We start from the raw sequence: 58614 nt of genomic DNA, 5'->3' as shown, positions 1-58614 counted from the left end.
AGCGGAAGCAGAGCACCTACCTGAGAGCTCTGGCCTGGAGGCACCTAGACATTGTTATGCGTCATTGATGTGAGTTCCTGAGTTGCCTGTGTATTTAGTTATTGTGATTGCTAGAACTACCTGTGTATTTTATTGGTAATTTGTGATTGTGTGATTGTTAGAACCTACCGTTCCTATTGATACAGAGATGATGGGCATGTGTAAAGTAACTTGGTTATTGCTAAATAATATTCAATGTTGTATTGGTGCTCAAGTGCCCTTCCCCCCTGAGTGCTAATTAATGGTTCTATTGTTTAATTGTATTAATAATGATGTATTCTTTGTATTGTTTCATAGAAAATAAACCATAACACAAAATGGAAACCTCCTCTTCAACTGGCATTCTTACCGATGCAACCGTGGTGATGTTAAAACTCCTAACCAGCCCCAAACCTAGCAAACAACCTTCCCTTTTATATAGTTCGGATTCTAAACAGCATTCTCGACTTCCATAGTATCTCAATAGATCCATCTTCCCAAACCTAGACTAAGCATCGGAAGAGTCTCGCTAAGACCTTCTCAGAGGCTTTGAGGTTAAGTACGAACCAACGTCCAAGCTTTATTCAGCGTTATCTGTCTGTCTGTCAATGAGTGAGTGTGGTTGGAGAAATATGCCCATATGGACGTGTCTGCATGGCGCCAACACAAATCGTTCCGGCAATGGTTTCTGACTGTGTAATGTGACGTCTGTATGCAGATCACGGCTCCCTAGACTTGACTGACTTACAGTAACCGAAGGAGAAGAGACAAAGAGCAAATCGCTTGGTTCAGCTTTCACCTTTTCATTGGCCGTAGACATGACGGAAGCAAACTCCATGGTGGATTTGTCTGCTCAGACAGCTGTGACTGATGAGACATTTGGAAGGATTTCATTTTTCTTGTTAGGTGGAGAGGTAGAGTAGAGAGAGAGTCAGAGAGACACTTTAGAGAGGGGGAGAGAGGTATTGAGAAAGAACGAAAGATGGAGAGAATTGAGCATAGTGAGCAAAGAGCACGCTGAAGAAACAATCAGCTGTTTGGGGTGGGGTGTCCATTGGCCTAGTAGGGGTTAGTGAGACCATAGTCTCTCAAGAACAGCCTCAGAGCCGACCGATAGGTGTCGCCCTTTCTTCTTTGACGATGGGTTCCCAGATTGGTGAGACCATAACAAAAGCAACATATCCTGTCTTCCAGGAACAGCTCAACTGTGTCCTTATGTAAGACACTGACCTGTCCATTGTGCCCAGCTGCTAAATAGATAATGTAGTGTATGACATACACACTGTATATGACCTTTGAGGTGAGTACAACCCCAGTTTGTCTTTCCTACTGTATAAAGATTTAATCATGAACATGTTCCATGGCCTGTTGTTGAAGTGTCTTTGTGCGTGACACTGGATCGAAGCCAAAAGATTAGTGAAGAAAAGCAGATACAGGGGGAAGTCAGTGGCTCAGGAGGTAGAGCGGCCTTCTTGGAATCCGAAGGTTTCGGTCCCCGGCTCCTCCTGGCTATGTGTCGCTGTCGATGTGTCCTTGAGCAAGCCACTGAGCAGGTTGGTTGCTCCCTTGTTTTCCTCTGCCATCGATGTGTAAATGTGTGTGCTTTGGAGAAAAGCACTATATAAATGCAGTCAATTTATGCAGTCCATTTACCGTAAAGTAATACTAATCTACTCATAAAGATACAGGAAGGGGTGAAATCTCGCTATTTCTACATGTCATTACTTCGACAACCAGCGTCGGCAGGTTAGCTACTCACCAGCGTCAGCGTTAGAGTTTGGGTTAGGTTTAGGCATAGAGGTTAACATTCACCAGCGTCGGCAGGTTAGCATTTCACCAGTGTCGTCAGGTTAGCATTTCACCAGGTTAACATTCACCACTTCGAAATACTGGGACGTAGAACAAATGTTATGTCGGAATATCGACACACTCCCACAGGAAGGTTGGATAGAGTCGGAGAGGTCAATGTGGTGCATGGGGCAACTGAGTCTCTCTGGTCAGAAGAGGTAGCTACGGTTGCTAAGGGTTTACGCTGTCGGTCCATTTGCTATTACTGTAGCTAACGTGCTCTACTGCTAATGACCATACACACTGCATTAACCCCTCCCTGGTTGAAGAGGGGACCACCTGTTCTGCCCAGAGGCTGCATCAGTGCGTCCCCATCTTCCAGATTACAGCCAGGGGTAAGAGGTATGCTAACAAACAGGCTAATTAGCTTCGCCATGCCGTCTGCCAGCGTCTATCTCCATGCCTAGTTACCGTCATGTCACAACAGAGTCATCAGTCAGGATGTTTGGGTCTTTGGTAGGGTAATGCCTCTGTGATGTAATAAGGGAAGACGGAACAGCAGCTACCGATATTGCGGAAGCCTGGCTATGAGAGACGGTTTTGGTGGCTTGTGATGAAATAAAGGAAAGCAAACAATGGAGTTTTATTTTATTTCTTTATTGGGGAGTGGGTCAGTGGTGGAGGTTTTGTGGTTAGAAAATCCACCCTGTGATTGAACCCTCTGGCGTCACACACTTTGTTTTATGATGCAATTGGGTCCTCCTGGGTGGGTGGGGATTGACGACTTGGATTTAAGACTCGCAGATGTCGTTGCTGTCAGGCAGAAACCTTTTAAGTCCAAAACGGTTACTTTTTCAGGAAATGGAGAAAAGAACCTGTGTTCCAATGGATCCAGTGTTGTTTAGTCAATAGCTCTTGTTAATTCATTGGTTCAAATTTTATAAAACACACAGACACACTTAACCACTTTCAACGCTAACCAATCCAATCGCCCTCCCGGCCGTTCGCCCTAATTTTTTCTGCCAACCTCACGCTCACCACGCTGACCGCTCGGTGGGGTGGTTTTTGTATACTTGTATTTGTTTTACTGAGGACAAGATGAGAAATAAGTTTAGAGTTAGACAGTTTAGAGTTACCAGCCAGGCGAGCCAGCCACTGCAGAATAGCACTTTTACTCCACTGCAATTATTTGAAAACTTTAACCGGTTTTCGATGCAATTGCAAACCGTTTTTTAGAATACGTTTAGGAATACCAGGCAGTGAGGTAGAGACTGTGTACCGTTCCGCTTGATAGATGCTCGAGGCGAACGGCCGTGAGGGCGAACAGACTGGTATTCCTTTCAACCTCCCTATTTTGGACATTATCATCGTAGGTGCCGCAAAACGTTGAGAGCGTGTAGATTGGCTATTTTCACTATTATTGCACGGCACCAGTAGGGCATTATTTTTATTTAAAAAAATTATGAAAAAAATGTCTGACCCAGCTTGTTGTAAAGTGATTGGTCATGGCACTGAATAATAGGATATGGAAACATTTAGTAATACCCATCTGTTTTGCCTACCTAATTTCTGCTACTGTAGGTGTTTAAATGAACCAGCGATTATCATATTAGTCTCATTCTTCTGTACTCCTAGTTCGAGTCCGACATTGTGACGTGTCCCTGGAAACCGCTAGTGACTGCTTTGGTTTCGTGACTTCAGAGAGTGTGTGTGTGAGTGAGACTGCAACGTGGTGTGAAGCATGTGTAGACGGGCCAGGGCGGTGTTTAAAGTGACGCACCTGGTTGTGTAAGAGCAAGATCAGTCAAAGTGGCACACCTGTAGAGCTCAGCTAATTGCCCCAGAGCTTGTGTGTGTATGAGAGAGAGAGAGAGAGAGAGAGACAACGTGTCTGTATCTGCATGATTACAGTTGTTTACGATAGACGCTGCTTGGTTCACATCATTGTGTGAGAGTAAAATTATGTCTTCTGCAGAGGTGGAAAAAGTACTCAAATGTTTTACTTAAGTAAAAGTATCAATACTGCAATGCAGAAATACCGGTACTCTGTTACACAAGTAAAAGGCCTGTGTTCAAATGTTACTTGAGTTAAATCATGAAAGTATTGGCATCAAAATATACTCATACTTAAATATACTAAAGTACCAAAAGTAAAAGTACAAAAATGTTAGAAAATAGCAGATCTACAAGCTCACAACGTGTCGCTGAATATGTACATATTTGTACATATACTTTCAGATGTGTCTGCGTGCCTGTCCATGGGTATATCCCTATCTCTGTGTAAATGTGTCTGCTGTGAATTTCAAAAGTGCGGTCTCCTTGAGAGGGTTTCCAGGGGGTCCCCAGCAACATTGGTTAATATAGCAATAGCATCAAAAATCTACTTTAAACACTTAAACCCTTTAGATAGCTTACAAGCTCGCAACAATGTGTTGCCATACAAAGCATTGTGTAAAATGGTAAATGGTGCATTTATATAGTGCCTTTATCCAAGGCGCTTTACAGAGATTGTGCATTACATTCACCCATTCACACACACATTCACACACACATTCATACTAGCTGGGAGGGAATCCGTCAAAAAACATCAACTTTGGGCACTTGGTGACAAGTTTTTGATTTTTGGTATGGTGTTAGGTATGGTTGCGACCGTCAGGGAGCAGTTTACTATGAAAACCTCCACCGGCCGTCCGTCCGTCGGTCGGTCACACGTCACACGTCACACCTTTGCCCTGCTCATATCTCCGCATCAGTATATAGGGCTTGTTTGTTTATTGTATGACATCACGCCACATCATCAGCTGTGGACTCTGTGATGTCATCGTATCGCATCAGTATATAGGGCTTGTTTGTTTATTGTATGACATCACGCCACATCATCAGCTGTGGACTCTGTGATGTCATCGTATCTCCATATATAAGTCGTCCATGCCCAAGTATGGGCTGGTGAGGTCAGACTTTGTGTGATGCGTAGGTTATCTCCATATATGGAGATTCAACATTCCAGGCAATGCTCTCTTCCCTGGTGAGAATTGCCCCTTTATATAGGGCTTGTTTGTGTATTGTATGACATCACGCCACATCATCAGCTGTGGACTCTGTGATGTCATCGTATCTCCATATATGGCCATCTCCGTATATGGAGATATAAGTCGTCCATGCCCAAGTATGGGCTGGTGAGGTCAGACTTTGTGTGATGCGTAGGTTATCTCCATATATGGAGATTCAACATTCCAGGTGTAACTATGGCTACCCGTATGACGTGAGAGGTGGAGGTTGTGATATTTGTGGAGATAAGCGACCAACGGTCGCTTATCTCCCGATTAGGGAGTCTTACTGGTTATAAGGTTTACAAAAAACATCGCAAACAAGTTGGGCTCGCCCCCTAGTGGTCTGTTTGCGATGAATCAAATATTCGATACATCAGTATATGGTTGAAACCCCAAATAATTGATAAAAGAGATTTTTCAATGGATTCTGTTACTATTGGGTATGATAAACAACATACTAAAAAATCTGGAAAAAATAACTACCGGAAAGGTACCATTTTCAAGATGGTGTCCACGATGGCTGCCGGGAGCTGAAAATGCCTATAAACTGGGTTTTAATATGTAAAAATTCATAATAAATCTGCACTTGGTGAAGAGTTTTTGATTTTTGGTATGGTGTTAGGTATGGGTATAAGGTTTTCAAAAACCATCGCAAACCAGTTGGTCTCGCCCCCTAGTGGTCTGTTTGCAATGAATACAATAGTAGATCTGTCAGTATATGGTTGAAACCCAAAATAATTGATAAAAGAGATTTGTCAATGGATTCTGTTACTATTGAGTATGATAAACAACATACTAAAAGTTTAGGAAAAAAATAACTACCGGAAAGCCATCATTTTCAAGATGGCGTCCACGATGGCTGCCGGGAGCTAAAAATGCCTATTTAATGTGTAAAAATTCATATAAAATATGCACTTGGTAACTAGCTTTTACATTTTGACATGGTGTTAGGTATGGGTATAAGGTTTTCAAAAACTATCGCAAACAAGTTGGGCTCACCCCCTAGTGGTCTACAATATACTGACCTATCTAATATTTGATTCATTGCAAACAGACCACTAGGGGGCGAGCCCAACTTGTTTGCGATGGTTTTTGAAAACCTTATACCCATACCTAACACCATGCCAAAATTCAAAAACTCTTCACCAAGTGCATATTTTATATGAATTTTTACACGTTAAATAGGCATTTTTAGCCCCCGGCAGCCATTGTGGACGCCATCTTGAAAATGATGGCTTTCAGGTAGTTATTCTTTTCATGAACTTTTAGTATGTTGTTTATCATACCCAATAGTAACAGAATCCATTGAAAATCTTTTTTATCAATTATTTGGGGTTTCAACCATATACTGACAGATCTACTATTGTATTCATTGCAAACGGACCACTAGGGGCGAGCCCAACTTGTTTGTGATGGTTTTTGAAAACCTTATACCCATACCTAACATCATACCAAAAATCTAAAACTCTTCACCAAGTGCAGATTTATTATGAATTTTTACACATTAAGACCCAGTTTATAGGCATTTTCAGCTCCCGGCAGCCATCGTGGACGCCATCTTGAAAATGGTGCCTTTCCGGTAGATATTTTTTCCTGAATTTTTAGTATGTTGTTTATCATACCCAATAGTAACAGAATCCATTGAAAAATCTCTTTCATCAATTATTTGGGGTTTGAACCATATACTGATGTATCGAATATTTGATTCATTGCAAACAGACCACTAGGGGGCGAGCCCAATTTGTTTGCGATGGTTTTTGAAAACCTTATACCCATACCTAACACCATACCAAAAATCAAAAACTTGTCACCAAAAGTCTTGAGAAAATGTGAAAGATGGGGGTCCACAGCTAAATATGTAATTAATGTGGGGGTGCTTGGTATGGAAAAGTTTGAGAAGCACTTGACTACTGTATATGCACAACGTGCGTGTGTGTGTGCAGCATGTGGGTTAGCTGGCCCCAGGGGAGGAGAGAGTGAGTCTGAGACATCATTTCAATGTCTCTAAAATGATGGACTCAGTCTGTCTGAAACGCACCACTGCTGAGAGCAGAGGTGTGAGGCTGTCAGAACAAACTGTCTGTCATGCTGTTATGTCTCTCTCAATGTCACTGTCTCTGTCACTGTCTGTCCCTCTGGTCCAGAGACCACAATGTACAATTTGGGATTATTAGGTTGTAATGTTTCAGCAGAAACGAATAGCTTGTACTGTACTTATACACCACTTAAACCCAAACACAACATTATACTAAACATGTAGGAAATAGAGGAAATAGATGATCCACAAGCTTGAAACTATTTTTCAACATGGAAAATAATTGCGATTATCTCAAATAATTGCAATTAGGCGATTATTTCATAATTGTGACAGGCGTCTATTTGTCGCTACACTAGCGTCTCCTACATGCTGAGTTGGCACCTGTCACTGGGGCCGTGGAACAAGACAGAAGGAGTGGGACGGAGAGGTGCTACAGTGTGTCTTCCCGGTGGGGGCTCCTCACTGGCAGGTGAACTAGCATGGTGGTACAATAGCAGTGGCAACACAGAAACGTGTGTGGGAATAATGACATTGATTCAAGTGGGAGGGGTAAAAAAAAGTGTTAAAAGCAATTGGCTAGTTGGCTACTAAAAAGAAGAAATTAACGGAACCCAGTGTGGCTTCTCTTGGAAATCAAACAAACCACGACATGCTTTTGGAAAATGGACTGCAGTGAAGATGCCAAGAAAAGAGTTACAGGTCCTTCAATTAATTTGAACCAATGAGGAATAGAAATTGTGTGTGTGTGTGTGTGTGTGTGTGTGTGTGTGTGTGTGTGTGTGTGTGTGTGTCCGTGTGTGTCCGTGTGTGTCTGTGTGTGTGTGTGTGTGTGTGTGTGTGTGTGTGTGTGTGTGTGTGTGTGTGTGTGTGTGTGTGTGTGTGTTTGCACGTGTTCGCTGAACACACATGTTGAATTGGGCGTTGAGCAGCCGGTGAGTAGGAGGGTGAATGTGGAACGAGAAGGAGAAGGAGAACGACGACGCGTGTTTGAGTGTTCAGAACGATCAGCACGTTGTCCAGAGCATTTAGTTCTCAGGCTGCTGGTGGCCATCTGTCACTTCCACCATGATGACAGGAGCCAAGGATCCCTTAGCTGAGAGAGAGATGAAGCAGGGACCCTCTCTACATATTGTATTGTTTTCATTGATTTCATAAATAGATTCATAGACTTGTTTGACAGCTCTGTCATCAGTCTATGTTGGATTCATGTTAATGTGTATTTTCAGACATTTAACCACTTAAATTGTCGATATTTCGTAAACTTACTTGATGCTGTTTTTACCTCTACACCTAACCTATTTGCTGAAAATAGCTGATCTACAAGCTCTCAACGTCTCGCAGCGCGAGGTGTTGAGAGCTTGTTGATCTGCTATTTTTGTCTAAAGTTATAATCCTTGTAATAGGGATGCGAGGGTTCAAGTCGTTAATTTAAAAGAATTATCCTATCACACAAGGATTTGGTGGCCCCCCGTGTAGTAACTCTAAGGACCCCCTGTTGAAGACCCCTGCGCTACACACTAGTACTGATTTCGTCGACTGAAACTATGGCGAAAAATGTTCGTCGACTACCTTTTTTAACTGACGAAATCTAAATAAAAAGTAAGCTATGATGACTAAAACTATATAGTTTAATAATCATTTCAAAATAATCATATTTGAACTGGAGATGACCCCCAACCTGACAAACACTTGTAGTTACATTTTGTTTGACTTGTTGTTCCCCAGATAAATATTGTGAAAATAGACAATCTACAAGCTCACAACAACACCTTGCATCTTGTAGATGGGCATGCATGCCCATTTTACTTGCTGTATTACGTTTTCAGTGTACCCGTTAAATCTGTTGTCAGAGTACCCATGTGCGCGGTATCCTATGCCACAATTATGATCAGTTGTCTAAATATGGAGACACAGGGATCCCTGATGTCATCAAAAACTGCAGTTTTTGTGTTGATGACCTACTTGGGCACAAATAGGAGAAGAACAGACCTGTAGCCAGACAGACACCAATCTAGGAATCATCGTCAAAAGGGTTAGGGTAAGGGAAAAACACCGCCCTCTCTGTTTTGTTCCTTTTCATCTGCACAGCACAGAAGTCTTGAGAGATTAGACAGACACAGATACAAACTTATCTTGCATTTGGTCTTTAAAAGAATGGAGTTCTATTGTGCACCTTTACACTTGTATTGGTGCAGCGTCTCAACAATAGCTGAAGAATAAAATATGGCTTAAGTGAAGAAACCGTTCCTAATTGTGCTGGGTAGTGGACTGGACCATCCTTAGAACCCCCTCAGGGGCCGCTGGGGATCCCCAGACCCCACTTTGAGAACCAGATATATTGCATATATGGCATTGACAGCATATCTCAAAGCTAAATGTCAGTTCAGAAGTTTTCCAAAATGCCGGTTTCATGTGACGCACAAAGGAGACCCACACACAGCAGGACATGGTGTGATCTCCATCTTTGATGTTGCATCCTTCAAAAAAACGAGGACATTTTGTTCTCGTTATTCATGAGGACTGGCACTTTTTGGGGGAAGGAGCCTGCCTCCTCCCTCCCCTTTCACTCTCCTCTGTCTCCTCCTTTCCTTTCCTCCATGTGTTTTGGCTTTGCCTGGCTGTGCCAGAGAGCCGTGAAGTAGAGCGCTGTCACAGAGGATGTTGGAGCTTGATGTTTCTGACGGGCTGTTCTGTGTCACCTTGTTCTGGTCAGACAGGACGCTTTACAGAGACCATCTACTCTAGTCCACCACACACGCACACACACACACACACACGCACACACTAGGGCAATCACGAATAGTGATTTTTAGTATTCGAATTATTCAACCTCAAAGTATTCGAAACATCGAATATTCGACAGGACTCGCCAAACTGTCAAATATTAAGTAAGCAAGAGGCGAACATTGTGAAAATAGCCGATCTACATGCTCACAACGCCTCGCATGTAGATCTGCTATTTTCACAATATTTATCTGTGGAATCGAGTCACATTAAATGTAATACCTACAATTCCAAGTGCTTGTCAGGGTGGGGGTCCCCAGTTCAAATATGTTTATTTTGGGGGTCACGACCTAAAAAAGTTTGAGAACCCCTGGTATAGAGCATTAACAAATTCATCCACAAGGGGCATTGACGACTCATTTTTATGACTTCCTATCTAGTAGCCAAGCTTCATAAACTATATATTTTTTAAAGAGAAAACAATAAAAAAAAAAAAAAAATAAGCGAATATTCGACTTCGGTGAACAACATCGAATAGTGACTTTGATATTCGAATATTTGGTGAATGCCCTAGCTGCACGCACACACATTTGGGGATGCTTGTACACAACATACAAACAAGACATATGTGGATGTGTGTACACAACACGCAGTACCATACATAACATGAGTGTCGTCTTCACACATTTACCGTATGCATACTACTACACTTTTTGGAATGATTAGCATAATCATGTGTATGTGCAAAGCAATGTTTTTCATCTGTCTCTCTCTGTTTCTCTCTCTCTGCTCACTCAGAGAGCCCCATACTGTATCTCTCTCACAGATGGCATCATGGCAACTATGGCAGTTGGCGGCTCATTTGAGTGTGTGTGGTGGGTGCGTGCATGGATGCGTTGTGTGTGCACGTGTCAGTGTGCATGAGCGGTGGGATAATATATTTAGAAAGAACAGGCTTTTTATATCATAATACTCATACATTGTTGCAAAGGCCTTGTCTAATGTTCTATGGCAGGGGTGGGCAACTTTGATGATGGTGAGGGCCACTATATTTCCACCTTCACTCCAGAGGGCCACATTGCATATTGTTACATCCTACTTTGTCATTCTAGTATCTCATACAAAAGAAGCAAAAATAGCAGATCTACAAGCTCAAAACACATCGCGTTGCGATGCGTTTTGAGCTTTTTTATGAATTTAAATACAAAAGCATTTGACATAAAAAGAAATACATTTTTTTTGACATAAAAAGAAATACATTTTAATACTACTATAGTATACTAGTTAAGCTACTGATGGAATTAAAGCAGGTCATGTTTTGTATTCCAGTATTAACCTGCGGGCCGCATTAAGTGAAGGTGGGGACCGCATGTGCCCCCCCCCCTCCATTCTCTGTGCTTGTGTGTGCGTGTTTGTCCTCAAAACACTATCCTATGCGTCTTTATGGAAGTCCCCCGTACGATCAAAGGAACCAGGCACAGGACTCTTGAATCCTCACGCTGTGCGCGGCTTTGTGCTAATGTAGGTTATCAATGTAGGTCAATGGAACTCCGCTCCCCTTAAAAGCAGGAAATATCGACTGATCATAAAAACCCACGCGGAGAGAAGGTGGTTTTCACCTTCAAGCCTTCAAGTAAAAGAAAATGGATGTATATCTTTCAAAAGCCTTAGTTTTGTTTCAAAACAAATACTTTTACAATGGATTGTCTTAAAGTCCAGGAGGGCGGGACTGTGAGTCACTGTGAGGAGTGACTTCATATTCAACTGAAAATTAAATCAAACTAGACCTTACCCGTACAAAGATATGTGCTCCAAAATATGTGTGGGTTGTGGGGAAAGTTACTGTAACTGGTGCGTGCGTGAGAATATGTGGGAGCATCATAATGTAAGGAGCAGCCCATGGAGGAGTGTATTTATGATTTCCATACCCGTTGGAAGATGACCCGGTGCATGCATGACCCATGCAAGAGAGAGAGAGAGAGAGAGAGAGAGAGAGAATGTGTGTCTCTTCACTGCAACATTCCTAACTGTGAGAGAGGTGTGTGTGGGGCTATGGGATCCCATGGCCTGGAGGAACGGACCGTTGCCCTGACAACAGGCTGAAGTTGAGTTGAACAGAAGTGGTATAAAAACGCGAATAAATAGCTTGAATTTGGTAAAAATGGAAATCGGCTCCGTCAGCGTCTGTATAATGCTAATGGCCAAAATGGCATGTGAAAATTGGGATCAGTTGCTGAAGAGATAAAGGTGGAAATGCATTTGTGACTGACCTACTGACTGACTGACTGACTGACCTCTCTCTCTAATTATTAAGTAGGATAAATGCGTGATACATTAATTACATTATGGCCTAGAGAGGTCTGTCTCGCTCACACTGACTGGTCAGCTAGCCGCTCAGTCATCCAAATCAGTGCCACAGCTGGCACGAAATGTGACCTTGTCATGATGATGCCAAATGTTGACCACTACGCACCAGACCAGGTATGCTGCAGTCAGTGCATAGTGGGTCGGCATGCCTGTGTGTGTGCGTGCGTGCGTGCGTGCATGCGTGCAAGCGTGTGTGTGTGTGTCAGCCACTGACCTCACAGAGTAATGGTTATAATCAGGTTTGTAAATGCTTACTCAGAGAGAGAGGTCATGGACCGGAAAGCAGGTCACATCTGCAGATTCTGCACTGTGTGTCTGGACTGTGGGTACAGTATGCCTTCATCGTCTGTCTGTGTGTCTTTTATAGCTAATAGGATCAGGTAACAAAACTCAAGCGTACCATCATCCATCACATGAGACAGTATTCTTTTTTTAAATTCGGATTATCATTGATCCGGTTACCTTGTAATGTCTCCTCTGAGGCGATCCACTCAGTACATTATACATAACCACACCTCATCCTCTGTCTGTACTCTAGCTAGTGCACAGACGTATTGCAGTCTGCACATAATTATAAGGTAAGGTAGGCCTTTATTGATCCAACTCTAGACACTGTAATTATCAGTCCAGAGGATCAAAAGGAATGCAATAATGCATCAATTCTGTAAAGCCAAATGTATACTTTGCTGTGCGACCATGGCGCTTGCCGGAAATAAAACTGTTTTGATTTTCAGCCAGTGTCACTGTCATAATGACTAAGTAAACGCTTGAATTACAGAGTGTTCTCATTTGTGTGTGTACTTGCATTTCTTACGTCTTTTCGTGTACAGGTACTGTAGGTACACATTGACAGACACGTGTGTGTGTGTGTGTGTGTGTGTGTGCACACTGTGAGTGTGTGAGTGTTTGCATGTGTTTGTGTGTGTTTGTACACGTTAGAGTGCCTCCATAAGTGCCAGAGAGAGTCACAGAGCGGGTCGCTGTTTGCCTTGCCCGTAGCGAACGTCACCATGGCAACCGCACTAGCAGCGCAGTGTGAAGTGCAAGTGGAGGCTGTGACGCTCTGTGTGTGTGTGTGTGTGTGTGTGTGTGTGTGTGTGTGTGTGTGTGTGTGTGTGTGTGTGTGTGTGTGTGTGTGTGTGTTATTAGAGAGAGAGAGAGAGATGGAGAGACCGTGTGAGAGGCTTTTTATATTGACGGAGACAAAGGATTAGAGCGATAGGAAGGAACCGCAGATGAGCAGCGTCCAATGACGTGAATGGAGACGGAGAGAGACACGAAAAAGAAACAACAAGTGTTTGTGGGCGTCAGATGACGGTAAAGGACAAACAGACAGACAGACAGACAGACAGACAGACAGGTATTAGTCGATAGTGGGTCTGTGGCATTCGTTTGATGGGTATAGTGTCTGGAGTGTTAAATCAACCGCTTTCGACCTGGCTGAGGTGCAACACGTTGTGATCTTGCAGATCTGCTATTTTCCGCTGCTCATTGTACGACTAAGTAGAGGGCTTACGGTATGTTGTTATTGTTAACTTTGAGCTGTCAGAGTTGTTACTGTCTAAATTGTTGCCACGTCCAGTCTGTGTGTGTCATGCGAGTTGGTCTGAATATCCACCCCGAGCTGTAAGTTCGAAGAGTGAGCGAGCATGTCAAAACGCAGCAGAGAGTCAGAGAGGGGGGAGGGGGGGGGGGAGGAGAGAGAGAGAGAGAGGGAGAGAGAGAGGTGTGTCATACTGAGCATGCTCGTTGAGCTAACTTCCTGTTCTCCTCTTCCCCGACAGAAACACAGACAGATACGGAGAGAGAGAGAGAACGAGCAGAGGACCTGAAAGAGAGAACCGAGAGCGGAGGAGGGATTTCTGCCAACATCCAAGGAGGATATCACACCAAAGCTGAGGAGTTGAGGAGCATTCTGACCTGTCACCACACAGCTGCTGATTTCTGGGGGTTTACTTGACTGTTTTGTTGTCTTCTCCTTTTTTAACAGGAGATTAAAACAATATTATATATACTATATACAGTCTTTTATTTTTAGTTGACACTAACCAAGAGGATGAAAACCAACTCCAGTTTGGCCACAATCGTAACCTCTTCACCTTTCTGAGCGTAATAAACCACTAAGGTTTTAAGAGACGTCTGCCTGAGCTAAATAGGGGGATTTTGCTGCAATCTCTCTTTCTCTTTCTGTTTTAAATTCTCTGTTATCTTCTCACCGGCTTTTCCTGCACTGCGTGTGCTACTCGTAAAAGGAAGATATTCACAGGGGGAGAGGTTGGACTTTAGTTACTGCCAAGAGCAAGTATCTACTGCATTCCTGATTGGGTTTCGCAAGTGGACAAATCCTCCCTTGTGTGTGTGTGTGTGTGTGTGGTTCTGTGGTTTTTGACTAATAGAGTGTTTGTGTGTACGGAGAGAGACTGTGTTTGTGTGTGACACTGCGTTTGACTTAGTAAGCCTTATCAGAGGGCAAGATGGGATCTGAGAAAGACTCGGAGTCGCCTCACTCCTCTGTGAGCGGCGTGCCCAAGCCCAAATGCCGCGCGGCGGGTAAGCGCCAGGGACGCATCTCCTTCCACAGTCTCTTCCACAGCAAACGGGGTTCCCGCGGTGCCAAGGCAGGGGCTGCCCCGCCTCTATCGCAAAATCATCAGCAACAACAACAGCAACAACAACAGCAACAACAACAGCAACAACAACAACAACAACAACAACAACAACAACAACACGCACAGCAACTCCAACAACTTCTCCCTCATACCTTGAACCCCAACACCAACGCCACCGACAACACCCCACCACCACCAACCGCCGATGCTGCTGCTACTCCGGGCGCCGCAGCCCTCGCCATCCCACAGGAGGCCACCACGCCCCCCGCGGCGGCCTCAGACGAGCCCCTCTCGTCCAGCAGGACTTCCCTGGGCGCAGAGGAAGCCCCCCAGTCCCCCCCAGGGGAGGAGCTCCTGGAGTGCCCGCTGTGCCTGGTGCGGCAGCCCGCCGAGCAGCTCCCCGAGCTGCAGGGCTGCAGCCACCGCTCCTGCCTGTGCTGCCTGCGGCAGTACCTGCGCATCGAGATCACCGAGAGCCGCGTGCAGCTCAGCTGCCCCGAGTGCGCCGAGCGTCTGTCCCCGCGGCAGGTGGCCGACATCCTGGACGACGCCGCGCTGCTGGGGAAGTACGAGGAGTTCCTGCTCCGCCGCTGCCTCGCCTCGGACCCCGACTGCCGCTGGTGCCCGGCCCCCGACTGCGGGTAAGAGACTTGCTGTTGTTGTCCCTTTCCGAATGTAAACGAGCATTACTTATGTCTGAATATGTAGTGAAATGATTTTGTAACACCTTCACTGAAATACGTGGTTTAGGGGTCCATCGATCCCCAGCTATGAGTTTTATGTTTGTTAGGCCTGCAGTGTTTCCTATTCTCTAAGCCAGTGTTTCTCAAACTGTCAAATTACAAGGTCTCCCCTTAACTCTGGCAGTGTACAAATGGACCCGTTAGGGTTCATTTGGTTCCAATTTGACACTGTCAGAGTTACAGACTTGTGTGGGTATAGGTCAATTTAGACCCCCCTAAAGGAAGTAGGAACCCACTGAGTCTCTGGAATCCACTTTGAGGAGCAATGCTCTAAGCAACGCAACAGCTATCTGCATGGGGACGGTGACTAAAACACGCTGCGCTTTCTCAGACATAGACCCTATCAAGTAACCATAGATGTAGTAAGAAATTGTGAATAACCCATATATTTAAACATTATGACTAAACAAATAAGAACACCACACTACAAATCAGTCCAATAATAATGCACGCACATTCAAGTTCCATTTCCACAGATGCTGTATATAAAAGAGTAAAGTTCCAAAGTGTAAATGTTCCCAGTGTGTATTGATTGAAAAGAACCTGTCTCCTGTCCATGGACCTGATAAAGACCACATATCTCAAAATGTTGTTCTTTTCAATAAATACATTCCAGGAGCGTTTATGGTGGTGAGATGTGTTGGTACTTTTCAACAAACCACAAATGACATGACACTATCAGCCAAGGAAGATTTTAAATACAAACTTATGCCTTCAACATCATGTGTTTGATCAGTTACCAGCCAGAGATTACTAGTAGCCTAGTTCATTAGCTTGTTTAATTTATTAATCTATTAATGTTAATAAGAATGCTATTTTATATCTGAGTGGCTAATCTTCCCAGTTCTTACCATATTCCACAAAGATTAGCATGTAAAGGTTGCCACTTACCAGTGTGAAGAACAACAGAGTTGCTCACACACGGGGAGCAAAATTATACCATGATCTCCGCTTTGCTCTTGTCTACAGACTAAATACCAGATCAACCATAGTCCCAGTATAATCGGCATAAGCTCTGTTTCACTCTTTGGCTGAATAAATAATACAGTATCTGGGAAGGGAAATTTTAAGATAATGAAAGAGTATGACAAATAAAACAAACAGTAATAAGAGTAAGAGATCATAGGGGCTTGGTATGTGCAAGGCTTGAGGCCCCTAAGCCCTCGACCTGTGGAACGCCACTGCTCTTAAAAGGTGACGGGCCTTTTAAAGACGAATTGTTTGAATGAGGGCGTATAGTTTGGAATACATTTATATTTAGAGAACCTTAGTAATTGTTGCTCGGCATGCTCGCAGGTGTGTCCTTGAATTGATTTACCTTCTTCTAGGAAAATTGAAATGTGAAATGTAGAAGAAGGAAGCAAATCAATTCAAGTGAGTAACTCTCACTCCACAGTGTGTTCAGCCACAAATATGGCTGGAACTTTGCCATGTTATGCCTGATTACGTGGTTGCGTGCTGGTGTCCCGAAAATAGCGATCTACAAACTCACAACGCAATGCATCGTGACATGCTGTGAGCTTGTAGATTGACTAGTTTTTCTTCTCTCTTTTTTTTGCGCATGCAGTACCGTATAAATGAAGCATTACTCAGTGAGAGTTTGATTCCATGGAACTGCTAGTTAGTTTGTGGTAAGATTGTAACTGGAGATACAGTAGCAGTGGCTTCAACAACAGAAGGCCTTTGACATGGGCTGGTATTTCGTCTTGATTGACTGATGAAAAATTTCAAGGACCCCCAAAATGATATGTATTTGGCCGCGGACCCCCATCTCAAAACATTCTGTTCCAGAGACCCCCAGAAGCAAAGATTTAAGTTAAAAATGTTTGCTTTAGACCCGGACCGCTGACTTAGCGGTCCGTGCACCTACTGTACGATTGTACGTAGCCTGACAGCTTGTCGCGGGTTCGAGTCCTGATGGCCTTTCCTGCGTGTCACTCCCAATCTCTCTCTCCCCAGTTCCTGTCAAGCTACTGTCATATCATTAATAATAATAATAATAATTTGCACACATTTTCAAGATTTAAAAAAAATAGCTGATCTACAAGCCTATAGCGTGCACGAAATGAAGCGCCATGAGCTTGTGCATCTGCTATTTTTGAATAGCCAAAGTATAAAATAATGGTTAAAGTGGTTAAAATCTAAAATGGCACAAATGCTATCCCGGTTTTGAATGGTTAAATTGTGATAGCACATAATATTGGTGTAATTTTCAGTACATTCATTTATGATATCCTCTCAAGTTTTCCGTCCAAATGTGTTACTATTAACATAAACAAATCTGTGTTGATCCCCACACACATTGAGAATGACTCAGCTTTTTAACAGTGCAGTTAAGCAGCGCAGTTCCTTATAGAGGCTTGCTTCAGCACAATGAGCCTTTCATAACAATGTTAACTCAAGCGGCTGTCTCTCATCAATGTTATCGCGCTAATGGCTGTAGACCTTTATCTATCTATCTATATTTCCCCAAACATGCACGCATGAAAGCACTCACACACACATGCACACAAACACATACACACACACACACACACACACACACACACACACACACACACACACACACACACACACACACACACACACACAATTTATTTTTCTTGCTTTGCCCTTCTATCTTTTTTTCTGTTCCTCTGATTGCCTTTTATCTCTCGTCTTTTTCTCTGTCTCTCTAAGTGCCACTTTCCGTTGTTGTTTCTCTCTCTCTTTCTGCCTCTCTTCTTCCCCTCTCACCCAATCCTCTCTCAACTTGTCATTCTCTCATTCTCCTTTTTCTTTATTCTCTCTCTCTCTCTCTCTCTCTCTCTCTCTCTCTCTCTGGTATGCCTTTTTCATACAACAAACGGAGCGATGTGGCGCTGTTAAGTGGGTTAGAACGCCGCAGCTCTCTCCATCATGTGGTTATGCATGGAACAGACAGGGTGCGGGTGATTAGGTCATGGGGGATGTTTCTGGAATCAAATGAGAGGTGTCTGATTAAATAGAGGTAATAAATTGCGTGTGTGTGTGTGTGTGTGTGTGTGTGTGTGTGTGTGTGTGTGTGTGTGTGTGTGTGTGTGTGTGTGCATCATAATGTGGACTTTGTCTTCTGGTTCATGTAAATGAGTAGGACAGCTACTATGCGTCACTGATGGCATAAGACTCAAAACAAACCCGCTAAATATATTCTGTAGGTCATCCATTGAACTGCTTATATGACACTTGTACCATTAATTACATTTTCTTTGTTTTGGGTCGGTCACCTTGCTCAGGTATTCTGTTTAGGGCCAAATAGCATTCTAGTCTGCTTTTGGGTTGCTTCTCTCCAATGTGTCAGGTAGCTTTCTTTCTGCTGTTTTATAATTTGTTTTAGTCCAATGAGTTGTCTACACGCGCGCGTGCGCGCGCGCACGAGCACGCGCGCACACACACACACACACACACACACACACACACACACACACACACACACACACACACACACACACACACACAATATGACACATATACAGGACTTTTTTGTGTTATCCTTTTAGCCTTAATGTCTTACTGTACCTCGTGCTGTTTAGATTTCTGACTAATAAAGTATTCAATCAATGAATCAATCAAAATTCATCATCAAGCACAGAATTGTGTGTTTGTATAAACGCATATCCCAAGAACGAGCAGATACAAACGGGTCCATTCTTCTTAGTTAGATTAGTTCAGTAACTACTCAGGATATTGCTGGATAGATAATACACAATCTGCAACAGTTACACAGAACCCATGTGTTCTGTGTAACTGGCTCTGTAGATATGAACCTCTGACAGGCTCTTTCTCAATGTCAGCAGCCTACTAGGGATGGGACGATATGAAAATGTCATATCACGATTATTGTGACCAATGAAATCTCGATTTATGATATTATCACGATAATTAAAATATCCCCAACATCCATTATCCTGGGGCGGAACATTTGCCGATCTACAAGCTCACAACACGTCGCATTGCGACGCGTTGTGAGCTTGTAGATCGGCAATTCTGTTGGCCTAGAGATTTGGATGAGCATGAAAAAAAGACTGTATCAAGTACGTATATTATAAGTACGTTTTACCAATAGAGGGTTTAAATGGTATCAGATATGCAGCTCGGCAAATAAAAGGTGAATTGATCCCAGTGCATGATGGAGGACAATTTCACGATAAATGAAAATCTCCGCGATACGATTATCGTGAGTGTTTTTTATCGCGATAAACGATAATATCGCTTATCGTCCCATCCCTACAGCCTACACACCTGCCATGAGGTCACAACTCACTGACTGACTGACAGACTGACTGACTGGAGATCAACTAACCTGGGATCAATAGCATTTTGCTGTGCACCTCCAACATGTTTAGAATTGTTTTAAATTGGTATAGTCGTTTCGTTTCATTTGGTATAATAATCGTTTGGTATGTTCATCTTTTATTCTAACTCGTAGCGTGACTAGCGAGAATAAACTGATTGATTCGCATTATTATGGAAATAACGTTACGTCATGTTGTAGTTTATCTTTGTCTGTGTCAAGAGAATAGGTTGTCACTGTACATGAAGGTTTTCCCGTGCATTTAACCCTTCCTCCTAACAGGGGTCATTGCCATGTTGGCTTGTGGCCTTTGCCACGGACATACAAAATGTCAGGACAATAATATGACCAGAAACACATAAAGCGATAGGCCTGAATGATCATACAGTAACAGGTCTGCAACTCTGAGAGTGTACACGGGTCCATTTGGTTCCATTTGTAGACTCTCAGAGTTATGGGGGAGAGACATGCAGTAATTTTGTATTATGATCAAAATAAGAAGATGTTGTGTAAAATAGAAAATCTAAATTTTTTGCCGTGGGCAAGTGCCATTAATATAGCACCCAGGGAGCAGTTAGGGGTCAAGACTGAGTCTTGCTCGAGGAAAATTCGTCTTTGACACATACTATAAGGTGGGCTGCATGAGTGGGCGAATCGGAGACCTTCTGATTGCTAGACAGCCTCTCTGCCCACTCAGGCCTAAGAGCAGGGGAGAAGAGAAGGCAAGAGGATTATAGAAGAGAGAGCAAGATGAAAGGAGAGAGGGCAAAGAGAAGCAAGGAGACGAGAAGGGAAGAGAAGACAAGACAAGCAAGGACAACAGAAGTGAAGATTAGAAAAAAACAACATTGATCCCTGACTGGAAATGTTGAGTTATCGTCACGTAGCCAGGGGTGTCGCACCAAGTTCTGGGCCCAGGGTACAAGGATTCACTTCGGCCCCCCCCCCATGAATGTTCTTCATAGGGGGAGGGGTTCATTATTTTGTGCTTTAACTATTGAAAAATAGCAGATATACTGTACAAGCTTGCAACGCGGCACCGAGCTCTGCTATTTTTGAAAAATCGTGAAAAGTCTTTGAATATTTCAAATCCTTCTAAGGTTTTTTTTAAAACCTATGTTTCTACTGTATGTCAGTGGTGCTCAAACCTTGTCATGTGAAGGACCCCCAAAATGATATGTATTTGGCCACGGACCCCCATCTCAAAATATTTCGTTCCAGTGACCCCCCAGAAGCAAAATTTGAATTACAAATGTTCGCTTAAAAAAATAGATATATTCAAAGATTTGCACACATTTTCACGACTTTTCAAAAATAGCAGGTGCCGCGCTGTGAGCTTGTATTATCTGCTAATTTTCAATAGCTAAAGTATACAATAATTAAGGCCCCTCCACCTGGAGCCCTGGTAACTCAGTCCCACTTTCCCCCCCTTGTGACGCCCCAGTCCCTGACTGGAAATGTTGTGTTGTCGTCACGTAGCAAATGTGTCCACACAAGAACTGACAAGCTTTAACACGGGAACCCTTTCTGAAGAAGAGTGACTCAACACATAGGTGCTGTTGAAACCTATTTTTGTCTGAGGAAAACACATTGCAGCAACCTGTCACTACTCAACACGTGTCAGAAACAGACCTTGCGAACAGCCACTACTACACAACGCGTGGCATCAAAATGTACTTAAAATAGCAGATCTACAAGCTCACAACTACACAACGCGTCTTTATCCAATGCAATTCAATAAATTATGCAATAGCAGTAAACGTTTGTCGATTCTTTTGCCGCGGTAATCGTATTATTATTTTTCTTTTCAGAGGTATTAAAAAGCCTTAAAAGTATTACATTTGTACTTGGGAAAGGTGCAGATACCCAGTGGTTACATAGTAACATGTCACTAAGCACAATGCGTGGCGGTCTGTCAGATCTGTTACACTGTAACATGTATGTTGCTACAATCTGTCTGTGTGCTGGCTCCAACCTGATGAGCCATATGGCCTCAAATCAGTGGTGTAAAGTAACTAAGTACCTTTACTTAAGGGTACACATTATTGTGTATCATTATTTTATGCTTTAACTATTGAAAAATAGCAGATATACAAGCTCACAGCGCGGCACAGAGTGCCGAGCTTGTATATCTTCTATTTTTCACTGGTTAAAGCATTCAATAATTCTAGGCCTAAATGGGTAAAAGTACTGTATTTAGGTAACATTTTGAGTTATTTGTACTTTACTTGAGTATTTCCAATACTTTTACTTCTACTCCATTACATCTCGGATCCAAATATTGTACTTTAATCCAATACAATTATTTGACAACTATAGTTACTAGTTACTTTGCAGATATCACAACATGTTGCATCGTGGCGCGTTGTGAGCTTGTAGATTCTGTTATTTTCAGACATTTTGTACTTTTACTTTTGTTTCTTTAAGTACATTTTGATGCCAATACTTTTGTACTTTTACTCAAGTACATTTTGAATTCCGGACTTTTACTTGTAACAGAGTATTTCTACAAATTTGCAGTATTGACACTTTTACTGAAGTATAAAATGTGAGTACTTTTTCCACCACTGCCTCAAATAACCTCTCACAACTGCTCTCATACAGTACCTTCCCTCCTTCTATCTCTCCCTCCAACACTCAGTTCCACACACACGCACGCACGCACACGCGCGCACACACACACACACACACACACACACACACACACACACACACACACACACACACACACACACACACACACACATACACTTTCTTCTACCTCTACCATCTGGATTTTCTTAACTCGGTCTGTTGCCCCTGCACTGTTCCTCCTTATTGCACCCAATCAAACTTCCGTCTGCGTGATTGACATGGCAGGATATCCAATAAGTGCAAAGAACCGTCCCGCTGCCGGTTTCCCCTTGGCTGTCAGTTGCCATGGTGACTATCGATGCAGCAATAGAGGGAATGTTGCCAGGGGAAACAGGAGTTGGGACTAAAATTAAAGACGTCATTACATGCTCACTCACTGGACGCAGCGTTTGCACGTGTGTCTATTTGTGTGAGTGAGCACTTGTCTGTCCATCTGTCTGGACACGCTGGTGTTTGTGCACGAAGGTCCCTCTTAATTCAACGACAAGCTTGTGCTTGTGACACGTGTCCTTTGAGAGCGTACCCGCACGAGGCCATTTTGACACACGCTTTAACACAACCTTTTCTGGACCCACTAGAACAGGTGTCTTCAACAGGGGGTCCTTAGAGTTACTACAGCGGTCCTCCAAATCTTTGTGTGATAGGAACTTCATTTTTTCTACACTAACCTGAACCCTAGCATCCCTATTCTGTGTGGAATATTAGCCAAAAATAGCCGATCTACAAGCCCACAACCCCTTGGCAAAGAGGTTTGGCGTAGAGGGAAAAGAAGGGCAGCCAGACTATATTGCAGACAGTATTGCTATACCAAGTATTGACGGTTCAAGTGGTTCAATGTCTAAAAATACACATTAATCCAAACAACATACACTGATGATATAGTGCTGTCAAACAAGTCTAAGCTATCTAAGAAATCTAAGAACATTTTTAACATGCAACACAATTTTATAAAATACTTAGTGGGGGTCCCTGCTTCATCTCTCAGCTAAGGTGTCCGTGGCCTGAAAACGTTGAAGACCCCTGCACGAGAAGAATATTGAAAGCATTCGCGGCACACCCATCTGACCACTTCAACAACACGGCAGCTACACCAGCGGTCCAGGGCCCATTTGTTCTTTATTAATATTAACGTTATATTATCCATTCAAACCTAGGTGTTTTGCCAGTTATTTGGGGGGGCCACAGGTTGAGAACCACTGCTCTAGAATAGATTCTGCCGTGTGTGCGTGTGAACGTGCACAGCAGTGAGTCAGTGCAACACACAGGGTGCTGTTGAATAACAACGGCGGTGTCGTCTCCGCCAGGCATTTAGTGGGCCAGCAGGGATATCAGGTGTCTGCATGTGGGTGAACAGTGAACACACCGACATGGCTCCGTTGCGGTCACTTCTTCTCCAGACACAGTATGTCAACACTAGGGATGAGACGATAAGCAATATTATCGTGATAAAAAACACTCACGATAATCGTATAGTGGAGATTTAATTTATCGTGATATCGTCATCCGTCATGCACTGGGATCAATTCACCTTTTATTTGCCGAGCTGCATATCCGGTACCACTTAAACCCTCTATAATTGGTAAAAGGTACTTAATATACATACTTGATACATTTTTTTTTTCACTCTCTACCAAATCTCTTGGCCAAAAAATAGCCGATCTACGAGACACGTTGAGATCTTGTAGATCTGCTATTTTTTGGCAAATGTTCCACCCCAGGATAATGGATGTTGGGGTCTTGGGGATATTTTGATTATCGCGCTAATATCGTAAATCGTGATTTCTTTGGTCACAATAATCGTGATATGAAATTTATACAGTATTACTACAATTTACAATGTTTGTGTCTAAATGTACAGTACACAGTATTACTACAATTTACATTTTAAGCAGGGAAAATACGAGGTAATACATCAAATGTAAATAGAAATATTAGTAATCTAGAATCATAGGTAAACTACAAACCGTCTAAACAGTAGAATATCCATCTCTCTCTACAGTATGTCTTTTCATTCCATTTCCTTTCCCTGCTTCCCCTCACATCTCCTCTTCTCCCCTTCTCTACTGAGTCTTTGTCTTTCTGTCTCCTTATGTTGTTCCTTCTCTCCAAAGTACTGTACATACTGCCATGTCTGTCTTCCTCTCGCTCTCTGTCTCTGCTGTGTTGGAATATCCACCATTAATGGGACACAGCTTGGATGTGGAATGTTCTCCCACCCAGTCAAATTAACCTGTGGGGGTCAAAGAAAGGGAACACTCTGTATTTTACTGTGTAGGTTGCTGGAGCAACCTGTGTTGTGCCTTCTGCTGCTTTGTACTTCAACAGGTCCCCTCGGTTACCAGAATAACAGAATCTGGAGAGAAAAAAAATTAAGACACACACATACACACACACACACACACACACACACACACACACACACACACACACACACACACACACACACACACACACACACACACACACACACACACACACACACACACACACACACACACACACACACACACACAGAGTTCTGGCCTTCCCCTGCGACAATGCTGCATTTCCATGATGCCAAACCACATGATGATTAAAATCATTATCTGCTGTCTTCCTTTTCCCGCTGATACACGTCACACACACACACACACACACACACACACACACACACACACACACACACACACACACACACACACACACACACACACACACACACACACACACACACCCACACACACAGTTTTGGCCTTCCCCTGTGACAGTATTGCTATACCAACCAAACCACCATTTGTCTAAAGCAGAGATGCAGAGATATTTGCTAGCAGTGCCACAGGAAGCCACACCTGGTTTGAGACCTGCTTTTTCTGCTAAGGAATGTTTGAAGCGCAAACAAATGCCCAGCGTTTGTTTATTTACGCTGCACTCTAATTGTTCACTTGGAGCACTTGTAGTGCACCATTGTTCAGTCCTGTGAAGAACACTTGTGTGAAAGCTGTTGCACCATTGAAACAGCATAGCTACTTCTGTTAAGGATAGCAGTGGCTTAGGGGTAGAGTGGCCGCATGGCAACCAGAAGGTTCCCAGTTCGATCCTGGGCTCCCCTAGAGTTACTGTCCTTGAGCAAGACGCTGAACCGCTAATTGCTCCCAATGAGCAGTTTGGTGCCGTGCATGGTTTCCACTGCCATCGGTGTATGGATGTGTGTGTGAATGTAATGCACAATCTCTGTAAAGCGCCTTGAATGAAGCAGCTAAATAAATGCACAATTTTATAGTTACAGGCTGCATCAGTAGAACTTAAATATATTCTCCTTTAGCAAAAGGTCCTATAATATAAAGCAGTGGTTCTCAACCAGTGGTCCTTGAGGGGGTTCAAGGTGGTCCCCCAGCTAAATGATGGAGAGGACCCTTACAGGTCCACTTGGTTTCATTTTACCCTCTCAAGAGTTAAATTATAGTTAAACATCTCCGTTGCTTAATTTACAAGAGGTTTCACACGTTTTATTTTTACAAGAAATTGTGTTATTTTGATCAACATTTGCCTCCAATGGTGCCAAAATCAATACAACATGAAATTCTAAATCCATACTGCTTTCTCAGTATTCTAAATGGTCTCTCTGCCCTCACTTTTAATGTTGTTCATACTTTTTACAGATCAGTTCATCTCCCTCTCTCTCTCTCTCTCTCTCTCTCTCTCTCCCTCTCTCTCTCTCTCTCTCTGTCTGTCACAATCAGTCCCATCTCTCTTTCTCTGTTCACCCAGTAATATAATTTAGCCTTTTGTGTTACATCATTTAGCTTTTTTCTGCATTACATCTCTCTCTCTCTCTCTCTCTCTCAGTATAGTAATTCAGTCATGTCTGTATTGATGCATCTGCATTGATTAATCGTCTCTTTCCTTCCTTCCTTCCTTGTGTGCGTGTGCGTGTGCGTGTGTGTGTGTGTGTGTGTGTGTGTGTGTGTGTGTGTGTGTGTGTGTGTGTGTGTGTGTGTGTGTGTGTGCCCGTGCCACAGGTTTGCAGTGATCGCCTCTGGCTGTGCCAGCTGCCCAAGACTGGTGTGTCGTAGGGAGGGCTGCGGGGCAGAGTTCTGCTACCACTGCAAGCAGGCCTGGCATCCCAACCAGACCTGTGACTCTGCCCGCCAGCAGAGGGCGCAGTCCCTGCACACACACAGCAACCACTCTCCAAGCTACACCCAAGAGCAAGGGCCTGGTGAGTGGACTGTAGCTGCAAGCACACGAGTTCAAGGACATACCTAAACATATACATGCCTATCCATACACAAATAGGCTTCGCAAGTGCGAGGACATATTATGTTTAAACACACACGTGCACATACACGCATGTATGTACGCGAGCAAGCTCAAATGCACACACATGCACGCACACGCACGCACACACACAAACACAACACATACCCAAATAAATACATAAGTACAAGTATATACCCAAATACACCCGCTTAAGGGGAACAGACACCGGCTGACGACGACGCGCGTCAAAACAGCCGCCCCCTTTATTTTCAATGACCCTACCCACACAGAGGGCGTCAGACGCACGGTCACGCCTCGCCTGCCGCTCCGATGCGCCACTGTTCTATTTCCAGGCGTTGCCGTGCGGTGAAAAATGTGCGCAGCCTGTCCGCAGGCGGAGTGTGTTCCCCTTTACATACACATGCCTACACCAAAACACAGTCTCTCACACAAACACACACACACACACGCACGCACGCACACACACACACGCATGTGTGCGCGCGCGCACGCACGCACGCGCGCATGTCTTCCCTTGACATTTCCTCATTTTGGCAAAAAAACACTCCTTGCACCTCTGTCTGTTTGTCTCCATGTCTGCAGTATGTGTGTACTGTATGTGCATGTGTGCATGCATGCACGTGTGTGTACACACATGCGCTTGTGTGAGTCTGCTGTTTTGGACTACACGAGTATCAGGATTGGCATGTGTCATGAGATGTGTAAGAAGCAGTGTGCACAGTGATTCTGTGATAAATACAGTTTGGTGAGCTATGTGGGACATACAGGATTCTCTGTAGGTCTTGTGTGTGTGCTCGCACCAGCGTGCGTGAACAAGTGTGTTTAATCCAGCTTTGATTAAAATGTATTAAATGGAACCCTCTGGGCTGTCCTCAGCCAACCTCCTCTCTCTCTCTCTCTCTCTCTCTCTCTCTCTCTCTCTCTCTCTCTCTCTCTCTCTCTCCCCCCCCCCCCCCTCTCTCTCTCTTAATAATGCATCATCCACACTCTCTGTCCCCCAGCCAAATATCCAGAGGGTCTGATATTAATAGGCTGCTATTGACTTGCAGGGGTAGCTGTTAATCAAAACCAGGCCACTCTTTCTCTCTCTATGTCTGACTGTCACTTTATTTGTCTGTCTGTCTGTCTGTCTGTCTGTCTGTCTGTCTGTCTGTCTGTCTGTCTGTCTGTCTGTCTGTCTGTCTGTCTGTCTATCTTTCTGCCATGTCTGTACGTCTGTCGGTCTGACTGTACAGTATGTGTGCCTGTCCTGGTTGTTTTATCTTTCGATCTCTCTGTATTTCAGAGAGACAGAGCTAGAGAGAGGATTTGAGGAGGGGGAGTGAGAAAGAGAGAGCGGGCGAGCAAGGGAGGAACTCATAGGTTGAGTGGCTTATTGTGGGTATATCAGGCCAACATGGGAGTCTATCCCCTTCTCAATGTGCCAGACCCCTGGTAGATGAGGTGCTGAGATGGAACACCACACCAGACCCCTGTTAGATGAGGTGCTGAGGTGGAACGCCACACCAGACCCCTGGTAGATGAGGTGCTGAGGTGGAACGCCACACCAGACCCCTGGTAGATGAGGTGCTGAGGTGGAACGCCACACCAGACCCCTGGTAGATGAAGTGCTGAGGTGGAACGCCACACCAGACCCCTGGTAGATGAGGTGCTGAGGTGGAACGCCACACCAGACCCCTGGTAGATGAGGTGCTGAGATGGAACACCACACCAGACCCCTGGTAGATGAGGTGCTGAGGTGGAACGCCACACCAGACCCCTGGTAGATGAGGTGCTGAGGTGGAACGCCACACCAGACCCCTGGTAGATGAGGTGCTGAGGTGGAACGCCACACCAGACCCCTGGTAGATGAGGTGCTGAGGTGGAACGCCACACCAGACCCCTGGTAGATGAGGTGCTGAGGTGGAACGCCACACCAGACCCCTGGTAGATGAGGTGCTGAGGTGGAACACCACACCAGACCCCTGGTAGATGAGGTGCTGAGGTGGAACGCCACACCAGCTCCCAGTACTTGCTGCATGACTCCATTAAGACCTGGAACGCATCTGTGCCACTTTAGATTTTAACCACTTTATACATTATTTGATACTTTAGCTACTAGTAAGACGCCTCAGGGCGACATGCGACCTCGCCCCAATACTTGGCCATCTGGCCAGTGATGTATATCGGACCAGTTACCCATACCCCATGTACCCATATATGGAGATGTACTGTATATAGTACATTCTTTTTATGCCCATACTGTACATGGAGATCCCTGTCTGAACCAGCCACACAGATATGGGCATTCCCTTATGAAGTCCTCTTAGATATGGGCTTAATATTGATGACATCGGGGATCTCCATATATGGGCATAAAAGGGTTTCTGTTAGAGTGGTTCCCATGACATCACAACATACAATATCTTTCATGACCATACATGGAGATCCCTATCTGAACCAGCCACACGGATATGGGCCACGTCTTGGCTATCTAGCCAGTGATTTTATATTGATGACATCAGGGATCTTCATATTCTGGGGAATACCCATATACAGTATGGACTTTTACATAAGTGATGTCACCTGTGATATCACCTGTGATGTCACAGTGATGTGTCAGGGGAACCACAGTGTCGGGCGTGACCTTCAGAGATACACGGATACGTGTACAAGATGTGCTGGTTTTCACCTGCGACCTACTGTATGGTCGCAATTAAAAAACTGCAGATATACAAGCTCATAGTGCGGCACCGAGTGCCACACTATGAAACGATGAAGGGAAGATCAGGAGAAAGAGAGAAGAAGTGGAGGAAAAAGGAGAAGGAAAGAAAGAATGCTGGAGCGTGGGAGAGATTGAAGGAGAGAGAGAGTGTGGTTGAGCTGTGTCGTCAGGATAACGAGCACACAAACAATAACAAAAACCCTAAAAATATGCAACAGTCATTGCTCGCTTTCCCGGAATCCACCATTCAAACAGTGTTTTTAATAGATTCCATGCATGTCCTTTGCTTTCCGTCAAATTGCTCTCATTAGCCAGTCCATTACTATAATGAGTAAGACTTCTTTCGGAGAGAAGTCCAATAGAGATATAAAAAAAAAATAGAGGAGCAAGTTCATAAGTTTTGTTTGGTTTGGTTTTGATTCTGACTCAACTATTTGTTTTTAATTGATGACATATAATGAATCTGCTTGATACCGTTTGTGATTTTAAGAAGATAAGATGCAGAAGAGTTTGTCCTCAAGAAAACACAGAAATGTCTTCAACACCGGTGATGTTTGCTGAAGAATATAAAATAATGTAACACCTTGTAATTCAACAGCAATTAGTAACATTTCATTTCCTTTCATCATGCCTTTAAGACACACACACACACACACACACACACACACACACACACACACACACACACACACACGCCTGTGCCTCCAACCATCCATCATTTCGTACAAAATATTATTTTAACACGCCACTAACAGATTGAGGAAAGAGTCTGAATGTTCCCTTCCCAATCACGTACCTTCACTCTAATCATTAATAATGAAGTATCGCCCTCAACGGCTGACCTCTGGCATGTTTTCCGTCCCCAGCTGATGACATCAAGCCGTGCCCGAGGTGCGGCGCTTACATCATCAAGATGAACGACGGCAGCTGTAATCACATGACCTGCGCTGTCTGTGGCTGTGAGTTCTGCTGGCTCTGCATGAAGGAGATCTCTGACCTGCACTACCTCAGGTAGGAGGAGCGCACGCACGCACGCACGCACGCACGCACGCACGCACGCACACACACACACACACACACACACACACACACACACACACACACACACACACACACACACACACACACACACTATATGTATATGTATTCCAAGTCTCCAATACACATGAGATACATACTGTACAATGCTCCCAGACAGTGTCGTTTAATACACAACCTCTCTCTAGTCATAATAGAGCCCATAGACTCCTGTGGTCACTTATATGTGTTACACAGGCCCCGGCCCCGTTGAAGGACTCTGCTCTGTACCTTTTACCCTTTTCAGCCTCTGCGTATGTACAGTACAAGCACATCTACCATATACGTATTGTATAGTACGTGGCGAAAAAAGAGAAAAGCTTCTGGGAACCCAGATTAAGTATAACTACATGTAAATATGTATACTGTGTGTATATGTCACTGATTGTGCCACAGTGGGGTTTTCCTCTTTCTCATCATCATTATTCATGTCAACAAACAGTTGTTGGCTGTCTTTGAGCTATTTACCAGCAACAGCGTCTGTTCACTTTCAGTTCATTCAATACAAAAGTCAACATGAAATTGCAGTGCTGGCTAGCTAATAGTGGTGTAAACCCTCCATTCACTTTCATTTACTTAAAGATTGGGGCAATAACCTTTTTCTTTATGGAAAATAACTCCATCTAATCTTCTACACTTCACATTTCCTTTCCTCTTCTTTCTGTAATTATCCATTATTATATTTCAACGTATCTCTCTCTCTCCCCTTCTCTCCATCAGTCCATCGGGCTGTACCTTCTGGGGGAAGAAGCCGTGGAGCAGGAAGAAGAAGATTCTGTGGCAGCTGGGCACCCTGATAGGAGCTCCGGTCGGCATCACTCTCATTGCTGGCATCGCCGTCCCTGCCATGGTTATCGGCATTCCCGTCTATGTGGGGCGCAAGGTGAGATAATAGCAGTCATAATATCGATGATGATCATTATCATCATCATCATTATTATTATCTTAGTTGACAGTGATGTCAAAGAGTTATGAATAATTACATGAGTTGAGGTGTGCTCAGTAGAGCATGTGATGACATGTTTTGGCATTGTGCACCTGTTTACAAAGTCCCAGGGCAATGTAGACTGTCATTACATCATTATGGTGCAACATATTTATTAGACAGGCTAAATGGAGACAAATCTGTAGGCAGTGAACATATCAAAAAGTAGTGTGGCATGTTATCATCATCACTTGGACAAGCACCATAATGTTACAATGTTATAGCATATAGCCTAAATATAGTCACACTGCAATATGTCAATAGATTCCACATATTATTCTGAACAGATTATTATTCAACGTAGACCTTGATTGATCGACTTTGACCTTTGAGTATTTCGACCCAAAAATATACTGTGGGAAGACTAATAATCATTCCCAGGTTTCGCAGCAACTTCCATGAAAATCCATTTATGATTTCCACCTTGACCTTCATTGAGTCCATGACCTTTTCTAGACAAAAGGTAATGCTCTCTGTGGAGCAGCCTAAAGGCCAATGCATACCACACTAGGAGAGACAGGGGAAATCGTTTCAGGAGGGCTGTCCCCGCTCCGATTTTATTTTGGGCCTTTAAAAGTAATGTCACACTGCTCCCGCCCATTGGCGGCGAGTGGAGACTCCCTGGAGCAGCAGCAGTGCTGTATTAGCTCTGTGGAGCAGTTTGTACTAGGCTACACTACAGCCAGCAGCACTGCTGGGAGAGGAACGGATGCTTAAATGTATTCCTGGATATCGCAACTGCGACTCGCTGTGGGATTTCTTATGGAGGACGTGTATGGAAGTTTTCCCTTTCTAGCGATTAATTGAATGGTCACTAGAGAGGGAAAGAGATTTCAGAACTGTTTGTATATCCTGGAAGTTGGCTTGTGTCACTTCCAAACTACCGCTGCTTTTAAGTGCTAGTGCTGACAGAATGTACCTGAAGCTGGGCTGAATGAATGCAGAAATGATGCGGAATGCCAAACCTTGCTCTGTTCCCGCCCACCCGAACCTCTGAATTAAGTCATATTGTAGTCTAGACTGACCCGCACCTCCCAGCAGCAAGTACGTCAGGACCTGGACCAATCAGTGACTTCTCGATTGGGGCCAGATCACAGCCCATATGGGGATGATCTTGATGTCATTACCAGGACATCATATGGACTTTTTTGTTTGACAGGATTATTGTTATTATTTGTAATGTTAGTTGAAATATAACATATAAGGTTATATTTTGGGACATATCTAACTAGTTATGATATTTATCTGGCCTAGAATATCACCTGATTTCAACCAACATAAAAAAGTCCATATGGCGTCCTGGTAATGATGTCAAGATCATCCCCATATGGGCTGTATCTTGCCCCAATTGATACGTCACTGATTGGTCCAGGTCCTAACCGTGCTTGCTGGGCCATCACATGCCGTCTGTTTGGCTACAGTATGCATAGGGCTTAACAGTCGGACAGACTCACACGGACAAGACCAATTACAATACACTGCCACACGTTAACCACATTAACCTAATAAGAGTCTATACTCAGTCTTAGTTTAGAGTTTATTTGTCATTGTAACAATCAGTACAACGAAATGTATTTGTGCATTTAAGGGTGCACGGCTGCTGCCATGTACGGCGCTGCCACTAGCCCTTTCTTGCTGAAGAGAAAAAGATTTGAGAGAGGGGGGTGCAAGGATGCGACCGCCTTCTTTGAGAGCTAGAGCAACCCCACCCCTTTTTTCACTCTACAGTCTACACCAGGGGTGGGCAACTTCGATGATGGAGTGGGCCACTATATTTCCACATTCACTCCAGAGGGCCACAACACAGTGGCATACACAGTCAAAATGTGCAAAAATAGTCGATCTACAAGCTCAAAACGCGTCGCAGCGTGGCGCGTTTTGAGCTTGTAGATCTGCTATTTTAGCTATTTTAGCTAATTGGAATCCGAAATTATTTTTAGCTATTTTAATTGGATTCCTGAGAAGTATATATTTTTTTTATTTCAAATGCATTTATATGACTGTTCTTATGCTAACTTTATGAACTCCAATTCAAATATATTGGACGCAAAAAAGACTTGTGCTGAGTCATTAAGCTACTATAATATAGACGGATGTAATTAAAGTGAGTCACGTTTGCATGGTTGGAATTGTAACAGCTGAAATCAATAATATATCACTATTGCAATATTAACCTGCGGGCCGCATTAGGTGAAGGTGGGGGCCGCATGTGGCCCCCGGGCCGCCAGTTGCCCATGTATGGTCTACACCAACCAAATCCCTTTGCAAATTGCCGATCTACAAGCTCAGCTCACAATGTTTCCTATTTTGATGAATGTTCACCTATTACATGAATGCTAGGGGTCATGTGGTTAATGTGGGCAGGGTAAAAAAGCTAAATGGGGCAAACATCTCCTACAGCACCTTTGTTTCTTTGCATTTTGTCTGTCTTTCAGCCTCAGCAGCAGTGGCACTTGCACGCGATGTTATTAGCCGTTGTAATTCTACAACGGTTAATAACATGGAAAGCCACAGTGCTTGTTGCCAAATATTTCACGTCTAGTAACATGGAAAGCCACAGCACTTGTTGCCAAATATTTCACTTCCCTTTCATCTGTTCCGACTTGGTTCTTTACAAGGAAGCCTCTTTCACTTCCCTGCAATTTACAGTGTTTCAAAAATGTCACTGAAAGTATGTATTTCTATTGGTTTTGGCGTTATCCCAGCTTCTAGCAGTCATTGAGGTCAGCCATTGTTGAGAAGCATGGTTGTAAATTCCTAGAAATATAGAGGTCAGGACATTCGGTTCCTGTTATGTTCAGCATAGTGAAACTTCCATTACTCACTACAGCAATGCGAACTACACAAGGTGTTAATGGAGTCCTTTTAGTTTATAAATGGTATGGTGACGTAATCTATCCATTTCTGCACAAACTCTACTGCAGGGGGTCTTCAACGTTTAGTTGAAAGATAGTTGAAGCAGGGACCCCTACCTTTTCATCGATTCCATATACAGTAGTTTAATCGTTTGACAGCACAATCAGTCTTTTGGATTCATATAAATTTGTGTTTTCAGATATTTAACCACTTGAACCGTCATTACTTGATAAACTTGACCTTTCACTCTGTACTTAGTGTGCTCTTTTTTCCCCTGCTTTTCAGTGGGAATAGAGTGGTTTGTTGCCATTCACGGATAAAAAATAAATAAGAACAAAAAAGAGCACAGGTCTCCACCAGGCCACACAAATCGGCCTGTTATAGCGCCACCATGAGGCTGATTTAAAAAATGTGGGGCAGAGGTTCTGAATTAGCATCCAGGGAGTGTGTGTGCTCAGTTTGGCAGCGATCGGGCCAACGGCGCCGGAGATTAGCTGGTAACAACCAGGCCACACAAATCTGCCTGTTATAGCGCCACCATGAGGCTGATTTAAGAAATGTGGGGCAGAGGTTCTAGATTGGCATCCAGGGAGTGTGTGCTCAGTTTGGCAGCGATCGGGCCAACGGTGACTGAGATTAGCTGCTCACAAACTGCGAGGACGGACGGACGCACGCACGGACGCACGCACGGACGGACGGACGGACGGACGGACGGACGGAGGGGAAAACATACTCTCCCTCAGCCTTCGGCTGGTGGAGACAATAAAACCATCCATTGCCATTGAAAAGCATTGGCAGGATGTGCCCCACAGGCAGAATCTAAGTTCAGTCTGACCGTAACCTTCCCTGCAAGCCAAATCACGCCATGATGACGTTATGATAACGTCCTCTGGTGACTCCGGTGATGTTCAGATCTAGGCCAGATCACAGCCCATATGGAGATGAGCTTGATGTCATTACCAGGACGCCATATGGACTATAGGAATATTGTTTTAATATTGTTTGTAATGTTAGTTGATATATGAGCATATAAGGTTATATTCTGGGACATATCTGACTAGTTATGATATTTATCTGGCCTCGATTGGACCCTCTCTGATTAATCCAGGATGTCCGTTTTCGTGGGCAGGATTTATGAAATTAGGTGATATTCTAGGCCAGATCTGACTATTCATGGTTTGACTTGATCTGGCCCCAATCGAGACGTCACTGATTGGTCCAGGTCCTGACCGTGCTTGCTGGGTTAGGGGATGTATATTGTCTTGGCTATGTTTTCAGCAATTGACAGAGCAGGAAGGCAGTTTTCAGACAGTTTTCAGGCAGTTTACCATGATTTGCTGAGCTGTTGAATTACCTGCATGGTATTTTTTAATCGGTTCTATTATGTTTTTTCATTTCCTCGTGAAATGTGGGAATCGCTCAGGCAATGGTTAAAACAGCAACTTTAGAGACTGGATGTACACAACCTTTAATGGTACATTGATATACCACCCTCTTGTGGATACTTTATAGAACTGCATGTTTTGACACCAGCTTACCTGTGACGCATTGATACCTTAGATAGGCTATTTTCAGTTACTATTTTATGATTTGAGCATTTGAAGTGGTCAAACTAGCAAATATGTTCAGAAGCATCTTCCATAAAAGCTCAATGGTGTTGTATATTCCATCAAAGCAAAGATTAAAGCCTCAATCTGTGATTTCTTCACCTGGTTGGCAGTATGTAACAGCAGGAACAATATTACTAAAACATCATACATATTGTGTTAAAAACATCATACATATTGTGTTAATTGTTTAGGAAACTGCGCTAATGTGGTGGGGCTTTTCAATCATGAGATTTTATTTTGCTTTAATTCATGAGAACTTGCGATTGATCCCATAGTGATCAGTCTGGCAATGCCAGGCTAGTTCCTTCTAGCCCTGGTGTTACTTTTGTCCAGTTAAGCTGTGTTCACTTCTTGTGTTCATGTGTTCACTTCATGCTTGTCCTTTATTTGCAGATACACGCCCACTATGAGCTGAAGAAGAGCTCTGGTCACAGGAGGAACCTGGCCATCACAGGAGGCGTGGCCTTGTCCATCATCACTGCTCCGGTCATAGCAACTGTCAGCGTCGGTAAGGAACCGCACAGGGTCTACATTTCCGTCAGTCTGTTCTCTCATATTTTTCCCTTTAAATTAATAAAATCTTTGGTGCTCCTGATTTGGCGCTCCCCATCCGGGATCAATGGTGGTAAATGTATTGTAATCAAATTGTTGTCATAAGAATGCGACAAAAAACAAACAATATTATTGATATCAAGTCTCCATGGCGTGAGTAATCAATAGAAAAAAAGTCATTTTGGGGATGAACTACTCCTTTAAATACTGGTACTCTAATCATTTCTCTCTCTGTCTCTCTCTCTCTCTCTCTCTCTGTCTGTCTGTCTCTCTCTCTCTCTCTCTCTCTCTCTCTCTCTCTGTCTCTCTCAGGTATTGGTGTGCCCATCATGTTGGCATATGTCTACGGGGTGGTGCCCATCTCTCTGTGCAGAGGTGGGGGCTGTGGTGTGAGCCGGGGGAAGGGGCGCGGCGTACGTATAGACTTTGACGAGGACGATGGACCAATCACAGGTGAAGAAACCCTTTTTTTACATCTTCACTGTTTGGTGCCTCTGCCTTTAATGTTGTTAGAGTGGTTGCTATAGGCAACACACTATTGTTCTGGGTCAGAGAATTATTTTCCAGCAAAGTGAACCTGCTTTTTGTTAACCTTTGCACAACAGAAAGTCTTTTGGTCATGCTTCACTACATATTAACCTTTTGACAGATAACCCAGTTATCTGGGTTATAAGGCCAGATGTCTTGGACAATATCGGTGTTGTATGGGTGGAAACCTCGTATCTCCAAGTTTCAGATGTGTACGTTCTTTCGCAAAGTAAAGCCCTGCTTCATCATACAAGGCCGTCGCACAAAAGTAGATCGGCTTGTAGATCGGCTGTTTTCACTAGTTTAAATCATTTTTAAAATGTTGAATGCAAAACGAACGGTTTTGGACATACAAGGTTTTCACTCGACAACGACAATATAATGTCCAATCAGAGAACAAATGTATTTTCATAAAGCATGTATTAAAAATAATAATAATAATCTGAGAATGATCTTTCTTTCTCCCATTCAGTGGCGGATGCGTGGCGTGCCCTCAAGTCTCCCAGCCTGGGTGAGAGCAGTCTGGATGGGGCGGCCAGTGGCCTGAGCACCACCTCTCCCAGTGAGGGCCTTTCTGTGGCACCGGGGGGCCTCGGGGACACTCCCCACTTTAACACCCTGGCAGGGGGCGCTCTGGGAGCCCGTACTGGCAAATATAGCAGGTAACAAACAAAAACACGATAGAATAAAATAGCTGTAGGCTGACGACAGAGACGAGTGTCCACATGCTCTCTCTTGCGCCTGAAAGAAACAACTGATTATGACCCATGTGTACTCATCTATCATGTGTTGTTCCCTTCCAGGCTGGAGGTGCAAGGAGGGGAGCTGGCTAAGGAGTCAACCCAGAGGGACTCTGGAAGCCTGGGTGCAGGCAGTGACTGTGCCAGCACCAGAGGCATGGCCGGATCCATCATCTCCTCCTACACACTACCTGACAGGTACGCAGTCATCACTGCTTTGTTTGCTGCTGTTTGTAATTATGTCCCTGTACTCTTCTCTTCTCTGTGTGAGTGTACATAACAGTGTGTCTAACTTTTCTTGATGTAGATCTTCTCTCTCCTTGATTCTCCCTCTACATCATTCAGTTGTAATTGCGACCGTCAGATCGCAGTTACTATCAAAACCTCCACCGGCTGTCAGTCAGTCTGTCTGTCAGTCTGTCCATCTGTCCGTCACACATCACGTCACACTTTTGCCCTACTCATATCTCCGCCACCGTTGCCCCTATCCAAGCCAAACTTTGCACACCTTGGCTGCCAAACCACAACCTCCACCCCTCATTTCTCACGTGGCCCTCTTCTTGCGCCACCATGAGGCAGATACTTGCAAAACACATTTTTGGATACTGCTCCTACAGATTTTGCCCTAAAATTACGCAAAGCGGTACACAGTATCTCTAAAGTCATGTCATCAACATGGATCTGTCCCATTTCCCATATTCCCTCCTGATTGGCTACCATTGCCTTCTAAAGTTTGTGTATGCGACCTGACGGTCGCTTATCTCCCGATTTAGGGAGTCTTACTGGTGTACATATAATAACCGGATTTAATTATAAGCAATTTAAAACTCTCATGCAGTTTGCTGTAGTGTCCTTTCTCCATCACTAGATGGGGTTGTAAGCGTTCCAGACAGACACTCACGCTCCTTTTTTATCATGTCACTAATGACCTGATCATTCAACAGCTCACAGCCTAGTCATAGTTCAGGAGACCGTTCTCATTTCCCAATCCCGAGTCTCGTCTCTACATTGGATGGCGCTGTAGCCATTCTCTTCTCTTCTCTTCTCTTCTCTTCTCTTCTCTTCTCTTCTCTTCTCTTCTCTTCTCTTCTCCTCTCCTCTCCTCTCCTCTCCTCTCCTCTCCTCTCCTCTCCTCTCCTCTCCTCTCCTACCGCGCGTGTGTGTGTGTGTTAAGGAAGTACATAAAGTGTGTCTAACGTTTCTTGATCTAGATCTTCCCTCTCTAACTGGTCTTCTCCTTGATTCTCCCTCCACCTGTACATAAAATAACCGGATTTAATGATAAGCATTTTAAAAACCTTCCCTCTTGTTCCTCCGCAGGGAGTGCACCAACCTGGAGATCCAGGTGGACATCGAGACCAAACCTAGCCACCTCTGCCTGACGAGCGAAGAGGACCTGACCCCGCCTCCGGGCACAGGCGCCATGGCGATTGGCTCGGGAGGGGAGGAGCCTCAGGACTGCAGCTCCAGGCGGGGTGGGGTGGCGCTGTCCGGCTCCGAGCTGGGGCTGTCGCCGGGGGCGTCCCTCCGAGAGGGCCTCCAGCCGGAGAGCATCGTCACCCTGGCTCAGCCGGAGAGCATCCGCAGCGACCTGGAGATGTCGGACACGCAGTCGGACGACATCGCCGAGCTGACGTCGGACGACTGCGACTCGCCTCACCCCAAGAGCTGTCGCCCGCTGTCCTCCTCCCACCAGCCCCTGCCCCAGCCCCCGTCCTGCCGAGCGCTGAACCCCTCCACCGAAGGCCTTCACTGTCCCGCAGACAGCAACGTAATCCTCTATGTCTGAGAGAACACAGGCCCACCCCTCAGCCTCTCAGGATTGCAAAAAAAAAAAAAAAAAAAAAAAGGAAACTCCCCGACAATTCCATGTTTTAGCTTTCATGCGGTTTCATAGATTTAATATTGTTTCACTTTTCCGTTTCTCGTTGGCTGTTTTTTGATTCACTCACCAAAACCTTCTTACACACAGACAGCCTTTATGTACTTCTACCTGTCAGTGTGTCTTATCTGTCCATCTATTGACCTGTTAATGTCCTCACTGAGGTTATTTTCGGGATTCTACCTCTTAGATATTTATAACATGATGTTTTATGTTTACTTCTTGGTGCAAAATGCCTTGGCTACTTAAGCAAAAAAAGAGCAAAACAAGAGGTACAAATTTGCCGCAAGATAATATGATAAACATAAATAATGAAATTAGGTGAAACGTTGCCAAGCACAGCAGTGGGTAAAAGTACGATGATGGTAAAAAATATATATATATATTGAGGAAAGAGATATTGGGGGGGGGGGGGGGGGGTTAAAAATGTGTGAATGGGCGTGGACTTTGTACACTGTCTTGTTTTTTTTCCTATTTATATCTGAATGAACCTTGAAATTGTATGATTTGCTGTGTGCATGAGTCTGCATGACTATGTCTTGTGTGTGGAAGGTGTCTAAGTGCTGCGAGCTCCTGTTATAGCGGTGAGAGTGTAGTTTTGCACAGAGACGTGGCTTAGCGGAGGTTATATCTGCACTTGAAACTAACTTCGTCCTGCACAGAGAAGGAGATGTCGTCGAAAAGAGAGCCCATGCTCGCTGAGCTGTGGAAATGACAAGAGTTCTGACAGTTAATGTCTTGGTCATGCTGGACTGCCGTGACATCCTATTCTAATTGGCTCTGTTCTGTTAAAGCAGGGGTCTTCAACGTTTTCAGGCCAAGGACCCCTTAGCTGAGAGAGAGATGAAGCAGAGACCCTCACTACATATTGTATAAAATTGTGTCGCAGATTAGAAATGTTCATAGATTTCTTAGACAGCTTAGACTTGTTTGACAGCACTGTCATCATGTTGGTTGGAGTAATGTGTATTTTCAGACATTTAACCAATTGAACCGTCAAATACTTTGCAAACCTCTTTGCCAAAAATAGCCGATCTACAAGCTTAGCAGCGCGAGGCGTTGTAAGCTTGTAGGTCTGCTATTTTTGGCTAATGTTCCACTCAGAATAGGGATGCTAGAGTTCAATGTGGTTAATGTAAAAAACATGATCCTATCACTCAAAGATTTGGCAGCCCCCCTGTAGTGACCCCCTAGGGGTCCCGGACCCCCCGTTGAAGACCCCTGTGTTAAAGAAGTCAAATGAAATGTGTCCACTGAGCTCTCATTACAGGGCAATGAAGTACGTTTCATAAAGTCGCCTGACAATATGTTTGTTGATTGTCAGAACTCTTTCATTATTACAAGGCTCTCGTATGCCTCGGATGATAGGACCACAACTGAAGTCAACCTACAGGCAGTACATGCAAATGACTGACTTGACTGCCTGCCTGACTGACTGCCTTACAGACAGTGGCTATGATGAAGCTTTCTTTTTGACCAGCACAACACACACTGACTGACTTTGTTTCCAACACGCTAACTGGCAAATGGTCTGACCCACTTGAACGTTGTCATTTTCTGTCTTTGTCTTTGTACGTGAGTATGTGGAGCAGAGAGGATCGAATGATTGTTAGTTACAGAGCTGCAAAAGTCAGACAGACTAAATCCACAAGCTTACAGATAGTGGAATGAATGAAATCTTGATGAATGTATTAGTTTGTCCCACTGTCTGACTGGATTTTTATTTTTGAATGAGCACTTGTGCACTTTATCTCAAATGTCTATCTTTTTTGCTGTCCATTGTTTATTGCTATTACTGTGTTTACTGCATAACATTGTCTGTGGTACAACCAAAATATATCCACTACCAGAAAGCCTGTTATATTGGATGTAACAAAATCAAGAGTTTGTTTCCAAAATGCTTTATATCCACTTTGGTGGTGGGTGGGGGGAAGGGGTCATTCCATGCAGTTAATCAATTAACATGTCTGAAATATAGAGGATCCTATCTGTAAAGTGTTACTCTTGTGTGAACCAAGGACTTAGTACTGTCTTTTAGAAAAAGTAGTCAATTCTATTTTTAATGTTGCACTATCAATCATAAGTGTATCATTTGCCAAATGGTGGATAACTCACTTTGGAATGAAACTCATCCCCGATTGATGCTACTCAGCTATTTGTTATCATACTTAATAACTGGAATCATTTCTTAGCTCTTTATTACATTTGTGCTTTATGTTTTTATCTTATTTTTTACCACGTTTTTCCCTTAAATTCAAGGAATGAACTTGTAAGCTTTTTCATCTCAGAGTAGCTTTACGAATTTACATGTTCATATGATTGGGCAGCACTTGGATTGGTCTGTTAATATGATTATCAGTCGTCACTTTGTTACTGCCTGTCTATTGAAATCAACACATGAATGTACCATGTTCTGAAAAACAGAATTTTTACACACTGAAATAGGGTGATGGAGATTATCTATAAAGAAAGAACACAGTACTTGTGTACAAGGTTTTGTGTGTATAGATGGCAATTCGGTAAGTGTTTTCATTATGTGTAACTCCTGGCACTGTTAAATGTCCTGCCCTGTGGGGTTGTATATGCAGGACTATGAAAGATATTTGTGGACTTTGGATGAAAAAAATAAACAATCATCTGTTGCACCAATATATAGACTTGTCAAATTGATTGCATGAGAGAAAATCAAAAGAACATTATATGGCACTGAGTCTGAGCCCGAAACGATATAGTAGGTTGGAAGAAGATTAAAATGTATGGCCTAATTATTATCCCATAGAATTCTGCAAAAGGACTGAATAAAATGGCCTATTGATAAAATGGGTTGTTTGGAAGAGCATAACTTGTAACTTACTAACAATAAAATAATGTTATTTCTATTAGGGGAGGTGGTGGTGATGATGAAGATGATGGTGATCATAATATTATTAATGATAATAATATTGATTGATTGAAGAATTTATTAGAAGGTTGCATCAGAAAAAGTACAGTTCCATGACAGCACAAATCACTGGTACAATGTCAACTAAAAGGAGATCCTATCAAGCTTTTCGTCTTATTTACACAGGAACCACACTATGTATCTCATATAACATTGAAAGACAGACGGATAGAACACACAACACAGTACTTTGTATAGGACTTAATGTTTGCATAGTAGGCTAGGATATATTATCATTAACAAAATTCACAAAACCTTTGTTTGAAAACCACTGCAACGTTATCCTTGTTGATGTTATGTCTGTTTATATTCAGTCATTGTACAATAGAGTTATATTTAAAACTAGTTATAGCCCGGTTATAGCCAAATAAACCCATATGAGTAAAACGATAGTCCATAATTATTCACAGCAGTGTCGTAAAAGGCATCGAACGGCCTCCTTTACGTTCGTGTTTAGCTCTCTAACGTAAAGCAAAACGTGCGCTTTCACGGAAGGTTAAAGTGGTTCCTGCTGAACACGGTAAATAAATATGTTTTGGATGCATTTGGTGTTAGTTTAACCTGGTGTCTGGTGTATTGAATAAAATCTAAACGTTATTCTACATTTTGGAATGAAATTAATGCTCGAATTCTTCATTAGAGCGACTCGAGTGGCCTTTTGACGTTAGTGTGAGAAAGCTGTCAAGGGCTCTTAACAAATAACAACAGCTTGAAAACTGTACATCTGTAAGAATATTACAGTAACCTAAACAATATTACTGTGCTACTAGATTCATTGATTGAATACATTTTAACTTAAGTATTAACAGGTACAGTCAAATGTTATTACGCTAAAAAGGATAAGACAAAAGGCCCCAGGGCTTGTTGGCTGTATTTTACATAACAAAAAATGCCTTATCAATTAGAAGATATGGGTAAATTGGTGGTTCAAATAAATTTGCTTGCTGTATTAGTTGGCTGACCTGCAACGAGAATGCAGGTCCAGGTGAGCTGTCCCTGATGCAAACACCCATCCTGATACATGATGACTGTCATGACAGATGACCATCGTGATCCACATCCAGGGCAGGCTAAATTACATTTACCCTCCAACTTGTTTTTCTTAAAAAGTACATTATATTATATGTATTTGGCCCCTCATTTCTAAAAAATAACTAATACAATAAATCTAGATGTAAAATCAAATATAAATATTCAATAAATACATACTGCCTAGGCTATTAAAACTGTTCTGGTTACCCCATGTAACAGTCTTAGCAAGAATATATTACTGTTTCACAAAATTACTAGCTTTTCTGTCCCTGGGTCATTCTGCTCGTTTAAAGGTGTAAAGTTGTAGTAAGTAACACATTACAATACAGTTGTCATCCATACGTGTGCATTGCTTGAGAGAATACAAGACCAGGCACAGTTTCAAACTCTGCTTTGAGTTTGAGAATGACGTTTTGAATGTGAAATGCTATTCGTCTGAAGCGAGACATCTTTTGCAGATCCTCCAACCATTGAAACGTGCTCAATATTTAGACCAGGGGTCTTCAATGTTTTCAGGTCAAGGACCCCTTAGTTCAGAGAGAGATGAAGCAGGGACCCCCCATCATAGATTCCATAGTTTCATGTTTGACAGCACAATCATCAGTGTATTTTGGATTCATGTCAAATTGTCAATTTGTGCTTTCAGATATTTAACCACTTTGAACCATCAATACTTGACCTTCCACTCTGTACTTAGTCTGCTCATTTCCCCCTCTATACCAAAATAGCGGATGTACAAGCTCACAACGCCTGCGAGGCATTGTGAGCTTGTAGATCTGCTATTTTTGGCTAAAGTTCTCAGAATATGGACGCTAGGGTTCAAGTGGTTAATATAAAAAAGGTTTCTATCACACTAAGATTTGGAGGACCCCTTGTAGTAACTCTGAGGACCCCCTAGGGGTCGCGGACCCCCTGTTGAAGAACCTTGATTTAGACTCAAGCGGCCCTATCTTATCTTGTGCGCCACGCCACCACCTGACCCCTTATGCCTAAACTTTGTTGGCATTTTGTACTATTTTGAAAAACATTTCTAAACCTACCTAGTATTGCAGTACACTGCTCTGGGATACTCTCTTGAACTGCAGTGCAGATGGTGATGAGCTTACTCGCATTCGATTATAAAAAAATAATAATCGAACATTTCATAAAATAAGAATTGTTCTCTGTTTTGAGCATGTCATACTGTAGGTGAAAAGTTCCAAAAAACATTAAAAATGTGTGAAAATAGCTGATCTGGATACTCATTTTCACATTCTTTTTTCCACAAACCCGTTAAAAGTACAAAATAGGACCTCGTGATTATTTGATTCATTGAAAAAGTAATGTATAAAAGAAAATAATCGATAGTTGGTGCCCTAATCTTAAACACTTCTCTAATCTTGTATGTCTGCTATGTCTCTCCATATTCCTCCATCTTTCTCCATCTCTCCTCATTCAGCACCATGCCTTTCGTTGACGTTCAGGGCCGGTTGGGCATCGACATTGACAAATGGATCCAGATCCAGAGTGGGGAGCAGCCCAACAAGAGAGCAGCACGGTGCCATTCCTTTGAGAAGGAGTGGATCGAGTGTGCCCATGGCATCGGGCAAACCCGCGCCAAGAAGGAGTGCAAAATTGAGTTTGAGGACTTCTACGAGTGCATGCACAGGCAAAAGACGGTGAGTAGTGTCTGCTGTCTGCTGTTATCGATTGTTTACTTAAAGGAGTAGTTCACCCCCAAAATGACTTTTTTTCTATTGATTAGTCACGCCATGGAGACTAGAGTTCAATAATATTTTTAGTTTTTTGTCACATTCCTAAGACAAAAATGTGATTAACAATAAATGTACCCCCATTCGTTCCGGATGGGGACCCGTTTCGAAACGGGTCCCCATCCGGAATCAATGGGGGTAAATTTACTCTAATCAAAGTTTTGTCTTAGGAATGCGACAAAAAACTAAAAATATTATTGAACTCTACTCTCCATGGCATGACTAATCAATAGAAAAAAGTCATTTTGGGGGTGAACTACTCCTTTAATCTTGTTAAATTCGTTTTTATTAATAATAATAATAATAAAACTTTATTTATATAGCACCTTTATGACAGAGAACGCAGCTCAAAGTGCTTTACAGTGCAGAATGAAAATGTATACATGGTAAAAAGAAAAAAGAAAAGCAAACCACAGAATAAAAAACATTCAAAACTTCAATATAACCCAAGGAACAGAATGAGGAAATGAAAAGGAATTAAAAACAGAGGAGATTGAACATCAGCTAAAAGCAAGGGTAAAGAAATGGCTAACAGATTAGCAGCCAGGAACGTAGTTCAAATAGTTTAGCAGTTAAACACATGTGTTACTCATACTGTCTAATAAGGACTAATAGTGGTTTACAAGTATGTATTTAAGGGAATATTGTGAGTGACTCCAAAAAGGTGTTGTGTCTCTTGTGAGACTAGACATTCTCTGGGATTTTGATCTAGTACAAATTGTGGTATGGAATAAAGGTTGTTGCACACTGCTGTGTTTTTTGGCCGAATATAGGAGCGAATTTCGGAGCATGTAAATAAAGAAATCAACCTCACATTATGTCAATCACGTTTGCACACTCTACAGTACACAAACCACTGGGTCCCTTGCTCTCTCTCTCTCTCTCTCCTTGCCCTGAAAAACGCATTTCGCAACGAAAAAAACGCAGCAGTGTGCAACCAGCTTAATAAGTGTCTTTTTATAGTTTTACCGGCTGTATTAAAATAAAGTTATTATATAGTCATTATTAATGATTTTATTATTTTCTTAAATCTTATTGTATAAATAATAACAATTGTCATTGTAAAAGCAAAGCACTAATAGTCATCTCCCACAAAACTGTCACAATATCGATGTTGAGGTATTTGATCAAAGCTCTATCCCTGCTATAGCCTTAGATTAAGAGGGACTTAGAGGACTTCCACGATGATGACGTTTACACTCTACGAGCGTCTTAGCGAACTGAAAGATGCTGGCTGGACGGTGTGCAAAAACTGTCCTAGTGGCTCTAAATATGCACAAATGCAAGGCCATAGGTCTTCTGCCAAGCGAGAAACCAGGAAGCCTTGCACAATGTACTGTATTAGTCCGTATTTTTCAATAAAAAAACGTTGGTAAAAGTTTTTACCAAGTGTGTGTCGGAGTGTCACTGCTTTCCCTCGTTTTCCACAATGTTCGTTGCAACATCGCTTCTTTGGTAGCCGGGAGGCATTATTGTGCATTCTTCCGTCTACACATATGTCATGTCCTGGACTCCTTGTATGAGCGAATAGGGGAAGGGGATCAACGTCACGTGCTATGTGTACATTGTGGCAAACGAGGAAAAGCATTGACACTCTGACACACACTGACAAAAACATAGTAATAACTTGATGTCAGTCGGACATAATTAAAATGCTTGTAAATATATTTGTTATTCATGAGATTCATTTAATACTTTATTAGTCAAAAATGTAAACGGCACGTAGTACAGTCAGAGATTTACTTTTAAGGCTGAAAGGATAACCCAAAAAGGTCCTGGGGACTTGTTTCCATTGTGGTCCTATTTATTCAATTCATCAACATAGCCCTTATCAAAATGAACGTTCTCCCGAGAATACTGTATCCCTTACAAATGGTTCCTGTTTTATTGACAAACAAGGTCATAAAGCAGTTAGAGGGTTGGTTGAGTTCCTTTATTTGGAATGGGAGGAAGCCTCGCCTGAGAATGGCCAAGCTTCAGATGGCCGGTGCGGATGGTGGTTTAGATCTGCCTAATATTAGGCTTTACCAACTGGCTGCACATCTCAGGGTGCTTACTGGCTGGCGTATTCCTGACCCATCTTCAATTTGGCTTGATATTGAATCCTCTCAATCTAGATGCTCACTTTGGAACTTATTGTTTATCAAAAACTTTAAATCTGTGAAGGAACTATGTTCTAACCCCATCACACTGTGTTCAATTAGGGCCTGGAGGGCTACCCGTTCTATCGAGAACCGTTCTAAACTAACATCTCCTCTTACTCCAGTAGTGGGTAATCCCGACTTTAAGCCAGGTTATGAGGATGGGGGGTTCGAGGTTTGGCGGGCACAGGGCATCAGGAAGCTCGGAGATCTATTTAAGGGTCAAATTTTGATGTCCTTCGCACAGCTGCAGCAGCGTTTTGGTTTATTGAGACCTGAACTTCTTAGGTATTTCCAAATCAGAGCTTTTATTACTAAAGACACCTCACTGTTAACCAATTGTTCGGCTTCACAGGTGGAAAGGACTCTTTCTCTCCGATTGGCTAAAAACCTTATCTCTATTTTCTACCAAGTTCTGAATTCAAATTCCTCCACAAACTCCCATGCTGTCAAACAGTTATGGGAGAAAGATTTCAACATCTCTATCGATAATGCTGATTGGAATGAAATGTGGACGTATGCAAAGGAGATTTCTGTCTGCAATCGGACTAAATCCATACAGTACCGCATATTACATCGTATACATATAACTTCTGTCCTTAAAAACAAAATGGATCCTAGTGTGTCCCCACTTTGCCTCAAATGCAAAACAGAAATTGGTAATTACGTGCATTGTCTCTGGTCATGTGTGAAGCTCCAGAACTACTGGTCTGATGTCGTAACAGAACTGTCAACCATTTTCAGTGTCCCCATAGAACCAAACCCCTTGTGTCTTATACTTGGTCTCCCAGATGGTCATATTGTCAATGCCAATCATAAGAGGCTATTCAATGTGTTAACGTTCGCTGCCAGGAAGAATATTCTCCTATTTTGGATCAAGGATGTTGCTCCTTCCAAAAAATCATGGCACAATATTATAATGGACTGTATTCCCTGTGAATACATAACATGTATGTTACACTCCAAGATAGACGCCTTTTATAAAATCTGGGACCCCTACTTAAGATTCATCGGGCCCACACTGTCTGCTGCTGTGCTTAAAGGGTTCCCCTGTCGGCCTTGACTTCTATCTGTCGCTGTTTCACTTATCTTGAAGTTTCTTGACTGGTGCTGAACTGTGCTCAGTGAATCTAGTTCTCCATTCTGAGGGGGTCTTGGGGGGGCTGGGGATTGATTGCTTCGCTCATCATGTATTAATCTTTCCTATTGCCTGAGCTTGTTATGTTTATTCTTTTGTTTGTTTGTCTCTTTTTCCTTTTCTTGTATAGTGTTGTGTGTTGTATAGTGTGTTGTCCAAATAATGTATGTTTGAAAATTTAATAAACATATTATTCAAAAAAAAAAATCATCAACATAGCATAGGGGGGAAAAAAAGAAAAAAATCATCAACAAATACAAAACAAAATCATCAACAAATACAAAACACAAAGGAGAAAAATGAAGATGATAGAAAAGCTGTTCAGGACCCCTTTGTGTTTATTGAAATAGCAGGAGACAATATAGGGGAATTGCTTTGGAGTTTCTGTACGGATCTGATCCTACTGTAGGAGTCGGGGATGAGGCCGAATATTCGGCACCGAAAATTTTCGGCCGAAAATGGCTAAAAATGCATTTTCGGTTTTCGGCCGTATAGTTTTTAAAACCGAATAGTATAGCACCGAATAGTGTGAAGAACAGGGGTCCAGTATAATCTCTCAAAAAGCAGCCGCAGCACAGTCTCTCTCTCTCCCCCCTCCCTCACTCACTCACTCACTCACTCACTCCGTCTCGCATTCACTTCACTTCACTAGTCTGCGCAGCTGCCGGCTAACGAGTGTAGCCTATGTATGTCATTGCGACCTGTCGCTCGTTGTGTAAGCTTAGCTCCGTGCCAGGCAGCGTGCCTCCGTCAAGCTCGTTAAAGTGTTCATTGAGCAGGAGCAGAGCCTCCGCGATTTTGATTGACAAAGATAGCAGTTAGTAGAGTGCTGTTTGTCAATTCTTTGTTGCTACAGAGCATAGCACTAATCAGTGCTAAGGGCTAACAACAACCATGCATAAGGATGTCTCTGTCACTGGTGTTAGTTGTGTGAAGCTTGTCAGAGTGTTTGTCAGCGAGCGTCTCGGTTTGGCTGCTGAGTTAATGTTCAACCTCTTCGAGAGAGAGTGTGTGTGTGTGTGTGTGTGTGTGTGTGTGTGTGTGCGCGTGCGTGCGTGCGTGCGTGTGTGTGGGGGGGGGGGGGGGGCTATAGGCACATGGCTAGTAAAAAAGATGTGAGATGTAGGGTCCTGTCTGGACTCTGTAGTTAGATGGATAGATGAGGGACAGACGGTAGGAAGAGTGGGCACTAAGGAGGAGTGGGCACCTTGATATCAAGTTCTAATATTTCTATAACTGCTAAAAAATATATATACAATCATTTGGGCATAAAGAATAAGTTCAATGATAAATGTAGGGCTGATAATGACATACGTGATATGGCATGTTCAAATCATGTAATCAAAAAGTTAATTTTGAGCCCTGATAATGGTGATTATTATTATAGTTTTGTATGGTTTTGACATAATCACGTTTGCCATAATAAGGTAGCTTTACAACAAATGGTACAAAAATGGTAATAAAAATACATTATGCGCATAATATATATTAATAATATTCGGCTATTCGGTATTCGGTTTTCGGCGGAATGTTTCCACTATTCGGTATTCGGGTTCGGCCAATAATTTTGTATTCGGCACATCCCTATGTAGGACTGTAGTGTACATGGCATGGGGCAACCAATGTTTTCCAGAGAGGCCTCTGTCTCTGGCCCTGCTCCGACAGGCCACATTTTCTTCATCTTAGCTAAGCTAAATGAAATGTGTGTTTAGATAAGATGTATAAGATAAATCATCTCTCTGTCTCAACATGCATTGTCTGTCTGTAATAAATACAGGGTTCTGAACAAGACAGGGTCTGTTAACAACATGGCTTGTCTGTGAATCCCTTACATCAAAACCGGCTAAAAGACTAGTTAAGTTATATCAACCTCAAATAATTAAATGGGTACCTGGAATTTTGACTGTTAGTATTCTGTACAAAGTAACGGATAGGTAATTGAAAATTACTGATGAAAAATTGTATATCGTGTGCAACAGCAACTGCAGTGAGTGTACTGTAATGCCTCATTGGAACTTAGTTGCTTGCCGGTGTCGCACACCCAAAATAGCAGACCTACAAGCTCACAACATGTTGCAGTGCGACACGTTGTGAGCTTGTGGATCAGCTATTTTCCCTCGGCGTCACCCTCGCACAATTGAGTATAACGCAGGCTTAACCATTTTGTCCCTCTCCTCCCCTCTCCAGAACGAGCGGCTCTATCAGATCCGTCAGCAGAGAGACAAGCTGGTGAAGGAGGGGAAATACATCACCCCACCCCAGCACTCAGGCAAGGGAGAGCAGAGACCCTGAGGGATCACTGCATACTGCCTGTGTCCCCCCCTCCCGACCTTGTGTATAATAATTCATATATTGTCCCTCTATCCTGTACACAAATAAATGTTAATATTGACCATTTTCCTCTTTGTTTTCATTTTTATTTAATTTTTTTGATGTAGGAGGTGTGCAGAAAATGTATGGATAGATTTTAGTTAAATATGGGATCCACAGGTGAACTTAGCTGAAAACTATACATCAAGCTTTTATTTTGAAATCACTCTGTGTGTGCTTTGGACTTAGATTATTATTTTAATTTGGACAATAAGGAAGTTGTGCAAATGACTCTTGAATCATCTTAACTCACGGTTATACCAAATTCACTGTTGGCCCTTTGGAAGATTGACTGCTGCACTTCATTTTCTTAACCTGCAGAGTGCAGACTAAATTCTACTAAACCACTCAGTAGATCAGTAAGCAAACACTCCCTTGGGATAATGAGAGAGCGATGAGTGAGCGGATGTGAATGGATGCCCTTCGACATCTGCGATTCAATTACTAGTGTTTTAAAGTGAGTTGATGAGATTAGGATATTCTTAATACCACCACAAGATGGCGCCTGTAACACAGTTATTCCCTTCTGGGAGCCTGCAATGAATGTTTGGCATCTGCAAGTGAATTCTATGAAACTGCAAGAATCATGTTTATTAGGTAACCAATTGAGTTTGAGCTGCAGTCATTTCCCTCTGGCCCTTTTGAGCACAGATTAGAGGGTTTCCCTAAATGCAAAATGAAGAAATATTGACTAACATTACAGTTTACTCTGCCAAAGGAACATTGGCTTTTTCACCATTATTTGTCCACTAAGGGATTTTGCCTGGCTGAAAATAAAATACTTAAATAAGGATGTCGCAGTTGAAAATCTGTCCTCACTGATTTGAGTGAGGGCCTATTTTTACCAAGTTGGCAGAACACAACCAATTAATCGCCACAGTATATAACTGCAAGGAGTCTTAACAGTATCTATCTCGCATTCCCTTGTAAAACAGTACTAAGGTTACATTCTAGACCTGGATCCATTCTTCATCACAAGGTTTCAATTGTTTAATTGTCTCTCTGTGAGTACAGGCTTTCTTTATCGAATTAGGTTATTTTATAGGCCAAAACCAAGGTCATGGAACAGCCTGCTACAGAACATGATGTTCACTTTATGACAGCTCATTTAGTGCTATAACCTATGTCATCATCCATAATAAATCATCTTTATGACTAGCCTATATGATGAACAGAGATCACAGTAAACTAACCCCCTGATTATCATCGCTAGCAGTAGCCTATTTTTCACGTGACCAGTCAAACAGAAATACCATTAGCTGTTGTTTGATTAAGACAGTATAGTGGGCTCTGGCCCGCTAATCCAGAACTGTCGGCCAGCATTCCCTTGCACTCTGTGACAGCCATGCAGGGCCGATGCATGGAGGAGGAGATGTGAGTCACTAGTCACATACACTGGGATGGTTCATCATGGGATGAATAGGACAGTGGTGCTCAAAGTGGGGTCTGGGAACCCCCAGGGGTCCTTGAGTGGGTTCAAGAGGGGGTCCCCAGCAACAACAAAAGAAAGCTCAAGGACTATACATTGGGTATTTGAGAATAGCCGATTGTGAGCTTGTAGATATCGGCTATGTTCAAAAATAAATCTTGGAAAATGTCCTGTACAAAATATTTTCAGATGGGGTTCCAAGCCAAGGTCCTTGACATGAAACAGTTTGATAACCACTGGGATACAGGGTTGGGCACTAAACTAATGTGTTTTCCCTGCATGGTTCCCCATGCTGAAGACTGCCTGCCTGCAGTGTTGGGAGAGGCTCTGGCTTCAGAAAAAACATGAAATCCTTTAGTTTCTCCAGCCAGATGTTGGACAACAACAGAAGAGGTGCATGTTGGAATTTAGATGGATGAGAGGTGTGTGTGTGTGTGTGTGTGTGTGTGTGTGTGTGTGTGTGTGTGTGTGTGTGTGTGTGTGTGTGTGTGTGTGTGTGTGTGTGTGTGTGTGTGTGTGTGTGTGTGTGTGTGTATGTGTGTGTGTGTGTGTGTGTGTGTGTGTGTCACGCGCGCGCGTTTGCGTGATAGATAGGGATTAAACCCCTGGATTAAGATCTAGTGTGGTGATCATGTGAAGTAGAGGCATGGAGTAGAGTAGACCATCGCATAACGTCTGGCTTGGAGAGCTCACTGTATTACGTGAATAGGCTAAAGATGAGTAGCCTCTTCAAATATGTCAGCGTGAACGCCCCTTTTTTATATTCCCCCAAAAAAGAGAACGTGAGTCTAGCCTAGTCTGTCGGCTGGCGGTGCTGCTGACTGACCGACGGCACTGGACATACCAAATTCCGTTTTCTCGACAGTTCAATGGGTACGGGTTAAATGGTAGACCCGTGGAAAATAGCCTATTCAGGGGGTCAACGGGAGAGTGTGTGAAAGTGAGAGTAGATGGTGGTGGTGGGTGTAGTGGGGGTTGTAGACAAGAAGAGAGAGAGAGAGAGAGAGAGAGAGAGAGAGAGAGAGAGACGGGGAGTAAAGGAGGGAGAGAGAGGGAGAGGCAGAGGAGGATCGAGGAGGAATAGACAGCCATTGCCCGAATCACATCCACGGTATTTGTTCGGTGCCTGATCGTCCCGGGCGTGGAACGGGATCGGTAACCTGACATCATAAAGCAGCAATTTGGGTGAAATTTTGTGGCGCGGGAGATCTGATCGCCGCCGTGAAGAGAGACAGCATCCCGCGGTCTCTGACTCCCTGCGCCCGGACGACTGTGGCATCACCGTTCTCCGGTAAGACATGGCATGATGAGCCCTGGTTCACTTTGGTCAAACAAACTGATGTGTAACGTTGCCGTCTCTCCATCCTATAGTATTGGATGGAACCACAGTGCATTGGGCCTTTAGTGTAAATGTTGTAGGTTGGAATGTATGATATTGGTATAGGTGGCTGCTCTGTGCTCTTATCAATAGGCTAATCGATACGACACAACATGTTAACATGTTGATCACTGGCTGAAACGCTGTCACCCAGAACCCAATGGTTATAACATAGCCTAATGCAGTTATGATATTGATAGACTCTACTATGTGTAGGCTACTATATCACACAAATTGAATTTGTATTCTATATTTGTAAAGCACTCCACTCCTGCCTTTGTGTGCTGCTGCCTGCTGGGCAGCAGCAGGGATGGAAACGGACCAAACGGTGAAATGAGAAGGTTTAATTTGGGGTCGTGAGAAGGCTCGCACGATATGCGTTAACACTGCCCCACGCCACGGTGCCACCGCAAATAGATTAACGCAATTAGTTCGTTAACCAGTCTGTAGCGTGGACAAAGAGTTCACTCTATGGTCCTACTACTAGCCATAGCCAGTCTGACTCCATGTTGGTCCTGGACATTTCTGCCGACAGAAGCCAACGCTGTGTGAATGTGATGCTGATGGTCAGTCATGCATATAGGAGCAGCCAGTAGCCTACCTCCGCTCCATATCAAACCCACCGCCACAGACTAGCAGCACATCATTATCTTCACGCGTCACGCAGCGTCTCATCTGCATAAACACTGATGAAAAATAATATTATTTTTAGAACTGTTTCTTCCCCCGTCTCTATTTTGTGTGCTTGCGGTGCAGTTGCACAAGAAAGGTCCTACTGGTATTTATCTAGCAGATCTGTCTATTTATTTCTACCAGACAGTTACATCATCAACATAACATAATAGGATATATAGCAACACAACCCAATGTATTTCTACAAGTCTCCATTCCTTGCCCTCCATTTAATACTGTAGTGATCACTGAGTTCTGTTCTGCTCTGCTCAGCAGCTTCTCACACCCAGATTGGAGACATGGTCTGTCTCTGCCTGCCTAGGAAACAGTGTGAGAATATTGTAGCTACAAGATTGGGGGGGAAATTAAATCTACATTCGGGGACCCCCGCCGATTTAAGCCAGATGGCCAAATGTACATCTCCACTCTGTGCACAGGGCAGCCTTATGTCAAGGCGTTAAGTTCAGGCTGTTCAGCTTCAGCCCAGTCATGCTAAGTCAGTCTAAGATGCCAAGAGCTTTGTAGTAATAATTAACATCCAAGCCTACATTATTGAACTGGGATACCTCTCCAGCTATTGATCACTTTCACCCATGGCCTCCTTATTCTGGGCAAATATTTTAAATAATTAAAACAATAATTTAAATGTTTCAGATCATAATATGTGGCTTGCGATCATGTGTTCTTCTGATCTTGTTGATACTGTATTTTTGAGGGGGCGGGGGGAAATGGAATAGGGCTTCAAGTGGGTAATAACTTGACACTAGTTACAGTATCTCTCACACTCTGGTCCCTGGCGTCTTCTCTGCAGTTGCCACTCCCCCTTACTGTATTTAATGGATGGGACAAATGCAATTGGACTACTATATTAAAGGCGTGATTCCTAAACCCACCAGGCTTGAGTTCAGACCCGCCTCGTGGAAACGCGAGGACTTCCAGGAGTGGCTGAAATCCCTGCCTGACACATGGAGGGTGGATAAAGTCAGAGGCATGAAGACTTGTACTTGAGAAAAGCCTGCATTAACTATTAATTTCTCACTACAGTGCTCAAAATAAACTGTGCTAAAAAAATCTTGAAACTAACTTAATTGTACTGTGCTTAATAAAGGGAAAACTTTGTAACTTTGCTAAAGAGAAAAACGTACTGAGAACGCTATTTATTAATTTGTCACTACTGTGCTCAAAATAAAAACTCTTACTGATTATCAGTTAAATTGTTATGGTTTGGATATGGCTATGCTGCGTGTATTATTGTAATGGATCAGTATAGGTAGCCTACTTTGCACTTGAGCGAGCAGCACTAACGTTCATGGGCACTTTCATACTTAAGATTGTCGAGAGGAGGCGGGTCTTAACTCAATCCTGGTGGGTTTAGGAATCACGCATATTAAAGCAAGTAGGCCTAAAGTATATGTCTAATGCTGCACAGTATATGAGGGATTGAATTTAGGAGTCTCAGAAATAATGTTGGAGAACCCAGACCGGTGCCTGTTGGGCAGAACAGTCACCATTGACTTCCAGTTGTGCAATACCTGTCTGTGATGTAGGCATTGTTTCAGCATGCAGCTGTGGTGGCGACACTGCTTATTATCAGTGATGTCAGCATGCAGACAGATGGCGGACATCATCTCCAAATTTGGGCATTGTTTCAGCTTGCGGCTGTTACCATGGTGGATGTCACCATGCTCATCTCCAAATTTGTGCATTGTCTCAGCATGTGGCTGTTACGAGGGTGGCAACACTGTGTAGTATCAGTGATGTCAGCATGCTCATCTCCATATTTGGGCATTGTTTCAGCATGCGGCTGTTGGTGGCGACGCTGTAGTATCAGTGATGTCAGCAAGCAGACATACGGTCAGACGGACAGACATTCGGTAAATTAATAGTTAGATAATAATCATTGTATTATCTTCAGGTGACTGATATTTTTAGGGTTAGGCTTTGATGTCTAGGCTATATATAGAAATGATACCCTGAGAATAGACCTGTTCTTTTCATGTCATTAAAATCTATCTCATGTGAGAAGTCTGTCATTCTAATTAACTGCCAACTGTGTGTGTGTGTGTGTGTGTGTGTGTGTGTGTGTGTGTGTGTGTGTGTGTGTGTGTGTGTGTGTGTGTGTGTGTGTGTGTGTGTGTGTGTGTGTGTGTGTGTCCGTCCGTCCATCTAGCCAGCAGGCTCTGAATTGGTTTGCTATTCCCAGTCCCACAGCTCTTTGGTATGCATAGAGCATTTTCGTATTTGAGGGAGAGAATGATAGAGGGAGAGAGAGAGAATGAGAGAGTGAGTGAGTGAGAGAGAGAGAGAGAGACACTTCTACATCTTTTCATGACTCCTGCAGGAATGAATGAGAGCACAGTGGAGAGAGAGAGAAAAGCTTACTCTGCAACATAAATGGGAGAGAGAGATGTAGATAGACATACGTACATACAGACATGGAGAAGAAGAGAAAGAAAGAATGGCAAACTTTGACACTTCCAACAGCATTGAATGATCTAATTGGTCATTTGGTACACAGATAGATGTTGGGGGGAGGAGAGGGGGAATGAGAGTTTGAGAGAAAGGGAGGGGGGAGAGAAAGCGTTTTCTATTTCCTGTCTTGTGTTCAGGCTAATAGTGACAACGTAGAGCAGTAAATATTGATCAGAGCGTGTCGAGAGATGGTCATTTAATGACACATGAGAACATTCTAGTAAAAGCACTGTCATAGATACCACTCTGCATGGGCTCTCTCTCTCTCTCTCTCTCTCTCTCTCTCTCTCTCTCTCTCTCTCTCTCTCTCTCTCTCTCTCTCTCTCTCTCTCTCTCTCTCTCTCTCTCTCTCTAACTCTTTCATTGCCTCCCTCCCACTGCCTTTCTCATTCCCAACTCTCTCTCTGGTCTTTTATTTCTCCTTCTTAGTCCAATGATGCTGAGTAGTAGACTAGAGAATTTTTGGCTGCCATCCATTCAGAGTGTGTGTATGTGTGTGTGTGTGTGTGTGTGTGTGTGTGTGTGTGTGTGTGTGTGTGTGTGTGTGTGTGTGTGTGTGTGTGCGTGTGCGTGTGCGCGCGGTACTGCGCACGTGGTTATGAGATGAGTCAAGCCATTGATTCAGTCAGTGTGTTGGTGTTAGTCATCATGGCTGGAGCACTGCATTTTAAACTAACAAAAATAGAGGTGTTGTGAGCTTGTAGGTCTGCTATTTTCACTATTTTTGCCTCTCAGACAATGACATGCCCAAAATAGAGACGCCAGGTTGAACATGGTTAAAGCTGCACACAGTCCGCATCTGCCCACACATGTTCATCCTCATAACACATCACACTTCACTTCCCCACAGTGACCTACAATAAGCCCAGACAGAATAGGAACAGTACAATAAGCTTAAATGACCAAATCATTAACATACAAACAGCTACAATGGCTGCACTCTTATTCTTGCGCATTGAGTTACTTTTAGCTGAAGGTCCTTTTCAGCAAGACATCGGGCACGACAATAGAATGAGCTTGTGTTCCTGGATCACTAACATCACCAGCACTCAACAGTAAGGAGTGCGGTAGTCAAAAAAAACAAGCATCCGACAATAGATGCAACTAATATTCCTTTATGTACGTTACAAGGTAGGTAAACAAACAAGTTAGATACAAGATACTGTAAGAATATGATGAAGGTGAAAGTAGTACACTGTACTACACATTCTCAGTGTCAGTTTAACCACCATGGAGCGTGAGAGTCTGTCCGGTAATCAGAAGTTTGCCATTTTGACTCCCGGCCCGTCCATGTCTACATGTCCCTGAGCAAGACACCCCCTAATAGCTTCCCCAGAGCGCTCTTCATGACTATATGAGCGTCCCCAGACTCCCCACAAGATTCACACTCCAATCCTACAACTCTGAGAATGTAAAAATTGTCCCTTTCCATTTTTATAGAAGGTATTTATTATAATTCTTTCTGTAGAAGGTTTTGTAGACTTGTACCAATAAATGTACCAATATATGGATGTCTTCATTATGGGTGAGCTTTAGGCAATACTCCTTTGTCGACACCAGAGTCAACATTAGCCTGGCATGGCCAGACTATACCACTGCATATATGTTAGTCTGCGATCTCTGTATGGAACCTGTATTTCCAAGGGGCCAATGACAAGAAATGCCTTTGGTGATAAAGCCGCCCCATATTTGCATACTGGGCCCTGATTGGTCCCTCACTGCTTTGGAGCGTCGGCAGGTATCGCTACTACTAGGGTTAGGGTTAGGTTTGGTTGTCGAAAAGATGACTTGTAGAATACAAGTCACACGCTCC

At 43.2% G+C, this 58614-nt stretch overlaps 2 protein-coding genes across 2 annotated transcripts; both read left to right on the top strand.

Moving 5' to 3' along the window:
• Positions 1–14459: 14459 nt before the first annotated feature.
• rnf19b (ring finger protein 19B) lies at positions 14460–39384 on the top strand (the record flags this gene model as incomplete). The annotated part of the gene is made up of 10 exons (XM_080735446.1): positions 14460–14675; positions 14706–15235; positions 26282–26481; positions 30114–30258; positions 31045–31207; positions 36169–36283; positions 36640–36780; positions 37328–37517; positions 37659–37793; positions 38916–39384. 10 exons carry the CDS (start codon positions 14460–14462, stop codon positions 39382–39384), a joined length of 2304 nt encoding a protein of 767 aa, XP_080591572.1.
• Positions 39385–42879: 3495 nt separating this feature from the next.
• On the top strand, positions 42880–50875 carry LOC308292516 (NADH dehydrogenase [ubiquinone] iron-sulfur protein 5-like). The gene is made up of 3 exons (XM_080734868.1): positions 42880–42938; positions 44889–45108; positions 50668–50875. Exons 2-3 carry the CDS (start codon positions 44893–44895, stop codon positions 50770–50772), a joined length of 321 nt encoding a protein of 106 aa, XP_080590994.1. The 5' UTR covers positions 42880–42938; positions 44889–44892; the 3' UTR covers positions 50773–50875.
• The last annotated feature ends 7739 nt before the right edge of the window (positions 50876–58614 follow it).

This window comes from Nannobrachium achirus (genome assembly GCF_963921795.1).
Source record: "Nannobrachium achirus genome assembly, chromosome: 10".
NCBI lineage: Eukaryota > Metazoa > Chordata > Actinopteri > Myctophiformes > Myctophidae > Nannobrachium > Nannobrachium achirus.
The sequence above is the reverse complement of the archived record's forward strand: the minus strand, read 5'-3'. Positions and strand labels throughout refer to the sequence as shown.

What these genes read in the sequence shown, in the direction of transcription:
- LOC308292516 (XM_080734868.1), top strand. Translation starts at nt 44,893, where the DNA reads ATGCCTTTCGTTGACGTTCAGGGCCGGTTGGGCATCGACATTGACAAA. An exon ending in GCATGCACAGGCAAAAGACG is followed by an intron (nt 45,109 to 50,667) that starts GTGAGTAGTGTC and finishes TCCCCTCTCCAG; the next exon opens with AACGAGCGGCTCTATCAGAT.